At 46.4% G+C, this 72,089-nt stretch overlaps 6 non-coding genes across 6 annotated transcripts; 2 read left to right on the forward strand and 4 right to left on the reverse strand.

Annotated features, from left to right (window-relative positions):
- Window positions 1-10,348: 10,348 nt before the first annotated feature.
- TRNAR-CCG (transfer RNA arginine (anticodon CCG)) lies at window positions 10,349-10,421 on the forward strand. The gene has a single exon. It is a non-coding gene; the product is annotated as a tRNA-Arg (tRNA).
- A 6,383-nt stretch (window positions 10,422-16,804) lies between these two features.
- TRNAR-CCG (transfer RNA arginine (anticodon CCG)) lies at window positions 16,805-16,877 on the reverse strand. Its single transcript has one exon. It is a non-coding gene; the product is annotated as a tRNA-Arg (tRNA).
- Window positions 16,878-33,979: 17,102 nt separating this feature from the next.
- Window positions 33,980-34,052, reverse strand: TRNAR-CCG (transfer RNA arginine (anticodon CCG)). Its single transcript has one exon. It is a non-coding gene; the product is annotated as a tRNA-Arg (tRNA).
- Window positions 34,053-47,707: 13,655 nt separating this feature from the next.
- On the forward strand, window positions 47,708-47,780 carry TRNAR-CCG (transfer RNA arginine (anticodon CCG)). Its single transcript has one exon. It is a non-coding gene; the product is annotated as a tRNA-Arg (tRNA).
- A 7,858-nt stretch (window positions 47,781-55,638) lies between these two features.
- TRNAR-CCG (transfer RNA arginine (anticodon CCG)) lies at window positions 55,639-55,711 on the reverse strand. Its single transcript has one exon. It is a non-coding gene; the product is annotated as a tRNA-Arg (tRNA).
- A 14,392-nt stretch (window positions 55,712-70,103) lies between these two features.
- TRNAR-CCG (transfer RNA arginine (anticodon CCG)) lies at window positions 70,104-70,176 on the reverse strand. Its single transcript has one exon. It is a non-coding gene; the product is annotated as a tRNA-Arg (tRNA).
- Between the last annotated feature and the right edge of the window lie 1,913 nt (window positions 70,177-72,089).

A 72,089-nucleotide genomic window follows, 5' to 3' on the forward strand; every position in this document is an offset into this window, starting at 1 on the left:
TGCCAAACGCACCCCAGCCCATTCTTATTCTTCTGGTTATTTCAGTCGCATGATCCGGATCCGTGGTCACTACATGCCCTAAGTAGATGTATTCCCTTACCACTTCCAGTGCCTCGCTACCTATCGTAAACTGCTGTTCTCTTCCGAGACTGTTAAACATTACTTTAGTTTTCTGCAGATTAATTTTCAGACCCACCCTTCTGCTTTGCCTCTCCAGGTCAGTGAGCATGCATTGCAATTGGTCTCCTGAGTTACTAAGCAAGGCAATATCATCAGCGAATCGCAAGTTGCTAAGGTATTCTCCATCAACTTTTATCCCCAATTCTTCCCACTCCAGGTCTCTGAATACCTCCTGTAAACATGCTGTGAATAGCATTGGAGAGATCGTATCTCCCTGTCTGACGCCTTTCTTTATTGGGATTTTGTTGCTTTCTTTGTGGAGGACTACGGTGGCTGTGGAGCCACTATAGATATCTTTCAGTATTTTTACATATGGCTCATCTACACCCTGATTTCGTAATGCCTCCATGACTGCTGAGGTTTCGACTGAATCAAACGCTTTCTCGTAATCAATGAAAGCTATATATAAGGGTTGGTTATATCCTGCACATTTCTCTATCACTTGATTGATAGTGTGAATATGGTCTATTGTTGAGTAGCCTTTACAGAATCCTGCCTGGTCCTTTGGTTGACAGAAGTCTAAGGTGTTCCAGATTCTATTTGCGATTACCTTAGTAAATACTTTGTAGGCAACGGACAGTAAGCTGATCGGTGTATAATTTTTCAAGTCTTTGGCGTCCCCTTTCTTATGGATTAGGATTATGTTAGCGTTCTTCCAAGATTCCGGTACGCTCGAGGTTATGAGGCATTGCGTATACAGGGTGGCCAGTTTCTCTAGAACAATCTGACCACCATCCTTCAACAAATCTGCTGTTACCTGATCCTCCTCAGCTGCCTTCCCCCTTTGCATAGCTCCTAAGGCTTTCATTACTTCTTCTGGCGTTACCTGTGGGATTTCGAATTCCTCTAGGCTATTCTCTCTTCCACTATCGTCGTGGGTGCCACTGGTACTGTATAAATCTCCGTACAACTCCTCAGCCACTTGAACTATCTCATCCATATTAGTAATGATATTGCCGCTTTGTCTCTTAACGCATACGTCTGATTCTTGCCTATTCCTAGTTTCTTCTTCACTGCTTTTAGGCTACCTCCGTTCCTGAGAGCATGTTCAATTCTATCCATATAATACTTCCTTATGTCAGCTGTCTTACGCTTGTTGATTAACTTCGAAAGTTCTGCCAGTTCTATTCTAGCTGTAGGGTTAGAGGCTTTCATACATTGGCGTTTCTTGATCAGATATTTCGTCTCCTGCGATAGTTTACTGGTATCCTGCCTAACGGTGTTACCACCGACTTCCATTGCACACTCCTTAATGATGCCCACAAGATTGTCGTTCATTGCTTCAACACTAAGGTCCTCTTCCTGAGTTAAAGCCGAATACCTGTTCTGTAGCTTGATCCGGAATTCCTCTAGTTTCTCTCTTACCGCTAACTCATTGATTGGCTTCTTGTGTACCAGTTTCTTCCGTTCCCTCTTCAAGTCTAGGCTAATTCAAGTTCTTACCATCCTATGGTCACTGCAGCGTACCTTGCCGAGCACGTCTACATATTGTATGATGCCAGGGTTCGCGCAGAGTATGAAGTCGATTTCATTTCTAGTCTCACCATTCAGGCTCCTCCACGTCCACTTTCGGCTAAGCCGCTTGCGGAAAAAGGTAGTCATTATCCGCATATTATTCTGTTCTGCAAACTCTACTAATAACTCTCCTCTGCTATTCCTAGAGCCTATGCCATATTGCCCCACTGACTTGTCTCCAGCCTGCTTCTTGCCTACCCTGGCATTCAAGTCACCCATCAGTATAGTGTATTTTGTTTTGACTTTACCCATCGCCGATTCCACGTCTTCATAAAAGCTTTCGACTTCCTGGTCATCATGACTGCATGTAGGGCCATAGACTTGTACCACCTTCAATTTGTACCTCTTATTAAGTTTCACAACAAGACCTGCCACCCTCTCGTTAATGCTATAGAATTCCTGTATGTTACCAGCTATTTCCTTATTAATCAGGAATCCGACTCCTAGTTCTCGTCTCTCCGCTAAGCCCCGGTAGCACAGTACGTGCCCGCTTTTTTGCACTCTATATGCTTCTTTTGTCCTTCTAACCTCACTGAGCCCTATTATATCCCATTTACTACCCTCTAATTCCTCCAATAACACTGCTAGACTCGCCTCACTAGATAACATTCTAACGTTAAACGTTGCCAGGTTCAGATTCCAATGGAGGCCTGTCCGGAGCCAGGTATTCTTAGCACCCTCTGCAGCGTCACAGATCTGACCGCCGCCGTGGTCAGTTGCTTCGCGGCTGCTGGGGACTGAGGGCCGGGGTTTGATTGTTGTATTCATATAGGAGGTTGTGGCCAAGTACTGCACCAGGGTGGCCAATCCTGCTCTGATGAGAGAGTGCGTTACCGGTTCTGGTCACCGGGATCAGGCCGCACTCCAGGGCTGTTTGTGCAATATTCTCAACACATGGTTTTTTTTTGTATTTTCCGGTGGAGAATTGCGCGACACCGGGATTTGAACCACGGTCCTCTTGCAAGAGAGGCGGATACTCTACCGTCCCCGCAGGAGTTAAATGAAAAATTAAATTATGGGGTTTTTACGTGACAAAACCACTTTCTGATTATGAGGCACGCCGTAGTGGAGGACTCCGGAAATTTCGACCACCTGGGGGTCTTTAACGTGCACCTAATTCTAAGTACACGGGTGTTTTCGCATTTCGGCCCCATCGAAATGCGGCCGCCGTGGCCGGGATTCGATACCGCGACCTCGTGCTCAGCAGTCTAACACCATAGCCACTGAGCAACCATGGCGGGTCCCGCAGGAGTTGTGCGCCTCATTTCACCTACAGTGGTGCCCTATTTGATCAGTCAAGGTGGACCAATCTGAGCTCGGTTATACCGCACGGATGGCACTCGGCTAGAGAACCTGGTATTTATGACCTGCACATGTGTGGCCATATATAATTGACCATATATATCTTTTTTTTTTTTTGAAGGAGGGTTCCCGTACAGTGATAAAATAAAGGAAAAGACATTAAAAAGAAAAAAAAGAAAAAAATTTGAGGGGAAAAAAGGAACATAAGAGGTGATTCGAACTCGTGACCCTTGGATGTTGCCCGGAAAGATAGCTCAGTCGGTTGGTTCGTCAGGCCCCCGGTTACTTTCATGCGCCATAGCTCCTGCTCCGAGCCTCATACTTACGTGGAAAGGGACTGATGATGTCCGCGACAGTCGATTCCGAGTGGTTGGAAGGCATACTTTCTTGGAAAAATGGCCGCCCGAGGAGAAGAGCGAACTTGAGCGGCTTTAGAGACTAGGAAAACTGCCTTAAAACATTTAGACTTGAGGGAAAACTTCGTTAACAAACTATAACACGGCAATCAGCACTCGAATACGACGAGAGAAATTATTGAGACGTGGAAAACTCCCTTGAAATAAATATGTTTTGCGAGACAAATGCTTGTAAGTATTGAACCTCTTAAAAGATGAGGGGGAATAAGCGCTCACCGAGAGGGCATCGTCCGCGCGAGACCACCACCAGGCACCTTACTGAGACGGGGAGGACTCTGCGGCCGGAACAACGCCTCCCTTCTCCGCCGGCCAAGAGGGGAAAACGCGCTTTCCGATCGCTCAAGCTTGCGCGGACATTGTATAGCTCTAGCGTCTAGGAAAAGCTTAAACAGGTGCGAGGGCGGCACGCATAGCGCGAGAAGCTAGCCGCCAGAATAACTATCTCAGGGACTGCTGCTGACGAGGGCGAAATACCTTCGTGTAATTATAATAACCCTAATAGGACTATTTTCGAAGAAAAAAACAAGGAAACGGCCCAGAGGGCTATACTACGAGAGCTATGACTGATAATTTTCTATATATATATATATATATATATATATATATATATATTCATCTCATCTATGGGATCGCATGCGCGCGCTGTTGCTTTGGCTCTGCGTGTAGTAGTTAAGAGAGCCAGTTTAAAGGCGGAGAAGAAGGAAGGAAAGGAAAGTCTCTGAAGCAAAATTGCAGCGCCGTGGTTTTAAAGCGCAACCGTGACAGAGAAACGGAAGGCGACATCAGCGTGCGTGGCCATGATACGCACACAACAAACTAACTTAACATATTTAGACTTGAGGGAAAGCTTCGTTAGCAACGATAGCACAGCAATCAGCACTCGAATATAATTATAACCCTAATAATAATTGTAAATATTCAGCTCATCTATGGGATCTAATGCGCGTGCTGTTGCTTTGTCTCTGCGTGTAGTAGTTAAGAGGGCCAGTTTAAAGGCGGAGAAGAAGGAAGGAAAGGAAAGCAAAATTGCACCGCCGTGGTTTTAAAGCGCACCCATGGTAGAGAAACGAAAGGCGACATAAGCGTGCATGGCCATGATACGCACAGGACAAACTGCCTTAAAATATTTAGACTTGAGGGAAAGCTTCGTTAACAAACGATAGCACAGCAATCAGCACTCGAATTTAATTATAACCCTAATAATAATTGTAAATATTCATCTCATCTATGGGATCTAATGCGCGCGCTGTTGCTTTGGCTCTGCGTGTAGTAGTTAAGAGAGCCAGTTTAAAGGCGGAGAAGAAGGAAGGAAAGGAAAGTCTCTGAAGCAAAATTGCAGCGCCGTGGTTTTAAAGCGCAACCGTGACAGAGAAACGGAAGGCGATATAAGCGTGCGTGGCCATGATACGCACACGACAAACTGCCTTAAAACATTTAGACTTGAGCGAAAACTTTGTTAACAAACTATAACACGGCAATCAGCAGTCGAATACGACGAGAGAAATTATTGAGACGTGGAAAACTCCCTTGAAATAAATATGGTTTGCGAGACAAATGCTTGTAAGTATTGAACCTCTTAAAAGATGAGGGGGAATAAGCGCTCACCGAGAGGGCATCGTCCGCGCGAGACCACCACAAGGCACCTTCACGTAAATTAGACCAAATGATTACAACGACTGCTATTCTTACTGACTCCCTTTCTGTATGCTCTTGCCTTACCGCTACTAATGAGTCACCCATGCTAAAACTCTTCCACTTACTAGTTCCTGCCCTTGTACAATGTATTCATTTGATTTGGGTGCCTGGTCATAAAGGTTTGTTTTTTAATGAAACTGCCGATTCACTGGCACATGCATCACTAGCGGGTCCTGTTCTTCCTATTCTACCAGTGACAGCACAGATCACGGCGGCAAGATTTCGGATGAGATCAATTAGATCAGCCTTATCGAACCCACATTTGTCAGCTTTTCCAGAGTATAAACACCTGGCATTTCCCTGGCATAGCGAATCTTGTTACACAAAGATGCTTGAGGTCTGCCTCACCAAATTACGCTGCCGCATTCCCTCCCTAAATTTCTATTTACACAGGTCGGGTTTGGTTCCCTCTCCCCTTTGTTCTTTTAGTGAGGAGGAGGAGACGATACAGCACTTTCGTCTATCTTGTCGTCGCTTTGCTGCGTTAAGAAAAAGATTGTTGGAGATACCTTTTCGAAGAATTGGCCTGGGCTTGACAGAACCTGCAATTCTTTCGTTCGGGGCGTCCACTTTGGGATTCAGCCACAGGGATGCATGCTTCGCTGTCCAAACATTCCTTACAGAATCTAAATGAATGCCCTGCTAAATTCTATTTTTTATTACTTTTAAATTAATTATTACTCATTCAACAGCACCTTCCTGATTTTATTTTAACCGGTCATTCAACCCTATTCCATGCTATTCCCATAGATATTAGGAAATTTATGCTCTATATTATTTTGGAATAATCCACCCACTTCTTGGCCAATCCCCCATCGTGGGTAGGAGCCACACGTGCCACAGGCTACAACAACAACAACAACAACGACAACAACCAGCTAGCTGTTCCTGCTCTGCGTCACCTGACGCCTCGGTTACGAAGAGACGTTAACCTCGGAACTGTTCAGTGCAGCCATTATAATAATAATAATAATAACAATGATAATAATAATAATAATAATAATAATAATAATAGTAAGGGCATGTATGCTGGATCAGTGTTCGTGGATCTAACTAAAGCCTTTAATAAAATTAACCACCACATTTTATCCTTTAAACTTGAATATATCGGAATAACAAGTGCTGCATTAACTTTGATACAAAATTACTTAAAAGATAGAACGCAAAGAGATAGAATTAATGGTGTTTTTTCTAAATCAATGACAACAAACATGGGTGTACCTCAGGGATCCATACTTGGTCCACTCTTGTTTTTAATATATGTTAACGGCCTGCCTAATTGCCTGCTTTCTTCTAACATCATTCTTTATGAAGACGACACAACTATCTTTTCCTCTGACATTTCTGTAAGGAACCTAGTTTCTAAACTTAATACCGACTTAAACAACGAGTTAAATTGGTGCAATATTAACCCAGCTCAATATAAGCTCGTCCAAAACTAAATGTGTTTTATTCACGTCCCACCAACGCTCATCCGCATTCGTTCCTTCACTCTACCTTGGTAATAATCTTATCCCCCGTAGTACTTCCTGAAACTACTTGGGTGTAGAACTTGATTCTACCCTTAAATTTCATCAACACATAGCCAACGTAAGGCGGAGTTTAACATATGGAACAAGGACGCTTTTAAAAGCTCGGTATGTGTTTAACCAGCAAACACTACTCTCTTTATAGTACTCATTTATCCATTCACATATAAAATATTGCATTGCATGCTGGGGCAATATGTATCGTACCCACTTACAATCATTACAAGTACTAAAATACCAGCTGTTAGAATAATTACATTTAGTCCAAACCGTTTCAATTCCAAACACTTATTACATAACTATAATATTCTTACGGTGAACGAGTTTATTAACTTTAATCTTGGTGCGTTTTTATATCGACAACTAGATAAAGCTTGCCGCAAAGGTCTGATATCTCAACCTTGTCTAATGAATACTGATCTTACGCGATTTGCACTAAACAATAATTTTATTCTTCCCATGGTACGCACAAATTATGGTAAGCAGAGCGTGCACTTTTCGTCCGTTTCTTTTTGGAACACACTACCTCCTACTATTAAGTTATGTAAATCATTTCAATTTAAACGACAACTAAAAGACCACATTTTATCATCTGCAACCACTTAGTTAAGTATTTTTTCCCCTTTTTTCCCTTCCAAATGTATATTTGGCTACGCTACACAAATAAAAATTTATTTGGTTAGGTGTCATTATCAATTTACTTTCGTAATCGCGTTATAGTTCTGTGATTAGTCGAATGTCATAATAATTGTTATACTTTTTTACTAGCATGTCTGCAGCTGATTTGTATAGGACTGCCAAACCTAAAGCAATGCTAAGTTTGTTATCTTTTGAATATTTTACACTATTTGTTGCAGCTGTTGTTGTTTATATTTTTACTTATACGCTGTACAGGAGGTCCCATTACAGTCTTTGACCTCGGGACCTCCTCCTGTATATTATTGCCTTGTACTATATCTTGTCTATCAATAATAAAACCTCGTTCAATAATAATAATAATAATAATAATAATAATAATAATATACTTTATTTCATGAATATAGTACAAATTCAAAAACCGGTGAGCCCAAGCCGGGCAGTCCGCGAAAAGTACTAAAAAAAAGCAAGGTTGGAAAGATATAAACTGAAGCAAGCTGCAAAACAAAAGCAAACTAGAACACAAAAGGAGGCTACAACACCAAAGCAAAGTATAAAAAAAACAAAAGGAAAGCTAGCTACGAGCAAAACCAAGCTACTAAGGACATAAAGCGAAAAAAAAAACAAGGATACACAGCAATCTAGACCATACAAAACTAATCGAAACTATGGCACGGGCTCTGGTGACAATTAAATAGAAACTTGGGGAGAAAGAAGCAATGAAAGCAGAGCTCAGCTGAAGCCCATTCTGAAATAGCACAGACAGTAATTAAATTTTATTTTGTACCAATACAGCGCACTGGTGTGAAAACATACACTTGGATACACAAGCATTCTTGGAATTGTGTAGCGTATCAAACGTCTCCTGTTGCAGACTTCGTTAAGACATCCGACTGCATTTGGAAGGCAATATGCCTGTGCTGTTCTTCTAATGGAGTAACTATTGTATGGACTATCGATAGGGCCTTGTACCAACCACATCCAATAATCCCTTGCGGCCACATATAGAAGCACCGCTTTTTACATAGGATCTCATGGAACCACACGCTGTTATTGCGTACGGAAGCTATAAGGCACACGATGTTACTTATTATGTCTACCTAGGCAGGAAAACATTACGTTGATTGATTCTGCTTATGTGCTGGTTGCTTGGTTACGAAATCCAAACCGAGAGATGGACGAGGATGTATTGAGAAGAAATCTAGCAATTTTTATCGATTTTTCGTGATATGACACCGTGAATGCCGACGAGCAAAGACGTGAGAATTTTGTCGCTCACCTCGTGGTGTACCTCATCCACGGAAAGTTTGAATCTGGCGAGAACTTTACACAAAATAAGCTTCATCTCGAGGAGAGCGAAACTTCGCCCTAGGCATGCCCTGGGGCCTTTTCCGAACGGCTGGAAACTGATCGGGTGGATGGTCGGTTTGTTCTCCGGGTTGAACCTCTGCGTAGTGGCAAAAAGGCAGCCCTCAAAAATAATCGCTTTCATGCAGCGCCGAGCCAAGGCTGAGGCAACCCATTTGCGATAACGCTGCTCAATGTAAAAGCTTAAAGAGACAAAACACTAAATGAGCTTAAACTTACAGGTTATTCTTTAAAATCTCCATTTTCATTTTTATTGCGGCAATAGGTTTGTTCTCAAAACATATGAACGTCTCAGTTCAAATTCATAACTCTTCGCGCCGAAACCTCAGCGCTAGGACGCCAGCGTGACGTCAGGCATTTTTCAAAGTATTTTTTCGTATCGGAGCCATCTTATTGAAGGAAAGCTTGTCGAAGCTTGCTAAGTCCAGTTTTTGGCACTTTAACGCTACAATATACTTCATCTCTAGCGATAAAACAAATGAAGTTCAAGACGTCGTTAAATGCCATGACGTCATGACAGGGTGTTAGGGGAGCTTCACGGAGGCCTCGCCACCCATCTCTAGTGTTCTTGATTCATTTGTGGCGCACTAAGTAAGAGCGGGATTCACAGTTCTTGGGAAGTTTCTTATGGTTCACGAAGCCTCTTCTCAATGAGGTAATCGTAGGATTTTTTTTTGCTATTGTGGGAGCTTAATTTGCTAATACAACCATACTTATGTTTCAAGCGATGCCAAACGAGCAGGCTTCATTGAATTTGCCTGGGCATCGCCTTCACTCGACGCTATGCACATCTCAATCGACCGTGCCGATAGCTCGTACTGTGAAGGCCGCCAAGTACCCGAGACTCTCCAACATCTGTTTTACGACTGCCCTCTCTACGAATCACAGCGGAAGGCGCTGGTTTCTGCGCTAGCAGGCATTGGCAGGCAAACATTCTCTGCGCCTGCGTGTCCGCGCTTTTTTATGGGCTTTGTTGAATTTCTTGGTGGAAACAGAGAACTGGGAGATGCTGTGGGTTGATATAGACATATCTACTGGAATTGAGAAATGCTCATCAGGCAACGCGTCGCATGCGCCGGAGCACAAATGAAAAAAAAAGCGCTGAATGCTCGTAATTCTTTGTAATATCGTTATTTGTGGATGCCGTCAAAACTCGAGATATACCATGTTGTAAAAAGTTATGTGGTTTTAAGTGCCAAAACCACTTTCTGATTATGTGGCACGCCGTGCTGGAGCACTCCTGAAATTTTGACCACCCGGGGTTCTTTAACGTTCGCCTAAATCTAAGTACACGGTGTTTTCGCACCGTGTTTTGTGAGAACTCCGGCCTTCCTCTATAGCGCTACAGCGCCAAGATGAAGGAATGTTGAATGAGAACGGTTGTATAAAGGAAATGGTTGGAGCAGACCGAGCAGGAAGAAAAATTTATCTCAGCTCCTCTACTATGGAGGAAAACTACGTAAACAAATGGCATGTCTAGGAATCAATTTGTTATTGATTAAACTTGCTCTCCTATTCCTCTTCGTCTCGAAAGCAAATAATTGGCGAGTAGCTGCGAAGGCAGCCTGTAAGCCATACCCCTCAAAACAGCGATTTCCTTCGGGGAATATTGCGCCCTCTATCTATTTCAATGGATCATGCTAAGGGCTACTCTTTATCACTCCTACTGTGTCACTGTTTATGAGCGTGTACCGGCATATTGTGCATATCCGCGTGGCCTAATGGATAGGGCGCCTGATTCCGGATCAGGAGATTGCAGGTTCGAGTCCTGTCGCGGACGTCAAGTTTTTTTTTTTCTTGCTGAATGACAGCATTGCATTAATGGAACGCCTGTGGTTGCTTGACGTGGGGCCCAGGGAATTAAGCGCATTATAAGGCATCAGGTATCCATCCGAATTAATTAAGCGCATTATTTGGCATCGGGTAAACACAAGTTTTAGTCCTGTCACGGATTTTGTGTTCGGAAGATTTTTTTTGTTGGACTGGTGCGGCATTAATTTTCATGCAATGTCCGCTTGTCTTCATGGGACGCCCCTTCAGACCACGGTCATGCTCCGAGGTGGGTGACATGAGCTACATCGGAGTTGTTTCAGCGGTCTAGCAGGGTCGTGTTACCAATAATTTTTCATGGTGGCCCATCAGGATATCAATTACTGATGCCTTAGTTGCCAGCATGTGGGATGGTGTTGAATAGATTCTTTATTTTATTTTTCTGATAGTGCAGATACGCGGGCTAGCTTTTCGTGCTGAAATTTTCAACGGAGTATTAGCCATCTGTTGGGACTTCTGAGTTATGCGTGCAGGCGTTCTTTATCCTTCCCATTCCATAAAAAGGGATTATATTACGCGAAAAGTTACGGTTCAGTAACCTTAACGTGTTCGTGCGTTTTCTACCCGCAGTCAGGACAAGGCTCGCGCTGCCACTATAATATTGTCACGTGGTGGTGACGTTGAAGAACACAGTAGCAAATACTGTGAAAGACAAAACTAACTTTTATTGGGCGAACCTGTGCCCACAAAAACAGGCTACACTTATAGCACAACGATAGCGGCGAACACGGTCGGCGATGGTCGAAAATCTGATCAGCGGGTCAAGAGCGTCAGCTTTCATACAACAGTCGTCGAATGTTCCAGACTAATCGTTGGGATCCGCGTGCCTTCCACAAAGTTCTACAACATTAATAATAATAATATTTGGGGTTTTACGTGCCAAAACCACTTTCTGATTATGAGGCACGCCGTAGTGGAGGACTCCGGAAATTTTGACCACCTGGGGTTCTTTAACGTGCACCTAAATCTAAGCACACGGGTGTTTTCGCATTTCGCCCCCATCGAAATGCGGCCGCCGTGGCCGCCTTCCACAAAGTTCTACAACATTCGAGTGACGCGATAAAATCAGATAACACAAGGTTCGGCGACAACAGACATCGGATAGAAGCATCGATAACTTTCCAGAAACTTCGGATACATGCAGACGCGTCCCGCGCAGTGCGATTACATTTGTTAGGCGGCGAAACGTGGTCGCCCGTTAAATATAAGTACACGTGTAAATACCCCCCTCTTAAGAAGCATCGACCCGATGCTGCAAACAAACGAAAGTAATAAAAGAAAAGCACTCCTAGCAAAGAAAACAACAAAACAAGGAAGTTCGTCAGCGTCCGTAAAAGGGTTTAAGACGCACCACGTGGACCACTTCAGATCGTGCGCGGCGTCGCTGTGAATGCGAAATGCCGTCTGGCACGACCTCATAGTCCAGTGCGCCAATACGTCGGATGACCTTGTAGGGTCCGAAATATCGTCGCAGTAGTTTCTCACTGAGTCCTCGTCGGCGTATCGGGGTGCACACCCAAACACGGTCGCCGGGCTGGTACTCGACGAAGCGTCGTCGGAGGTTGTAGTGTCGGCTGTCGGTCCTCTGCTGGTTCTTGATCCGCAGGCGGGCGAGCTGTCGGGCTTCTTCGGCGCGCTGGAGGTAGGTAGCGACGTCAAGGTTCTCCTCGTCAGTGACGTGTGGCAGCATGGCGTCGAGCGTCGTCGTCAGGTTCCTGGCGTAGACCAGCTTGAACGGCGTGATCTGTGTTGTTTCTAGCACCGCCGTGTTGTAAGCGAATGTTACGTACGGCAGGATGGCATCCCAGGTCTTGTGTTCGACGTCGACGTACATCGCTAGCATGTCGGCGAGGGTCTTATTCAGCCGCTCCGTAAGGCCATTCGTCTGCGGGTGGTAGGCCGTTGTCCTCCTGTGCCTTGTCTGACTGTATTTCAGAATGGCTTGGGTGAGCTGCACTGTAAAGGCCGTTCCTCTGTCGGTGATGAGGACTTCTGGGGCGCCATGTCGCAGCAGGATGTTTTCGACAAAGAATTTCACCACTTCGGCTGCGCTACCTTTTGTTTCAGCGACGTTGTGCTTTTGTTTCAGCGAAGCGGGTGAGCTAGTCCGTCGCCACGACGATCCACTTATTTCCGGCTATTGACGTCGGAAAGGGTCCCAGCAAGTCCATCGCGATCTACTGGAATGGTCGCCAAGGAGGCTCGATTGGCTGTAGTAGTCCGACTGGCCTTGTCGTCGGTGTCTTGCGTCGCTGACAGTCTCGGCATGTTCTGACATAACGGGCGACGTCGGCGGTCAGGCGCGGCCAATAATACTTTTCCTGTATCCTCGATAGTGTCCGGGAAAATCCGAGGTGTCCAGCGATCGGATCGTCATGTAGGGCATGCAATTCTTCTGGACGAAGTCCTGACGGGACAACAAGAAGGTAATTGGCGCGGACTGGTGAGAAGTTCTCCTTCACGAGTAGATTGTTTTGAAGCGTGAAGGAAGGTAATCCGCGCCTAAATGTCCTGGGGACAACGTCGGTGTGCCCTTCCAAATATTAGACGAGGCCTTTTAGCTCCGGGTCTGCCCGTTGCTGTTCAGCGAAGTCTTCCGCGCTTATAATTTGTCGAATCCTCGATGACGTCGAAAAGCAGCCTTTGTATCGTCGGAGCAGACTTCTGAGCTGCTGTTGCTTAATCACGGGGAGACTTGGATTAATGTCGTAGTCTGGTTCGGGAACCATCGTCGTCCGGGTAGATGCGGCGGAATCGGAGAGGACAAACGTCACTGTCACTCATATAATTGCTGATGAGTTGCAGTGCTGGTTTTGAGTCACAGAACACTGTAAACTTATCGAGACTCTGTTGCAGTATGCAGCGAACTGCTTCTCGAACTCCGGTCAACTCAGCTGCTGTAGACGACGTCCTGTGTCCTATCTTGAACCGCGGTGCGATCCCCTTTCCTGGCACCGTGTAGGCCGCCGCGGAAGAGGTCTGTGTCACAGAACCATCTGTAAAAACATGTTCGTAATATCCATACATGTAAGCAATGTATGATAGTACGAAAAGCTTGAGCCCCAGCATGCGGTATCTTCGACTTCTTCGTTATTCCAGGGATTGAAAGTCTCACCGTTGGCTTTGCCATCGTCCAGAGTGGAACCTCGGGTATGCCATACAGTTGGAAGTCCGACGGCAATAAGTCTTGCTGCGACAACACGGCTTCTGAGTAGGCGGACACAGGCCGTACGCTTGTGACGTTCGTGAGTGGATGATTCCTGTGTCTAGTCAGTAGCCTTAGATGCACTCGCAATGGCTCATGTTGCAGGTAAACTCGAGCTGGGCACGCACGTGCCTCTGCAATAGTGCCCCAAGTAGACGCACATCGTGGTAGTGCTAGGCAAATTGTCAGTGCGCGAGCCTGAGCACTTTCAAGTGTGCATACAGCAGTTGTACTAAGCCGAGAAAGCACAGGCGCACTTTCGCGGAAGTAGCCAACAAAAAGTGCCTGGTAGAGCTGCAGAAGAGATGACTTGGATGGCCCCCATGATTTTCCAGACATATGTCGAATGATCTGAGTAAAGCTGTCCAGCTTTTTTCTTAATCCAGAGAGGTGTTTCGACCAAGATAAGTCACGGTGGATGATGACTCCGAGAAACTTGTAGTGGGTTACTGAAGGTATAATCTTCCCATCAATCATAACAGGGTAGCAGGCCATTGACTTCCGTGTAAATGCCATGGTTGCACTTTTTTCCGGTGAGAGCTGCAGTCCGCGAATGTTTAGGTATGTCGACGTTATTGACACGGCGCGCTGCAGCTTCGTTTGCAATTGCAAGCGCGTTAAGCTCGTGGTCCATATACAGATGTCATCGGCGTACACAGAGACCGAGACTGTGTCTGCGTGTTCTTTGACCAGTCCAATGAGAACGATATTAAATAGGGTTGGGCTCAATACACCTCCTTCAGCCACTCCACGATAGACACGGGGTGGTTCTTTGTTTCACCGTCTGGAGTTGTCATAAATATCGTTCTCTCTTGCAGATAGCTGGCTAACCATTGATGCATACGTCCCCCGACGCCACATTCTTCTAGGGCATTTAAAATTGCATCATGTAGAACGTTGTCAAAGGCACCCTTGATATCTAGAAAGACAGCGGCCGTTAATCGACGGCGGTGTTTCTGATGTTCAACAGTTGTTACTAGGTGAATGACACTGTCGATTGACGACCTACCCTTTCGGAGACCTGTCATTGCGTCTGGATATATATTACGCTTCTCCAAAAACCACTCCAGGCGCGTCAAAACCATGCGTTCCATGGTTTTACCTATGCAACTGGCAAGCGCCACAGGTCTGTAGGAAAGCATAGTATGGGGGTGTCTTGCCTGCTTTCAATAATGCCACGATTTTGCTTGTCTTCCAGTGTGCAGGCACACTTCCCGAGGACCAAGAGAGATTGTATAAAGCCAGGAGCTCTTCAGTCGCTCGAGGGCCTAGATGGCGCAAGTTATAATAGGTAATGCCATCAGGACCAGGCGCACTTGAGTGTCTTGAAGAGGAAATCGTTGCACGTAGCTCTTGCAGCGTGAATGGGAGGTCGAGACGATCGTTCATTTTTGGAGGAGCACACCTGAGCACTGAAGCTACCGATGTTGTAGGTCCAGAGAGGTGTATGCAGAAATCTTCCGCGATTTCCTTCTCACTGCGCGTCTGGATGATAGCCAAAGCTCGGAAGGGACGTAGCTGTTGTGGAGGAGATGGTAGTGCTCGTACAACATGCCATATTGTGGACAACGGTTTTCTTGGGTCCAGGCTGGTGCAAAAGGACCTCCAACGTTGTCTCTCGAGCTTGTCTGAGTATCTTTGAATTTTCTTTTGCACACGGCGTGACGTCCTCAAGTCTGATATCAATTTAGTTCGCCTGTATTTCCTCTCGGCGCGACGTCGGACTTCCCGCAGCTCTTCATATATAAGGTCAACGGATGTTCTTGACTTTGATGTTTGGTTGGTGCGTGTTGTTGCGTGCATTGCTGCTACAATGCGCTTCGGCAAACAGATAGCGTCTGTAAACGGTTCTGTGCTTTCAGTTTGCTCAAGATTACCATTTTGACAGTAAAAAATTTCCCTCGTTTTGAGGGAACTTACAGAACTGTCCAGGAGGGCTGCCGCGTGGTGTTTTTATAGAGCGCCGTAAGCCAAATGCGCGCCGCGTTATACCTCATACTATGCAAGGGTGCGCTTCCGACACATGGGACTCCGTAAGTCCTCGCCCCAATACTGCGCATGGGCGAAAAAATAACCGAAATGCGCCATGCAACCTCTAGAGATTTTTGTTCGCCTGTGCATAGGCACTTCGCTGGAGAAAGCTGCTTGCTCTGTGTGTCCCTAGGCGAATCCAAGCTGGCTCGGAAGAACGGCGTGCGCGGGAAAGAAGTAGGGCGCGAGGCGATAGTTGTGCATTGTTTCGCGATTGAAGCATATCAAAACATGATAATCGCAAGGGGATGAGTCTGTGGGTCTCGGACTACATTAATACCAAAGCATTCGTCCTGCCGATGTATTAGATAACAATGTAGGTGGGCAGATTGCCTAAACAAAACTCCTTTAACGGTGTGGAGACACGTTTATCTAGTACCCGTCAGAAGGACAAGCTGCAAAAAAAGAACCGTCGTGATTTAATTACATAGCCATGGACTAATGTGTACATTCGGTTACGTGATACATATTATATTGACAGCGCGAGCCTTGTCCTGACTGCGGGTAGGAAACGCACGAACACGTTCAGGTTACTGAGCCGTAACTTTTCGCCTAATTTTATCCCTTTTTATGGAATGGGAAGGATAAAGAATGCTTGTACGCATCACTCAGTAGTCCCAACAGATAGCTAATGCTCCGTTGAAAATTTCAACACTACCCCGCGTATCTGCACTATCAGAAAAATAAAATTAAAAAATATATTCAACACAATCGCACATGCTGGCAACTGAGGCATCAGTAATTGATATCCTGATTGGCCAGCATGAAAAATTATTGGTAACACAACCCTGCTAGGCCGCTGAAACAACTGCGATGTAGCTCATGTCACCTAACTCTGAGCATGACGGTGGTCTGAAGGGGCGTCCCATGAAGACAAGCGGACCTGTAGCAGCATATTCTGCACGTTGCATGAAGATTAAAGCCGCACCAGTCAAACAAAAAAAGAATCTTCCACCCACAAAATCCATGACAGAACTAAAATTTGTGGTTACCTGATGCCTAATAATGCGCTTATTTCACTCGGTCTCACGTCTAGGAACCACAGGCACTCCATAAATGCAATGCTGTGCCATGCAGCGAGAAAAAAAAACTTTCCTCGTCCGCGACAGGATTCGAACCTGCAATCTCCTGATCCGGAATCAGGCGCCTTATCCATTGGGCCACGCGGACACGCAGAACATGCAGGTACATGCTCATAAACAGTGATACCGTAGGAGTGATAAAGAGTACCCCTAAATATGATCCATTGAAATAGATACAGGGCGCAATATTCCCCGAAGGAAATCCTTGTTTTGAGGGGTATGGCTTACTGGCAGCCTTCGCAGATACGCGCCAATTATTTGCTTTCGAGACGAAGAGGAAGAGGAGAGGAAGTTTAGTCAATAACAACTTTATTCCCAGTCAAGTCATTTGTTTAGGTAGCTTTCCTCCATAGTACAGGAGCTGAGATAAATGTTTCGTCTTGCTCGGTCCGCTCTAACCTTTTGATTTACACAACCATTCTCACTCAACATTCCTTCATCTTGGTGCTGTAGCCCTATAGAGAAAGGCCGGAGTTCTCGCGAAACAGTGTATATCTCGAGCTCTGACGGCATCCACAAAATGTGATATGTGATCCACAAATGTGAAAAGCATTACGAGCGCTCAGCGCTTTTTTTTTTTCCTTAGTGCTCCGGAGCATGCGACGCGTTGCCTGATGAGCATTGCTCAATTCCAGTAGATATGTCTATATCTACCCACAGCATCTCACAGTTCTCTGTTTCCACCGACCACTTCAACAAAGCGAATAAAAAAGCGCGGACACGCAGGCGCAGGCGCAGAGAATGTTTGCCTGCCAATGCCTGCTAGCGCAGAAACCAGCGTCTTCCGCTGTGATTCGTGGAGTCGCAAAACAGATGTTCGAGAGTGTCGGGTACTTGGCGGCATTCACAGTACGGGCTGTCCGCACGGTCGATTGAGATGTGCATAGCGTCGAGTGAAGGCGATGCCCAGGCAAATTCAATGAAGCGTGCTTGGTTGGCATCGCTTGAAACGTAAGTATCGTTGTATTAGCAAATAATTATGCTGCCACAATAGCAAAAAAAAATCCTACGATTACCTCATTGAGAAGAAGCTTCGTGAACCATAAGAAACTTCCCAAGAACTGTAAATCCCGCTCTTACTTAGTACGCCACAAAAGAATCAAGAACACTAGAGATGGGTGGCGAGGCCTCATTGAAGCTCCCCTAACACCCTGTCATGACGTCAGGGGATTTGACGACGTCTTCTCGAACTTAATTTGTTTTATCTGTACAGATGAAGTACATTGTAGCGTTAAAGTGCCAAAAACTGGACTTAGCAAGCTTCGAGAAGCTTTGCTTCAATAAAATCGCTCCGATACGAAAAAATACTTTGATATATGCGTGACCTCACGCTGGCGTCCTAGCACCGAGGTTTCGGCGCGAAGAGTTATGAATTTGAACTGAGACGTTCATATGTTGCCGCAATACCTATTGTCGCAATAAAAACGAAAATGGAGGTTTGAAAGAATAACCTGTAAGTTTAAGCTCATTTAGTGTTTTGTCTCTTTAAGCTTTTACATTGAGCAGCGTTATCGCAAATGGGTTGCCTCAGCCTTGGCTCGGCGCTGCATGCCAAGCGATTATTTTTGAGGGGTGCCTTTTTGCTACTACGCACGGTTTCAACACGGAGAACAAACCGACCATACACCCGATCAGTTTCCAGCCGTTCGGAAAAGGCCCCAGGGCATGCCTGGGGCGAAGTTTCGCTCTCCTCGAGATGAAGCTTATTCTGTGTAAAGTTCTCGCCAGATTCAAGCTTTCCGTGGATGAGGCGCACCACGAGGTGAGCGACAAAATTCTCACGCCTTTGCTCGTCGGCATTCACGTTGTCATATCACGAAAAATTTGTAAACATTGCTAGCTTTCTTCTCAAAACATCGTCCTCCATCTTTCGGTTTGGATTTCGTAAACAGGCAACCAGAACATAAGCAATATTAATCAACGGAATCTTTTCCTCCCTAGGTAGACATAATAAGTAACATTGTGTATCTTACAGCTTCTGTACGCAATAACAGCGTGTGGTTCCATGAGATCCTATGTAAAAAGCGTTGCTTCTATATATGGCCACAAGAGATTATTGGATGTGGCTTGTCCATAGAATAGTTACGTTATTAGAAGAACAATACAGGCATATTGCCTTCCAAATGCAGTCGGACGTCTTAACGAAGTGCAAGAATGACTCCCATCGATTAGGCGCCATATTGATCGCTTGCAGTTCGATGTAGACAAACGCAGGTGAACATTGGTACTGAAGAAACTTAGTAGTTTCCACTTTATGCATGCGTCGGAGGTCAGCACCACCGCGAGCACTGCCACCTGTAAGATTTCCTCCCATGCCTTGTGAATGTGTACCCCATGTTGCGGACCGCCATCGGTTTTATTTATTATCGCCTGGCTGTGGTCTTCCATAATGGTAGCATAGGGGTAGCAGCTTCGGCGGGCGCAGGTATCATGCGGCACGCGAGGTGGTACGCATTTTACGGTGGAGTGTCGCATTTGTTGCCAGTGTTTTGTACGTTCCCTTCTCTTATCATTGCCCTGCAATAAAATCGCTGCAAGATATGGGACTCGGGTCTGGGTGGACTGGGTACCGGGCCACGCGGGCAACCCTGGCAACGAGGCTGTGTGCAGCACTGCTCGTACTTGTTCATTCTTTGCTGGGAGATCAGGATCATACGTGGGCTGAGGCATGTGCCGCCCAGCCGAGGACGCTAACAGAATGAATCCACCGAAAGGAACGACTGGTACACCAGTACTCACGAGCAAAGAAGCGATAGTCTTTGCGCTCGAGGAGTGGCGAGCGTACGTGTCTGTACTTGAGGTCATACCCCTCATGCTCTCGGCTTTCCCAGACCTCCAAGATGCCCGTAATCGCCATCGTGGTACAGCAAAAACTCTAGAGAAGCTGGTCTCTCCGCCCTCGGCGGTGGCCAGCGCTGCCCTGTTGGACATCGCCCCGAAGACTGACGTCGCTAGGGCTTCAGCGGCGATGCGGGTTCGCCTCCATCCCCCTCTCCTCTAATACCCTACCCACCTCCCCGAACCAGAGCATAGACCACAGAACCATCGTTCTTTCAATAAAATTGATTCATTCATCATATTGTGCTATCCGGATCGCAGAGTGCTCTTGGCTGCCGATAATCGATGCTTCAATACGATACTTGTCACTACAGCTAAGAGATCAACTTTGTCAAGGGCTTTCCTTTGGCGGCTGATTGTATATTGTGACGTCCTTCTTAAATAAAACGGCCTGCCTCCCCTCACATTATTATTTATATCTTATTTTTTTCGTGTGCCCGGCGTACCGTGAGATCAATAGAATGATCGCGCTCTTTTTCAACGTTTGTTACTACTCAGTATGCCGGGCAGTCGGCGATTGATTGACGCTTCCAGACTGCAGTGATTTCCGCTTTCACCGGATCTAAGTCAAAAGAAGCTTTGAAGGAAGACGTTTCTTTTTTAATAACTTTAATCACTGTCACTTGTTTTGATAGAAGTAGAAAGGACTCATTGATAGAAGCACTCTACCCGATAAGCACCATCGGATCTGACAGCCGAAAACTTTCGTTCAGAATACGATTTGTTTATTCTTTCCTTAGTACTGCTGAACAAAAGTAATTTAAGAATTAGGGCACCAGCACACACATCGACACACCAGCACACCACTGCATTGACAGAACGCATTATTATCTAGAGGCCACAAACCCGGCGAGGTCGGCGGCCAGGTCGCTGATCCACATTGTCCTATCCACTGGTCAGGAAAGTTTTCATCGAGGAACTACCGGCCCTTACGGAAGACTATATGACGGTGCTTCATAGTACCGAAATTATACCTGCACTGTGCGGGATGCTCAGAGGCAGCTCAGGCACAAACTCGGACACAACACCTTTCGAAACGTGTTCTTTATATCTCTCACCTCGTCAAGTTTAATGAATACAGGGGAAACCGAGAAAGGGAACATCACACATTAGCTGCTTACCTGACATAGTACTTGCGTTAGCGTAGTCACTTCCAGCTGTTACCTCACCAGTACTACACTACGGTTCCTACAAAACTAATCTATATCAAAGCAAAGAACATTGTGCAAAACTTCGAGCAGAACTCACCTACGATTGACTGTCTATCCACGTATGCGAATACTCGAAACGTATAGTATGAGGTGCGTACCTCCATGAAGCTAGCTCCCCTCTCACACTTCTCTTTGGACACGCGGCGCTATGGAGTGTTGCCACCGCAAAGTCCACGCGAACGTCCTTGCGTGGCCTCCGAGATCGCGCAGCCTCCGAAATTATACCGGCGGTGGGATGAGGCGTTACTGCCAGCCAAGCATTCATCTCTCCTACTATTAGCACCTAGCCGGATTTTCGAGCTCATTAATGCCGCTTCTAATGCAATCATTCAATTATTTATTTGTATCTCTCTCATCACTACCTGTCCATATAGGTAGTTAGGACAGGTAGTGATAGGCCTTTTCTTAACTGCATGTGATTTAATTCTGCTCTTTGTCTGTGTTTCGCAACACTGAATACTTAATCTAACTTCCTGATTGCCTGTGCCCCGCCTAATAAGGCTACTGCCTCTAGCGTGAATGAACGCCCAACAGGTGCTGCTACATTATCGCTAAGACGTATGTCGTAACGTAGAAAAGCGCCTTCCCGGACTGCTCGCTGCATTTCTCGGTTGATGTCAATGACCGGAAAATTCATTGCCTTAGCTAGCGTCCAAATTTTCACGTTTACTGCATGCACTGCCCCTTCCGTTTAATGCTCCTGCCTTTGAACAGTTGGCACCGTGCTCAGTGTTATTTTCACTTTCTTTGAAACAATCCGTCGATCGATGACCCCTTTAGCTATTTCTCTCTCGATCGGTGTCCTGCGTTCCTTCAGTATGCCAATCACTCCACCGAACATCAAAACCAGTGGCCTCTCCTCCATTCTGTCTCACATGTGTTGCTTGGCTTTGGCTATCACTTCCCAAATCTGTTTCACCTGAAACTGGCTAATGCGGACGCACTCACCTCTATTATCAACGGTTTTACTTTACGCGTGTTTGAATGCCCTAGGACGACAACTCGATGCTTATTCTCCCTCCGGCCGCCAAAAACTGCACTTGAGGTCGCGATGCCCCCCTCCCTTGTCTTATACTCATCATTCGCCTTGTTCTCTTCTTCCGTGGCTATCACGCCCGTTGTAGCCTCTCCGTCATCGTCACTGACCTGTCCGCCACCTCTTTTCCGCGTGGTGGTTTCGTCCTCCTTTGCTGCTCTAGCTTCGAAGCCAGCCACATTTGCTTTGCGTGTTTCGAAGCATTCACCATTGCTTTGCGGAATGGAGGGCTTCATCTTCATTTATACGTTGGCTAGCTTATCTTCTTCCACCTTCCTCGTCTTCTGCTCGCCTTGGAGTTGTTTTTCCAGCTTCCCAACCAGCATAGCTAGTTTATCTTTCTTCTCTCGTCGGTCTAGTCGCGACCCTAGCACAAACATAATACAGATAAAATCTACCCCGTTTGCATCGCCTAACAACTGAAACCGCTCTTCTTCCAACGAGTAGGAACGCTCGCACTGAGGACACCGCAGGTCTGGGTTCCTCCTAGTACCGACAATTCTTTTATAGTAGCAAATCGTAGCTAAAATGTGACCATACCTTCAGAACTACAGTTATTCGTTATCTACTTATTTCTAACCAAAAACATCCAGAAACTGAAAAGCACAAAAAATATTATATATATATATATATATATATATATATATATATATATATATATATATATATATATATATATATATATATATATATATACATGCATTCCTTGGCTTGGTTAACCTGCACCTTTTAACCATCAAAACGAGGGAAAATCAAATAAAAAAACCTCATTTATTTTGAGCGTTGCTCCTGCTGCACTGAGAACGCACTTCTAAAGGGCACGTCTGTTCCTTTAGGCGTTACTTGAAGAGAACAGAGGAGTGTCCGGTGGTGGTGCTAATGATGATGGCTTATTGCCATCCCCTTCACTCTAAAAACAGTTGCCCACTTTGGGGTGTATATTGGCCACACAACAATAATCGTCCTCTGTCTTGCCCGAATTTCATTTCTTGAAAACGCTGCGCTCGCTACTTCCCTGTCGAGAATTTTCTGTCGTGCTCATAACGCCCATGGCGTTCGTGACTTGGAAGAACTGGGCTCGCAGCGTTAAAGAAAGGACATGCGGAAAAGGCAGATGACGATTATTGTTGTGTGGCAAGGTACGACCCAAAGGGTGCAGCTGTTTTCAGTGTGTTTCACAGGATTTACCGACAAATAGACACTTAGCCTTCTTGAGTTATCAGGTATTCTATACCTGCTTTTCATTCTAGCATTTTTTAGACATCTCTTCAAATTATTTTCTCCCTCAAAACTCGTCTATCTTCTACCGTTCGCTATGTCTGTAAAAGATCCGGTATTATCAATCTATTCCCTGCTATTTTCCCACCAATTCTCCAAATGCCTCTTACTTATGTCGACTGCAGACGGGTTGATGCTTCCGTCCACCTTAAAGCCAAGCGCTTGGAGGAGGTGCACATTACGGGCGGGTCTCACTGGGTGAATCCCTTCGCATTTGATAAGAACGTGCTAGGTGGTCTCTGGATTTCTGCTGCAGCATACGCATGCCTCGTCTATTTGCGAATAGCTGCAGCTCGAGCCTCAAGTAGCGAGGCAGTTCCCTTCGTCATACCGTACAGATTTTCCCTTTTCATTCCTTCATCGTCTTTCTAATGTCTTTTTTGTTTCCTTTCCTCGCATCCAATTCAATGTCTGTTTCTCTCACTTTCTTTCTGATGACTCCTGGTTTTCTATTTACCCTTTCAATTACCCTGTACTTGGTTGCCAACTTTCATGACCTCTTCCTCGATTCGGTGTCCACGCTATTCAGGTACAGATACCAGGGCACTTTGGCCGCGCATTAATATTGATCCAAGGTTCCCGAGTATTCAAACCTAATTTTGCACTGCGCTTCTCTGAATTCAAGCGAGGCCCAACCCATGTCACACTGCACTGCATCATTTGTGCTTTTGCCGTGAGCTCTCAAAGCCAACCAGCTGCCGTTCTTTGGTTAACTTCTTGCCTCGGCATTTGCGCGTGGAGTGTCGCCACCTGGCCGAGGGCGCGGTAGTTAAGTGAATGACACTAGGTGGCAGCACGTTAAAGGTTATAGCGCATACAGACTCACATCCCACCCAATTTTAGGCTCGTTACACTCGTTTTATTTTTTATATATATGCTGAGTTATTTTCGGTTGCTGCGTATTCTTCGCATGATGAGGCATCATTTAGTACCATTGTCTTGTTCATTCGTCACCTACAAGTGAACTTACCCACGGTTTATTTCTAACAGTGGCTACAAGATACCCAGATATGAGGTACGCCCCATCTGTATGGTTTCCGCGGAGAAGGCAGTGTAGTGAAAACGCCATCATCGATCATCCATGTGTCGCGTGCACAGACGGCACTGTTGTAGTGTCGCGGGTTTGCATGGATAGGATAGAAATGGCGCTAGAAGAAATTATTGTAGGATTTAATCTATCATACAAACCGTCGGGCCTACAGTATAGCAGAAGCTCCAAGGTTTCTTTATTGCGGACGACAATGTGTTGCTTTCTAACAGACAAATAGATATGCCATGTCTAGCTAGTATCTGTGTTCACGAAGGTGATATTTAGACTTGAAATATAGCGTTCAAACATCAGGTCTTATGGCATTCGCTGAAAACAGTGAACAGACAGTCTCCATACAGGGCCAGGAAGTACCTCGGTTAAAAGAATACAAATACCTCGGTTTATGGATAAACGAGGGCAACAGATATATGGAAACACATGAAACACTAATAGCAAAGCGGAAGAAAAATGTAGCCATAATGAAACACATAACTCATTGGTGATAATATAGGTACGAGGTGCTCCTTGGTATGTTGATAGGTGCAATGGTTCCGGAGTTACGTTGGGAAATGCACTTGATTTCATGAAGTCGTAGGTATATTCAGGACGCGACGGCAACCAAAGGTCCGTGGGACGCCTCGCGTTGGGCACTCACGTGAGAACTTCAAATGAAAACTACAAATCGACAGGCTTTGAACTCACGGAAGCTAAGCATAAAATTGATTTCGAAGAACGATTGAGGAATATGCAAAAAAAGTAAATAGGTTGCAAGAGTATTCAAGTACTTGTGCAGAGAAAAAAATTACTCCCAGTTGAGGAAAATAACTAGAAAGCTTAACAGCAAAAATGCGACAGGTATAGTAAGCAACATGGCAACAACTAACGTTAAATACAAAATCAGAGAGGCTGAAATGGTCTCCTTGGTAGCGGAAATAGTAAAGAAACCCACTATCTGCAACTACCGAAAAGTTAGAAGCGAATTCACTTCTAACTTTTTGGTAGTTGCTGATAGTAGGAATTCGCTTCTAACTTTTGGGTAGTTAGAAGCGAATTTTCAGTAGTTAGAAGTGAATTTTCGGCAGTTCGTAAAGCGCGGGATCCGATCCGTTGTGTCAGAGCAGCCAAAAATTCACAAGCCGCATGTCCCGATACGACCAATTGTGGACTATACACGATCGCCGCTGTACGAACCGCCCGGCTACCTGCACCGTATTCTTAGGCCGCTTGCAGGACTCACGCCAACTTCCGTCACACACTTCGCTCATTTCATTCAGTAAATAAGAGGCGCCTGCATTGACGACGATGAAGTCATGATCTCCTTTGACGTAAATCAATGTTTACATGCGTGCCTATTGACTATGCGGTCGACTCCTGGAGGAAACGTCTCGAGGCTGAATCTTCTTTGCCCGAACGCACGCCATTCGAATTCCACGACCTTTGCCGCCTTCTAAAATTTTGCCTTGAATATACGTACTTCGTCTTTAACAAGGAGTATTACAAGCAAGTATTCGGCACAGCGATGGGAGCCTCTATGTCCGTCGTTTGCACCAACATTTGGATCTGGAAAGTGTCGCCTTATCTTCGTTTGGGACGCGACCAAAGCTATTTCTAAGATACCTGCACGACTGCTTTTGCATTATCCCTCGCCAGCATGCAACAAATTTCCTCGAGCGCCTAAATTCCTTCAAGCCTAGTGTACAGTTCACGGCTGAAAAGGAAAACAATGGGCGAACTCACTTCCTGGATGTTCTCGCAGAAAGGACTTCAAGCGGCTTGAGGGTAGTCTGTACAGAAAATCAACGCACACGAGAACGTACCTGAGCTTCGACTCGGCGCACCCACTTGGGCAAAAGCGATCCGTCACAGCAGCACTGTTTTCCTGGACATTCCGCGTCTGCTCCAGCCCCACGAAACGTAGGCAAGAGCTACAGGTTGTGAAAAGGAACCTGTTGATTAATGGTTACCCTCTACAACGGTCCAGAACGCAGGAGCGCAAATCAGCGAAGCCCCGCCGTGAAACGGCGAAAGAAACAGTGAAGCGCGTGGCAGTACCCTACACACTGGGAACATGCAAAATCCTTCCACGAAATTTTAAGGGATACGGTATTGAAATCGCCCACGTGCCTTCCCAATAACTTGGCCATCAGCTGGTTCGCGCAAAAGACCCTTTGAAACACAAGGTTTACCCGGGTGTGATATACAAGATACCATGCAAGGAGTGTGACGTGTCTTACATCGGCGAGAGTGGAAATTTTAAACGGCGCTTGAAACAACACATGAACGACGTCTCCAAGGGCCTCACAGCCGCGAACAATCGGCAAAATATCACGAATTAACCGGACCCATCATTCACTGGGACGCGGCAGCCATCATCACATACGATAAACACTTTTCTGCCCGTTAGCTTTTAGAAACATTTTACATCCAATCAACTAGACACACGACAAACAGGACGCGGGGTAATCTTCCTGAGATATACACCCGAACGCTGCGCCACCTCTCCCATAAAATGCCGCACGCCCATGCTTACACCATCATTGTGATAAGGACCCGTACGGGGCCCGAAACGTCTGTTCTTTATATTTCTTTTATTCTTGGCGAGTGCAGGGTTTTTGGCACCAATATGTTTCCTCGCCAGACGAGTTTTCGTCGAACACTTGAAGACGAAAGTTTAAAGTCCCGCCTGCACTGCAGTTCTGATGAAGTGGTGAGGCTTTTCTGCCTTGGGGGTATCTGCCTGACAACATTTGAAAGCACTTAATAGGTAGTGGCTGCCTTTGAAGTCGCGCAGCATGGTACGCTTCTGCTCGGTGCTGCAGTGCCGGACGCACGCAACGGAGCCCGGTGTCAGCTTTATTCACACGTAGCCGCAGGACAAGAAGATGCGTGAAGCTCGGTTCGCGAAACTTAGAACCGCCAAATAGCCATCGGCTACAACTCGGGTATGCAGCAAGCACAGACCCGAGTAAGATTGCTGCATGGTTGTCGGGACTGCAATGTTCGTTGTGTAGCAGAAAACGCGCACTGAGAAACTCGCCCGCACCCGCTGCCCGGCTAATGTCATGACGCTTTGGTCTATGAACTTGTTGATGCAAGATACTGGCAAGTACGTCGTAATGGAAAGGCAGCGGTCAGAAGCACATTAATAAAAGGCCTGGCATATGGTTATGTTTGTGCTATGAATTAATGTACTGGATTACGAAAAAGAAGCAGTGGGGAATCGCGCGCTGAGAAGACCGGTAAACCTACAGTGCGACGCCAACCTTAGAAATAATATAGAAACGTCTAATCATTTAGAAAAAGAAAAAAAAACGATTGAGTCGTCGCCACGGGACATCACAGTCGCCGTAGGCATCAAAGTCTCTATAACGAGCTTGTTTTTGAACAGCCGTGATAGCGTCCACGCAACAATTGTTGCTTGTGTACAGCCAAATGCTAAGATTCTGCGGCCTAAAGCTCATGGCACAGTGCGAAAACGCGCTTGCAGCGAAAGCGAAACATTGTGAGCGGTGTAATAGTTGAGGTCGGCCATGAAATAGATGGTAGCTGGCCCACGCCGTCGTCCAACTTATCCGCGCTGAGGACGTTGTTGAAGGGAGAGACCTGTTCTCATCGAGAACGAGGAATATGGGTTTATTTACTGTATTTCCATGAGAACGTTGCAGTTCATCACTCTAACATGACTGACAAAGGAATGCACTCTCAGCAGCCGCACAACAGCTGTTTATAAACACTCTGTCCTCCCTAGATCCCTAGGTGAGGGAAGAACGGCCGTTCAATATGCTACCATTGCCATTTGTTGGGCGTGTTGGTAAACTGACTTGGAAATCATATTTAGCGCCACCAAACAAGGACAGAAGGGGAGACGACACCACAATGCGCTATTCTACATCTATTCTGCACCAATTCCGAGCGTTCAAAGTCATCGTAGCGTTTGAAGGGAGGTTTTACACACACACTTCCGCACAAGTTTCACTGACCACGCCGAGGTGAGTGGGTTCTCCCGGACACGGTGCTTGACCCGAGCCGGCGCCTCTTCAACCCAGTGTTAACTCCGCAGACAATGGCCGCCGCGTCTGTCCATGACTTCTAAGCTGCGTGAGACGGCAGCACAAAATATCTTTCAAAATATCTCTCCCTTGCTTCAAACAGACCGTGGCGGCCACGGCGAATCCACGAACAATACTTGGTACGCCGACCACGTTTAGTCATAGTGGCGCCGAGTGTGCCGTTGATGCGGCACACCGTCGTCCCTACAAAACGACAGATGGGACTCCGTAAGTCCTAGCTCCAATACTGCGCATGGGCGGAAAAATAACCGATATGCGCCATGCTACCTCTAGGGATTTTTGTTCGCCTGTGCATAGGCACTTCGCTGGAGAAAGCTGTTTGCTCTGTGCGTCCCTAGGCGAATCCAAGCTGGCACGAAAGCACGGCGCGCGCGGGAAAGAAGTAGAGCGCGAGGCGATAGTTGTTCATTGTTTCGCGATTGTAGCATATCAAAATATGACAATCGCAAGGGGATGAGTCTGTCTGACTCGGACTACATCAATGCCAAAGCATTCGTCCTGCCGATGTATTAGATATTGTCACGTGGTGGTGACGTTGAAGAACACAGTAGCAAATACTGTGAAAGACAAAACTAACTTTTATTGGGCGAACCTGTGCCCACAAAAACAGGCTACACTTACAGCACAACGATAGCGGCGAACACGGTCGCCGATCGTCGAAAATCTGATCAGCGGGTCAAGTGCGTCGGCTTTTATACATCGGTCGTCGAATGTCCCGGATTAACCACTGGGACCCGCATGTATTCCACAAAGTTCTACGCTATTCACGTCGCACATAGATGCAATCAGATTACACAAGTTGCGGTGAAAGACAATGGACGGGCCATCGATAACATTCCAGAAACTTCTTTTACATGCAGGCGCGTCTTGCGCTGTGCGATAACATTTGTTAGGCGGCGAAACGTGGTCGCCCGATAAAGTTAAGTACGTGTGTCAATATCAATGTAGGTGGGCAGATTGCCTAAACAAAACTCCTGTAACGGTGTGGAGGCACGTTTATCTAGTACCCGTCAGAAGGACAAACTAAAAAAAAGAAGCGTCGTGATTTATTTATATAGCCATGGACTAATGTGTACATTCGGTTACGTGATACATATTGTTACGTAGGATGACACCGACGAAAAGCTATTTACACGTATATTTACAAGGCGATACGCCACAGTTGACCAAGCGGCAACAGCCCGCGCTAGCTTCCAATCGTCGTCCTCGTCTTCTTCCTGCTCGGCTCTTCGTCATTGGAAATACTACCCCGTAGCACTGCCCCCGGCGGCAAAAGCGCTTTCCCGGAGCGACGAAAGGCCGGACGCTGAAGCAGTGTAGTAGCTCTTGAGCCTACTGACGTGCACGACATCACTAGACGCCAGAGTAGATGACGTGGTTGAGCTCACAGGAGCAATTTCGTACGTCACAGGCGTCACCTGGCGCAGCACGCGGTAGGGCCCTGTGTATTGCGAAAGGAGCTTTGCGGAATGTCCGACGTGACGAGAGGGGGACCACAGGAGCACGAGTGCACCAGGTGAAAACTGTACGTCACGGTGGCGGGCGTTGTACTGACGCTGCTGCGTGGTTTGCGAGTCCGTCAGTCGAGCACGGGCAAGCTGGCGTGCATGGTCGGCGAGGGCGATGGCGTCGCGCGCATACTCGGTTGTTGAGGTCGCAGCAGGAGGAAGTACCGTGTCAAGGGGCAAGGTCGGTTCGCGACCGTAGAGTAGATAAAATGGAGAAAATCCGGCGGTGTCGTGCCGGGAAGAAATGTAAGCAAAGGTGACGGAAGGAAGGGCAACGTCCCAGTCGTGGTGGTCCTTCGAAACGTACTTGGACAGCATGTCGGTAAGAGTACGGTTTAACCGCTCTGTCAGGCCATTGGTTTGAGGATGGTATGAGGTAATCCGCTTGTGTTGAATAGAGCAGGAACGCACAATGTCGGCGATAACTTTCGAGAGGAAGTTACGACCACGGTCAGTAAGCAGCTGTCGCGGGGCGCCATGCACTAAGATAATTTCACGGAAGAGAAAGTCCGCGACGTCAGTGGCGCAACTGGTAGGGAGAGCCCGCGTGATAGCGTATCGGGTGGCGTAATCAGGTGCGACGGCTACCCATTTGTTCCCAGAGGATGACGTGGGAAAGGGACCAAGGAGGTCTAATCCAACACGAAAAAACGGTTCCACAGGGACGGTGATCGGCTGCAGATGACCGGAAGGTAGCACCTGAGGCGTTTTCCGACGCTGGCAGGGATCACAGGCAGCAACATAGCGTCGGACGGAGCGAGCGAGACCAGGCCAATAGAAGCGGCGGCGGACGCGGTCGTACGTGCGGGTTACCCCAAGATGTCCTGCAGTGGGTGCGTCATGCATCTCAAAGAGCACAGTCTGTCGTAGATGTTTTGGCACGACAAGAAGAAGATCAGGGCCATCAGGGAGGAAGTTCCTTCGGTACAGAATGCCGCCCTGGAGGACATATCGGCGAACGGATGCGTCGGTAGGTGTAGAGCGCAGACGCTCGATGAGTACTCGCAGCGAGAGGTCTCGGTACTGCTCATCGGCGATGTTAGCGAAGGCAGACACAGAGAAAATGCCGTCGGCGGTAGTACTGTCGGCGTCGTCAGGCTCGTCTACCGGGTAGCGAGACAGGCAGTCAGCGTCCTTATGGAGTCGGCCAGATTTGTAGGTGACAGAGAACGAATATTCTTGGAGGCGTAAGGCCCAGCGACCAAGTCTTCCTGAAGGGTCTTGCAATGAGCATAACCAACAAAGCGCGTGATGGTCTGTGATAACGGAAAAGGGTCGGCCATATAAGTATGGGCGGAACTTCGCAACCGCCCAAACTAGGGCCAGACACTCACACTCAGTGATGGAATAGTTGCGCTCCGCGGGCGAGAGGAGCCTGCTGGCGTAAGCGATAACACGGTCGTGGCCACGCTGGCGTTGTGCCAGTACTGCGCCAATTCCGTGACCACTGGCATCAGTACGGACTTCGGTAGGCGCAGAAGGATCGAAATGGGCCAGAACGGGAGGCGTTGTGAGAAGATCGATGAGAAGCGAGAATGCAGAGGCCTCGTTATCGCCCCACTGGAAAGGGGCGCCTTTTTTCAAAAGCTCGGTTAGTGGTCGTGCTATGGCCGAGAAATTTTTGACGAAACGGCGGAAGTACGAGCAAAGGCCGATGAAGCTGCGCGCATCCTTGACACACTTCGGAACAGGGAAGTGCGTAACAGCATGGATCTTGCCTGGGTCCGGTTGCACTCCGTTCGCGTCAACGAGATGTCCAAGGACGGTAATCTGGCGACGGCCGAATTGGCACCTCGATGCGTTGAGTTGCAGACCGGCTCGCCGAAAAACGTCCAGGACTGCTGAGAGGCGCGCGAGGTGCGTAGCGAATGTTGGGGAGAATACTATAACGTCGTCCAAGTAGCACAGACACGTGGACCATTTGAAACCGTGAAGAAGGGAGTCCATCATGCGTTCAAAAGTGGCAGGAGCGTTACATAGGCCGAACGGCATCACCTTGAACTGATAAAGACCGTCGGGTGTTACAAAGGCAGTCTGCTCGCGGTCGAGATCGTCCACGGCAATCTGCCAATAGCCGGAGCGAAGGTCAATAGAGGAGAAATAGCGAGCACCGTGGAGGCAGTCAAGGGCGTCATCAATCCGAGGTAGGGGATACACGTCCTTTTCGTTAACCTTGTTAAGGTGCCGATAATCCACGCAAAAGCACCATGAGCCATCCTTCTTTTTTACCAGCACAACCGGTGACGCCCATGGACTACATGACGGTTCAATGATGTTCTTGGCAAGCATTTTGCGAACTTCGGTGTGAATAACTTGACGCTCAGCCGCTGATACTCGATACGGGCGGCGATGAATAGGAGGGGCATCTCCGGTATTAATGCGATGTTTAACAGCTGTTGTTTGGGCCAAAGGACGATCGTTAAAGTCAAAAATATCTTGGTAGGAAAGCAGAACGCGGTAGAGCGCACGAGCGTGCTCGGACGGCAGGTCGGGTGCAATCATTTTCTGTAAGTCGGCGATGGTACAAGTTGCCGACTGCGATGGTAGAGGAGGATCGGGTGAAGTGTCGTCTACTGAAATCGATGCTACAGAGTGATCCTAGAATGAGCAAAGTTGGGCCAGAGACATCCCGCGTGGCAGCACTTCTGTCGTCAAGCCTAAATTGACCACTGGCAGGCAGACGCAATTCGCCGTAATAGATAAAACTGTATGAGGTAGTGAGATCCCGTGTGTAAGGAGGACGTCTTGCATAGGAGCCGCGATGTAGTGACCGTCGGGCACTGGTGGGCATGACACCAAGTCAACGTAAGTCAGCGCCGAAGGTGGCAAGCGAACGAAGTCGACGGAACTGAGGCGAGTAAGGTGTTGTTCAGCGGGATCCAGAACAGGCAGGTCGAGGCGGAGAGTACTGGCGGAGCAATCGATGAGAGCAGAATGTGCGGAGAGGAAGTCGAGGCCGAGGATGATGTCGTGGGGACAGTGGGCGATGTCTGTGAAAGCACGGTAGTGGAGCGATCAGCGAAGGAGACGCGGGCGGCACACATACCAATTACAGGGGCTGTTCCGCCATCGGCGACACGGACAACGGGCGTCGTGGCGGGCGTGATTATTTTCCTCAGCCGGTTACGAAAGTCCGCGCTCATTACCGACAAATGCGCCCCAGTGTACAGGCTGATCCAGTCCTCGACGTCTTCCCCATCTTTTGCCGAGAATACGCCAGGATCACGGGGAGCGGAGAGGGTGATGTAGGTCGTCGAAGTGGCAGCAGGTGTCGGAGCCGGCGGAGTCGGGTTGTCGTCGCCGGGAGCCATGAAGGAAGGCTCGACGTACCGTCCACTGCGAAGCTCCGTGACGAGGTACAGGGAACGTCCACCTCCACCAAATATGTTACGTAGGAAGACACCGACGAAAAGCTATTTACACGTATATTTACACGGCGATACGCCCCAGTTGACCAAGCGGCAACAGCCCGCGCTAGCTTCCAATCGTCGTCCTCGTCTCCTTCCTGCTCGGCTCTTCGTCATTGGAAATACTACCCCGTAGCAATATTATAGTGACAGCGCGAGCCTTGTCCTGACTGCGGGTAGGAAACGCACGAACACGTTAAGGTTACTGAGCCGCAACCTTTCTCCTAATTTTACTCCTTTTTTATTGAATGGGAAGAATAAAGAACGCCTGTACGCATAACTCACCAGTCCCAACAGAAGCAAATACTCCGTTGAAAATTTCAACACGATAAGCCAGCCCGTGTATCTGCACTATCAGAAAAATAAAATAAAGAATCTATTCAACACCATCGCACATGCTGGCCACTAAGGCATCAGTAATTGATATCCTGATTGGCCACCATGAAAAATTATTGGTAACACGGCCCTGCTGGACCGCTGAAACAACTCCGATGTAGCTCATGTCACCCACCTCGGAGCATGACCGTGGTCTGAAGGGGCGTCCCATGAAGACAAGCGGACATGTAGCAGCAGATTGTGCACGTTGCATGAAAATTAATGCCGCACCAGTCCAACAAAAAAAAACTTCCATCCACAAAATCCGTGACAGGACTAAAACTTGTGTTTACCTGATGCCAAATAATGCGCCTAATTAATTCGGCTGGTTACCTGATGCCTAATAATGCGGTTAATTCACTTGGCCCCACGTCTAGGAACCACAGGCGTTCCATAAATGCAACGCTGTCCCATGCAGCAAGAAAAAAAAAACTCGACGTCCGCGACAGGACTCGAACCTGCAATCTCCTGATCCGGAATCAGGCGCCTTATCCATTAGGCCACGCGGACATGCTCAACATGCCGGTGCACGCTGATAAACAGTGTCACAGTAGGAGTGATAAAGAGTAGCCCTTAGCATGATCCATTGAAATAGATAGAGGGCGCAATATTCCCCGAAAGAAATCGTTGTTTTGAGGGGTATGGCTTACAGGCTGCCTTCGCAGATACGCGCCACTTATTTGCTTTCGAGACGAAGATGAAGATGAGAGCAAGTTTAATCAATAACAAATTCATTCCTAGTCATGCGATTTGTTTAGGTAGTTTTCCTCCATAGTACAGGAGCTGAGATAAATTTTTCATCCTGCTTGGTGGTCTGCTAACCATTTCCTTAATACAACCGTTCTCATTCAAAATTCCTTCATCTTGGCGCGTAGCGCTATAGAGGAAGGCCGGACTTCTCCGTGTACTTAGATTTAGGGGAACGTTAGCGAACCCCAGGTGGTCAAAATTTCCGGAGTCCTGCACTACGGCGTGCCTCATAATCAGAAAGTGGTTTTGGCACGTAAAACCCCAAATATTACATTATTACATTTTGACGGCATCCACAAATAATGATAATAGAAAGAATTACGAGCATTCAGCGCTTTCTTTTTTCATTTGTGCTCCGGCGCATGCGACGCGTTGCCTGATGAGCATTGCTCAATTCCAGTAGATATGTCTATATCTACCCATAGCATCTCCCAGTTCTCTGTTTCCACCAAGCACTTCAAGAAAGCGCATAAAAAAGCGCGGACACGCAGGCGCAGGCGCAGAGAATGTTTGCCTGCGAACGCCTGCTAGCGCAGAAACCAGCGCCTTCCGCTGTGATTCGTGGAGTCGCAAAACAGATGTTCGAGAGTGTCGGGTACTTGGCGGCGTTCACAGTACGGGCTGTCCCCACGGTCGATTGAGATGTGCATAGCGTCGAAGGAAGGCGATGCCCAGGCAAATTCAATGAAGCGTGCTTGGTTGGCATCGCTTGAAACATAAGTATCGTTGTATTAGCAAATAAATATGCTCCCACAATAGCAAAAAAAAAAATCCTACGATTACCTCATTGAGAAAAGGCTTCGTGAACCATAAGAAACATCCCAAGAACTGTAAATCCCGCTCTTACTTAGTGCGCCACAAAAGAATCAAGAACATTAGAGAAGGGTGGCGAGGCCTCCTTGAAGCTCTCCTAACACCCGGGCATGACGTCATGGCATTTGACGCCGTCTTCTCGAACTTAATTTGTTTTATCGGTACAGATGAACTATATTGTAGCGTTAAAGTGCCAAAAACTGGACTTAGCGAGCTTCGAGAAGCTTTCCTTCAATAAAATGGCTCCGACACGAAAAAATACTTTGAAATATGCGTGAAGTCACGCTGGCGTACTAGCGCTGAGGTTTCGGCGCGAAGAGTTAAGAATTTGAACTGAGACCTTCATATGTTTTGCGAACAAACCTATTGCCGCAATAAAAAAAAATGGAGATTTTGAAGAATAACCTGTAAGTATAAGCTCATTAAGTGTTTTGTCTCTTTAAGCTTTTACATTGAGCAGCGTTATCGGACATGGGTTGCCTCAGCCTTGGCTGCATGCCAAGCGATTATTTTTGAGGGCTGCCTTTTTGCCACTACGCACAGGTTCAACCCGGAGAACAAACCGAACATCCACCCGATCAGTTTCCAGCCGTTCGGAAAAGGCCCCAGGGCATGCCTAGGGCGAAGTTTCGCTCTCCTCGAGATGAAGCTTATTTTGTGTAAAGTTCTCGCCAGATTCAAGCTTTCCGGGGATGAGGTACACCACGAGGTGAGCGACAAAATTCTCACGCCTTTGCTCGTCGGCATTCATGGTGTCATATCACGAAAAATTGATAAAAATTGCTAGCTTTGTTCTCAATTCATCCTCGTCCATCTTTCGGTTTGGATTTCGTAACCAAGCAACCAGCACATAAGCAATATCAATCAACGTAATATTTTCCTGCCTAGGTGGACATAATAACTAACATCGTGTGTTTTATAGCTTCCGTGCGCAATAACAGCGTGTGGTTCCTTGAGATCCTATGTAAAAAGCGGTGCTTCTATATATGGCCACAAGGGATTATTGGATGTGGTTGGTACAAGGCCCTATCCATGGTCCATACAATAGTCACTTTATTAGAAGAACAGCACAGGCATATTGCCTTCCAAATGCAGTCGGACGTCTTAACGAAGTCTGCAACAGGAGACGTTTGATACGCTACACAATTCCAAGAATGCTTGCCTACTCATTCAAGTGTATGTTTTCACACCAGTGCGCTGTATTGGTACAAAATGAAATTTAATTACTGTCTGTGCTTTTTCAGAATGGGCTTCAGCTGAGCTCTGCTTTCATTGCTTCTTTCTCCCCAAGTGGAGTCTGGATAAAGCTGGAGAAGTCAGAAGTGTGTTCAGAAGAACTGTGATTAGCTTTATTCTATTTAGTTGTCACCAGAGCCCGTGCCATATTTTCGATTAGTTTTGTATGGTCTAGATTGCTGTGTATCCTTGTTTTTTTTTTCGCTTTATGTCTTTTGTATTTTGGTTGTGCTCGTAGCTAGCTTTTCTTTTGTTTTGTTTTGTTTTTGTACTTTGCTTTGGTGTTGTAGCCTCCTTTTGTGTTGTAGTTTGCTTTTGTTTTGCAGCTTGCTTCAGTTTATATCTGGCCAACCTTGCTTTTTTTTAGTACTTTTCGCGGACTGCCGGGCTTGGGCTCACCGCTTTTTGAATTTGTACTATATTCATGAAATAAAGTGTATTATTATTATTATTATTATTATTATTATTATTATTATTATTATTATTATTATTATTATTATTATTATTATTATTATTATTATTATTATTATTATTATTATTATTATTGAATGAGGTTTTATTATTGATAGACAACATATAGTACAAGGCAATATTACACAGGAGGAAGTCCCGAGGTCAAAGACTGTAATGGGACCTCCTGTACAGCGTATAAGTAAAGATATAAACAACAACAGTTGCAACAAATAGTGTAAAATATTTAAAAGATAACAAACTTAGTATTGCTTTAGGTTTGGCAGTACTATACAAATCAGCTGCAGACATGCTAGTAAAAAAGTATAATAGTTATTATTACATTCGACTACTTACAGATCTATAACGCCATTATGAAAATAAATTGATTATGAGACCTTACCAAATAAACTTTTATTTTTGTTGCGTAGCCAAATGTACATTTGGAAGGGAAGAAAGGGGAAAAAATACTTAACTAAGTGGTTGCAGATGATAAAATGTGGTAAATTGAAATGGTTTACATAACTTAATAGTAGGAGGTAGTGTGTTACAAAAAGAAACGGACGAAAAGTGCACACTCTGCTTACCATAATTTGTGTGTACCATGGGAAGAGTAACGTTATTGTTTAGTGCAAATCACGTAAGATTAGTATTCATTAGACAAGGTTGAGATATCCGTTTGCTTTTGTTTTGTAGTTTGCTTCAGTTTATAGCTGGCTAAACTTGCTTGTATTTTTTTTAAGTACTTGTCGCTGACTGCAGGGTACAGCCCGACAAGCCTTCATGGCTTGGGCTGAACGGTCTTTGAATTTGTACTATTTTCATGAAATGAAGGATATTATTGTTATTATTATTTACCACTTTTTTTTCATGATACAGGCGGCCAGATTCCTTTACATCTGGATACGAAGTTGCCGTTTGAACTAGTCGACGCTCGAAAGGTGCACAAGAAAACATCATCCAATGCAATTATATTAATTGTACGTTCTTGACATACACATGATCAGCATACACGGCGTTTTTTATCAAGTCTGTCAAAGCTTCCTAGCTGGAGCAATAAAAACTGTAAACTCGTAGTTTCTTCCATGTGACAATATTATCAACAACGGGCGCCAGAAAACGGGTGGTATATTAAATTTTTTTCACTAATAAAGTAATCATAATTATATGACTTTCGTTAGTGCCGTTCGGCGGCCCTTCACAATGGAACTCTTGTAGGTGTTGTCCATAGGATAAGAAAGCTGTTTTCGAGAAGCCCAAAAAGTGCTTCTCAGGCCCTGGGGCTATACAGATTACGTGTGCAAACAGTTTGGCTGATTAAGTTTGGCAACGTCTCCAAGTCAATATTACGCAAGACGAACCATCTGAATAATTTTATACTGTTTATTTAGTGAATTACGCGGTCGTGTCTACTCTTAGTAAGCCGGATAGTATCGTCGGTACGCACGTACAGTGTACACATACACTGTGTCGCAAGAATGACTCCCATCGCAAGAATGACGCAAGGCAAGAATGACTCCCATCGATTAGGCGCCATATTGATCGCTTGCAGTTCGATCTAGACAAAGGAGGGTGAACATTGGTACTGAAGAAACTTAGTAGTTTCCACTTTATGCATCCGCCGGAGGTCAGAACACCGCCAGCACTGCCACCTGTAAGGTTTCCTCCCATGCCATGTGAATGTGTACCCCATGTTGCGGACCGCCATTGGTTTTATTTATTATCGCCTGGCTGTGGTCTTCCATAATGCCAGCATAGAGTAGTATCTTCGGCGGGCGCAGGTCTTTCCATGCGGCACGCGAGGTGATACGCATTTTACCGTGAAGTGTCGCATTTGTTGCCACTGTTTTGAACGTTCCCTTCTCTTATCATTGCCATGCAATAAAATCGCTGCAAAACATGGGACTCAGGTCTGGGTGGATTGGGTACCAGGCCACGCGGGCAACCCTGGCAACGAGTCTGTGTGCAGTACTGCTCGTACTTTTTTCCTTCTTTGCTGGGAGATCAGGATCGTACGTTGGCTGAGGCATCTGCCGCCCAGCCCAGGGCGCTAAGAGAATGAATCCAACGAAACAAACGACAGGTACACCAGCACTCACGAGCAAGGAAGCGATAGTCTTAGCGCTCGAGGAGTGGCGAGCGTACGTTCCTGTACTTGAGGTCATACCCCTCATGCTCTCGGCTTTCCCAGGCCTCTGAGATGACCCACTTATGGGCAAAGGTTCGTGTTCTCAATGGTTCGGTTGGTTCTCTTAGGCGGAGCCTCCGAGAACCCAATTGAGGACAAAGCCGTTGGTTTGGACGCACACACAAGACTTTTAATCAAACAAAAAAAAGAATAAAGCAAACAGAAAGAAAATAGCAAGCATGCTTAAAATACACACTCAAGCGGACATTGCGGTAAAGAACACACATATAGGACTTGCACGAGGTTAACGAGGGCGCGAGTCCGGGCTTGCCACGAGGGCGGGGACGCGTCGCAGTCTCGACGCGGCAACGCGGCGACAAGCTAGCAGAAGGAGTGGCGCCGGCCTCACCAAAGGTCGCGGCGTAGGTTGACCGACCGGGCGCCGGGAGCGCGCCAGCTCTGGCGAGGCGAGGTAACGTTGGCGGCTTTGTGGCAGGAGTGGACGGCGGCGGCGTTCTGGCCGGGCAGAGAGCTCGGGCCCGTAGCCCGACTGCTCCCCTCTCGCCCACGGGCACGGAAGCTCGAACGCCGGCCTCGGGTAGCAGGCGGCTCGGCAGGCGGGGGTGGCGTTCTGGCCGGGCAGCTGGATGTAGAACTCGGGCCCGAAGCCCGACTGTTCCCGTCCTGCCCACTGGCGCAAAAGCTCACCGGCCTTGAGGAGCCGCCGGCACGCTCAGGTAGACGGGCGACGCACAGGAACAGGTTGGCAGGAGGCCCCGGGCGGGTGAAGTCCTGGTGGGCTCGGGTCCGGAACCCGACGGCCCGTCTTCAACGCCCGCTCCGGTGGTTGACCTCCTCCTGCCGTCGTTTCCTGGGACTCTCCTGGCGTCTCCCCGGCGTCTCCCTGCGTGTCCTCTTGCGTGTCGCCCCCCTTCTGCCAGCGCACCACGCTTTTTCTTGTGGTCTGGCCGATTTGGCATTTTCGGATTGGCTGCCCGACGCCCCGTGGTCTATTCTAATTGGTTGCTTTTTTCCTTTTTGTTGTCTTTCCTGCGCCGCGCGTTCACGTGCCGGGCGCTCTTCGGCGTCGTCCTTTTTCGTCCTTCCAGCTCGGCGCGCGTGCACTCAGCGTCGTCTGCTCTCGAACGTCCCGAGCCCCGCACCACGTCGCGCACCACACATCACAGCCTCCAAGATGCCCGTAATCGCCATCGTGGTACAGCGAAAACTCTAGAGAAGTGGATCTCTCCGCCCTCGGCGGTGGCCAGCGCTGCCCTGTGGGACAACACCCCGAAGACTGACGTCGCTAGGCCTTCAGCGGCGATGCGGGTTCGCCTCCATCCCCCTCTCCTCTAAAACCCTACCCATCTCCCCAAACCAGAGCATAGACCACAGAACCATCGTTCTTTCAATAAAATTGATTCATTCATCATATTGTGCTATCCAGATCGCAGACTGCTCTTGACTGCCGATAATCGATGCTTCAATACCATACTTGTCACTACAGCCAAGAGATCAACTTTGTCAAGAGCTTTCCTCTTGGCGGCTGATAGTATATTGTGACGTCCTTCTTAAATAAAATGGCCTTCCTCCTCTAGCATTACTATCTATATCTTTTTATTTCGTGTGCCCGGCGTACCGTGAGATCAATAGAATGATCGCGCTCTTTTTCAAGGTTTCAGTTAATACTCAGTATGCCGGGCAGTCAGCGATTGATTGTCGCTTCCAGACTGCGGTTATTTCAGCTTTCACCGGATCAAAGTCAAAAGAAGCTTTGAAGGAAGACGTTTCTTTTTTAATAACTTTAAGCACTGTCACTTGGTTAGATAGAAGTAGAAAGGACTCATTGATGGAAGCACTCTACCCGATAAGCACCATGGGATCTGACAGCCGAAAACTTTCGTTCAGAATACGATTTGTTTATTCTTTCCTTAGTACTGCTGAACAAAAGTAATTTAAGAATTAGGGCACCAGCACACGCATTGACACACCAGCACACCACTGCATTGACAGAACGCATTATTATCTAGAGGCCACAAACCCGGCGAGGTCGGCGGCCAGGTCGCTGATCCACATTGTCCTATCCACTGGTCAGGAAAGTTTTCATCGAGGAACTACCGGCCCTTACGGAAGACTATATGACGGTGCTTCATAGTACCGGAATTATACCTGCACTGTGCGGGATGCTCAGAGGCAGCTCAGGCACAAACTCGGACACAACAGCTTTCGAAACGTGTTCTTTATATCTGTCACCTCGTCAAGTTTAATGAATAAAGGGGAAACTGAGAAAGGGAGGAGGGGCGGTCATCCTGTATAATGCCACATCACGCATTAGCTGCTTACCTGACATAGCACTTGCGTTAGCATAGTCACTTCCAGCTGTTATCTCACCAGTACTACAGTATGATTCCTACAAAGCTAATCTATATCAAAGCAAAGAACATTCTGCAAAACTTCGGGCAGAACTCACCTACGATTGACTGTCTATCCACGTATGCGAATACCCAAAACGTATAGTATGAGGCACGTACCACCTTGAAGCTAGCTCCTCTCTCACACTTCTCTTTGGACACGCGGCGCTATGGAGTGTTGCCACCGCAAAGTCCACGCGAACGTCCTTGCGTGGCCTCCGAGATCGCGCAGCCTCCGAGATTGTACCGGCGGTGGGCCGGTGCATATGAGGCGTTACTGCCAGCCAAGCATTTATATCTTCTACAAATAGCGCCTAGCCCGATTTTCGAGCTCATTAATGCCGCTTCTAATGCAATCACTCAATTATTTATTTGTATCTGTTACCTGTCCATATAGGTATGCTACTCCTAGCCCCGTCTTTTTGCCTTTCCATGTGCCGCTAATCCATAAATGCTCCTTACATGACTCTTTCACACTCTGCCACTTTATAGCCAGCCTAATTATTATGTCTACACTTCCGTCATTCTGTTGCACCCCTAGCATACAACACTGCCAATAACAGGCGGCTCCTCCGAATTTCGCAGATGCGTTTAGGGCCAGGTGTGCACTCTATTGGCTCCGTTAATCAGCTTGCTTTTAATTCCCAGCCATTTTTCCTGCTTCCAGCCACTTGCATGTCTATGTAACAAATTTTAACATCGCTGCATACATCCTTTGCGCGCCTTTTAACCCGATAGCATTAAGGAGCTCGTGTCGCAGAAAAGCCGGTGTCGTCGGCGTCGGTGTCGGCGTCCGCGGCGTTGGCCGTGAGCGATAAATCACGGCAGGCACTTCATAAATAAAAAGCAACTTCCAAGATGGGCTGGGTGGGAATCGAACCAGGGTCTCCGGAGTGTGAGACGGAGACGTTACCACTGAGCCACGAGTTCGATGCTTCAAAGCGGTACAAAAGCGCCTCTAGTGAACGTGGTGTTGCCTTAGAAAAGAGCTGTTTCTCAGGCTCAGGCGTGCGTCGCTTGCTCAGGCGCACATTTCGTAGTCGCGCCGAACGCTGCGTTGCTCGACGCTCACCGCGTCCGATGCGGGGCGCGTAGTCGCTGCGCCGTAGCCCAATGTCTTACACCCCTTGGCGGGTCTACGGGAACGCTGTCGCGTTCCACTCTTGAAGGCGAAGCTTAAGCGTCCTCCAATTTTTCTTAACTGCATGTGATTTAATTCTGCTCTTTGTCGGTGTTTCGCAACACTCAATACTTCATCTAACTTCCTGACTACCTGTGCCCCGCCTAAGAAGGCTACTGCCTCTAGCGTGAATGAACGTCCAACAGGTGCTGCTACATTGTCGCTAAAACGTATGTCGTCACGTAGAAAAGCGCCTTCCCGGACTGCTCGCTGCATTTCTCGGCTGATGTCAATGACCGTAAAATTCATTGCCTTAGCTAGCGTCCAAATTTTCCAGTTTACTGCATGCACTGCCCTTTCGGTTTAATGCTCCTGCCTTTGAACAGTTGGCACCCTCGCGCAGTGTTATTTTCACTTTCTTTGAAACAATCCGTCGATCGATGACCCCTTTAGCTATTTCTCTCTCGATCGGCGTCCTCCGTTCCTGCAGTACGTCAATCACTCCACCCAACCTCACCACAAGGTGCCTCTCCTCCATTCTGTCTCACATGTGTTGCTTGGCTTTGGCTATCACTTCACAAATCGGTTTCACCTGAAACGGGCAAATCTGGAACGAAAAAACCAGTCAAAAACACAAAGGACAAGAGGAGAGATTCACACCAGAACGACTGGACTATCAACTGAGGTTTATTAGAATCTGAACGAAAAAACCAGTCAAAAACACAAAGGACAAGAGGAGAGATTCTACGTATTCTACGAGGAGATTCTACGAGGAGAGATTCTAGGTATGTACCAACTGGCCCAGATTTCAACCCTTCTGTAGGGCTAATCTGGACGCGCTCGCCTGTATTATCAACGGTTTTAGTTTACGCGTGTTTGAATGCCCTAGGACGAATACTCGACGCTTATTCTACACCTGACCGCCAAAAACTGCACTTGAGGTCGCGATGCCCCCCTCCCTTGTCTTATACTCATCATTCGGTTGTTCTCTTCTTCCGTGGCTGGCACGCCCGCGGTAGCCTCTCCGTCATCGTCACTGACGTGTCCCCCACCGCTTTTCCGCGTGGTGGTTTCGTCCTCCTTTGCTGCTCTCGCTTCGAAGCCAGTCACATTTGCGGTGTTTGTCTCGAAGCATTCACCATTGCTTTGCGGAATGGCGGGCTTCATCCTTATTTATACGTTGGCTAGCTTATCTTCTTCCACCTTCCTCGTCTTCTGCTCGCTCTGGAGTTCCTTTTCCAGCTTCCCAACCAGCATAGCTAATTTATCTTTCTTCTCTCGTCAGTATAGTCGGGACCCTAGCACACACATATTACAGATAAAATCTACCCCGTTCACATCGCCTAACAACTGAAACCGCTCTTCTTCCAACGCCTACGAACGCTCGCACTCAGGACAACGCCGGTCTGGGTTCGTCCTAGTACCGACAATACTTTTGTATTAGCAAACCGTAGCAAAAATGTGACCATACCTTGCGAACTACAGTTATTCGTTACCTATTTATATCTCACCAAAAACATCCAGAAACTGAAAATCATAAAAAATATTTTATAATATATATATATATATATATATATATATATATATATATATACAGAGAAGTAGACGCTGTATATATCGCCTTGCGTAATATTGACTTGGAGACGTTGCCAATCTTAATCAGCCAGAGTGTTTGCACACGTAACCTGTATAGCCCCAGGGCCTGAGAAGCACTTTTTGGGCTTCTCGAAAACAGCTTTCTTATCCTATGGACAACACCTACAAGAGTTCCATTGTGAAGGGCCGCCGAACGGCACTAACGAAAAACATATCATTATGATAACTTTATTAGTGAAAAAAATTTAATATACCACCCGTTTTCTGGCGTCCGTTGTTGATAATATTCTCACATGGAAGAAACTACGATCTTACAGTTTTTATTGCTCCAGCTAGGAAGCTTTAACAGACTTGATAAAAAACACCGTGTATGCTGATAATGTGTATATTAAGAACGTACAATTAATATAATTGCATTGGATGATGTTTTCTTGTGCACCTTTCGAGCGTCGACTAGTTCAAACGGCAACTTCGTATCGAAATGTAAAGTAATCTGGCCGCGTGTATCAAGAAAAAAAGTGGTAAATAATAATAACAATAATATCCTTCATTTCATGAAAATAGTAGAAATTCAAAGACCGGTCAGCCCAAGCCATGAAGGCTTGTCGGGCTGTACCCGGCAGTCAGGGAGAAGTACTTAAAAAAATACAAGCAAGTTTAGCCAGCAATAAACTGAAGCAAGCTACAAAACAAAAGTAAACTACAACACAAAAGGAGGCTACAACAGCAAAGCAAAGTACAAAAAAACAAAAACGAGCTTCGAGCAAAACCAAGCTACAAAAGAAAAAAAAGCGAAACAAACAACGAAACACATCAATGTAGACCAAACGAAACTAATCGAAACTATGGCACGGGCTCTTGTGACAACTAAATAGAATAAAGCTAATCACAGGTCTTCTGAACAAACTTCTGACTTCTCCAGCTTCATTCAGACTCCATTTGGGGCGAAAGAAGCAATGAAAGCAGAGCTCAGCTGAAGCCCATTCTGAAATATCCCAGACAGTAATTAAATTTTATTTTGTCCCAATACAGCGCACTGGTGTGAAAACATACACTTGACCGAGTAGGCAAGCATTCTTGGAATTGTGTCGCGTATCAAGCGTCTCCTGTTGCAGACTTCGTTAAGACGTCCAACTGCATTTGGAAGGCAATATGCCTGTGCTGTTCTTCTAATAAAGTAACTATTGTATGGACCATCGATAGGGCCTTCTACCAACCACATCCAATAATTCCTTGTGGCCATATATAGAAGCACCGCTTTTTACATAGGATCTCATGGAACCACACGCTGTTATTGCGTACGGAAGCTGTAAGACACACGATGTTACCTATTATGTCTACCTAGGCAGGAAAACATTACGTTGATTGATATTGCTTATGTGCTGGTTGCTTGGTTACGACATCTAAACAGAAAGATGGACGAGGATGTATTGAGAACAAAGCTAGCATTTTTTGTCAATTTTTCGGGATATGACACCGTGAATACCGACGAGCAAAGGCGTGAGAATTTTGTCGCTCACCTCGTGGTGCTCCTCATCCACGGAAAGCTTGAATCTGGCGAGAACTTTACACAAAATAAGCTTCATCTCGAGGAGAGCGAAACTTCGCCCCAGGCATGCCCTGGGGCCTTTTCCGAACGGCTGGAAACTGATCGGGTGGATGTTCGGTTTGTTCTCCGGGTTGAACCTCTGCGTAGTGGCAAAAAGACAGCCCTAAAAAATAATCGGTTGGCATGCAGCGCCGAGCCAAGACTGAGGCAACCCACGTCCAAAAACGCTCCTCAATGTAAAAGCTTAAAGAGACAAAACACTTAGAGAGCTTAAACTTACAGGTTATTCTTTAAAATCTCCTTTTTCGTTTTTATTGCGGCAATAGGTTTGTTCCCAAGTATTTTTTCGTATCGGAGCCATTTTATTGAAGGAAAGCTTCTCGAAGCTTGCTAAGTCCAGTTTTTGGCACTTTAACGCTACAATATACTTCATCTGTACCGATAAAACAAATTAAGGTCGAGAAGACGGCGTCAAATGCCATGACGTCATGACCGGGTGTTAGGAGAGCTTCAAGGAGGCCTCGCCACCCATCTGTAGTGTTCTTGATTGTTTTGTGGCGCACTAAGTAAGAGCGGGATTTACAGTTCTTGGGAAGTTTCCTATGGTTCACCAAGCCTCTTCTCAAGGAGGTAATCGTAGGATGTTTTTTTTTTGCTATTGTGGGAGCATAATTATTTGCTAATACAACGATACTTATGTTTCAAGCGATGCCAACCAAGCATGCTTCGTGGAATTTGCCTGGGCATCGCCTTCACTCGACGCTATGCACATCTCAATCGACCGTGCGGACAGCCCGTCCTGTGAGCGCCGCCAAGTGGCCGAGACTCTCGAACATCTGTTTTGCGACTGCCCTCTCTACAAATCACCGCGGAAGGCGCTGGTTTCTGCGCTAGCAGGCATTGGCAGGCAAACATTCTCTTCGCCCGCGTGTCCGCGCTTTTTTATGCGCTTTGTTGAAGTGCTTGGTGGAAACAAAGAACTGGGAGATGCTGTGGGAAGATATAGACATATGTACTGGAATTGAGCAATGCTCATCAGGCAACGCGTGGCATGCTCCGGAGCACTAATGAAAAAAAAAAGCGCTGAATGCTCGTAATTCTTTGTAATATCATTATTTATGGACGCCGTCAGAACTCGAGATTTACCGTGTTTGAAAAAGTTGTGTGGTTTTAAGTGCCAAAACCACTTTCTGATTATGAGGCACGCCGTAGTGGAGGACTGCGGAAATTTTGACCACATGGGGTTCTTTAACGTTCACCTAAATCTAAGTACACGGTGTTTTCGCACCGTGTTTAGCGAGAACTTCGGCGTTCCTCTATAGCGCTACAGCGCCAAGATGAAGGAATTTTCAATGAGAACGGTTGTATGAAGGGAATGGTTAGAGCGGACCGAGCAGGATGAAAAATTTATCTCAGCTCCTGTACTATGGAGGAAAACTACCTAAACAAATGGCATGACTTGGAATGAATTTGTTATTGATTAAACATGCTCTCCTCTTCCTCTTCGTCTCGAAAGCAAATAATTGGCGCGTATCTGCGAAGCCAGCCTTTAAGCCATACTCCTCAAAACAAGGATTTCCGTCGGGGAATATTGCGCCCTCTATCTATTTCAATGGATCATATTAAGGGCTACTCTTTATCACTACTACTGTTTCTCTGTTTACGAGCGTGTACCGGCGCGCTCTACATGTCGGCGTGTTTGAGATTAACGCTCATACTTTGCGATACCTGCTACCAACCTGTGATAATAGTGCGCCTTTCGATATGTTTTTTGTAATGGGAATGCACAGTTTGTGGAAAACGCGAATGATGGACCGCAACGCCGAAACGGTTGTACCTACAAGGGCAAATTTCATCCAAATGACACTACACCTAAAGCAGGTTTATGATGGACTCGGTGTACAACCGGACTGGTACCCTATTTTGTTGAGGTGCTTATCCTTGCCACCCTTCTAAAGTGACACGAACGTTTCTACTCACAGTATGAACGCTACCTTTTCTGTGTGTGACTTTCATTGTGCCCTCCATTCTCTGACTATGCAGAACTGGTGAACGTCTGGTTGAATGGTTGAATGCAACTATAATAAATACCATGAAAGAAAGAAAAAAAAAGTCGGCGTGGCCTAACGGATAAGGCGCCTGATTCCGGATCAGGAGATTGCAGGTTCGAGTCCTGTCGCGGACGTCCAGCTTTTTTTTCTTGCTGCATGACACAGCATTGCATTTATGAAACGCCTGTGGTTGCTAGACGTGGGGCCGAGTGGATTAAGCGCATTATTAGGCATCAGGTAACCATCCGAATTAATTAAGCGCATTATTTAGCATCGGATAAACACAAGTTTTTGTCCTGTCACGGATTTTGTGGTTGGAAGATTTTATTTGTTGGACTGGTGCGGCATTAATTTTCATGCAATGTCCGCTTGTCTTCATGGGACGCCCCTTCAGACCACGGTCATGCTCCGAGGTGGGTGACATGAGCTACATCGGAGTAGTTTCAGCGGTCTTACAGGGTCGAGTTACCAGTAATTTTTCATGGTGGCCAATCAGGATATCAATTACTGATGCCTTAGTTGCGAGCATGTGGGATGGTGTTGAATAGATTCTTTATTTTATTTTTCTGATAGTGCAGATACGCGGGCTAGCTTTTCGTGTTGAAATTTTCAACGGAGCATTAGCCATCTGTTGGGACTGCTGAGTTATGCGTACAGGCGTTCTTTATCCTTCCATTCCATAAAAAGGGATAAAATTAGGCGAAAAGTTACGGCTCAGTAACCTTAACGTGTTCGTGCGTTTTCTACCCGCAGTCAGGACAAGGCTCGCGCTGCCACTATAATATTGTCACGTGGTGGTGACGTTGAAGAACACAGTAGCAAATACTGTGAAAGTCAAAACTAACTTTTATTGGGCGAACCTGTGCCCACAAAAACAGGCTACACTTATAGCACAACGATAGCGGCGAACACGGTCGGCGATCGTCGAAAATCTGATCAGCGGGTCAAGAGCGTCGGCTTTTATACAACAGTCGTCGAATGTTCCAGACTAATCGTTGGGACCCGCGTGCCTTCCACAAAGTTCTACAACATTCGAGTGACGCGATATAATCAGATAACACATGGTTCGGCGACAACAGACAGCGGATGGAAGCATCGATAACTTTCCAGAAACTTCGGATACATGCAGACATGTCCCGCGCTGTGCGATAACATTTGTTAGGCGGCGAAATGTGGTCGCCCATTAAATATAAGTACACGTGTCAATACCCCCCTCTTAAAAAGCATCGACCCGATGCTGCAAACAAACGAAAGTAATAAAAGAAAAGCACTCCTAGCAAAGAAAACAACAAAATAAGGAAGTTCGTCAGCGTCCGTAAACGGGTTTAAGACGCACCACGTGGACCACTTGAGATCGTGCGCGGCGCCGCTGTGAATGCGAAATGCCGTCTGGCACGACCTCATAGTCCAGTGCGCTAATACGTCGGATGACCTTGTAGGGTCCGAAATAGACCTTGTAGGGTCCGATGACCTTGTAGGGTCCGACCGACAAACAGACACTTAGCCTTCTTGAGTTATCAGATATGCTATACCTGCTTTTCATTCTTGCATTTTTTAGACATCTCTTCAAATTATTTTCTCCCTCAAAACTTGTCTATCTTCTACCGCTCCCTATGTCTGTAAAAGATCCGGTCTTATCAATCTCTTCCCTGCTACTTTCCCACCAATTCTCCAAATGCCCCTTACTTATCTCGACTGCTGACGGGTTGATGCTTCCGTCCACTTTAAATCCAAGTGCTTATACAAGGTGTACTTTATCTAGGGGTCTCACTGGGTGAATCCCTTCGCATTTGATAAGAATGTGCTGAGTGGTCTCTGGATCTCTGCTGCAGCATACGCACGCCTCGTCTATTCGCGAATAGATGCAGCACGAGCCTCAAGTAGCGAGGCAGTTCCCTTCGTCTTACCGTACAGATTTTCCCTTTTCATTCCTTCATCGTCTTTCTAATGTCTTCTTTGTCTCCTTGCCTCGCATCCAATTCAATGTCTCTTTTTCTCACTTTCTTTCAGATGACTCCTGGTTGCCTATTTACTCTTTCAATTACCCTGTACTTGGTTGCCAACTTTCTGGACCTCTTCCACCATTCTGCGTCCAGGCTCTTCAGGTACAGACACTTGTGCCCTTTGGCCGCGCAATAATTTTGATCCAAGGTTCCCCAGTATTCAAACCTAATTTTGCTCTGCGCTTCTCTGAATTCAAGCGAGGCCCAACCCATGTCACACTGCACTGCCTCATTTGTGCTTTTGCCGTGAGCTCCCAAAGCCAACCAGCTGCCGTTCTTTGGTTAACTTCTTGCCTCGGCATTTGCGCGTGGAGTGTCGCCACTTGGCGGAGGGCGTGGTAGTCAAGTGAACGACACTAGGTGGTGGCACGTTAAAGGCAATAGCGTCACAGACTCACGTCCCACCCAATTTTAGGCTCGTTACACTCGTTTTTTTATTATGTGCTGAGTTATTTTCGGTTGCTGCGTATTCTTGGAAGTTTGAGGCATCATTTAGTACCATTGTCTTGTTGATTCGTCACCTACAAGTGAACTTACCCACGGTTTCTTTCTAGAAGTGGCTACAAGATACCCAGATAACAGGTACGCCCAATCTGTATGGTTTCCGCTGAGAAGGCATTGTCGTGAAAACGCCATCATCGATCACCCATGTGTCGCGTGCACAGACGGCACTGTTGTAGTGTCACGGGTTTGCATGGATAGGATGAAAATGGCGCTAGAAGAAATTATTGTCGGATTTAATCTATCATACAAACCGTCGGGCCTACAGTATAGCAGCAGCAGCTCCAAGGTTTCCTTAATGCGGATGACAATGTGTTGCTTTCTAACAGGCAAAAAGATATGCCATGTCTAGCTAGTATCTGTGTACACGAAGGTGATATTTAGACTTGAAATATACCGTTAAAAAATCAGGCCTTATGGCATTCGCTGAAAACAGTGAACAGACAGTCTCCATACAGGGCCAGGAAGTACCTCGGGTAAAAGAATACAAATACCTCGGTTTATGGATAAACGAGAGCAACAGATGTATGGAAACACATGAAACACCAATAGCAAAGCGGAAGAAAAATGTAGCCATAATGAAACACATAGCTCATTGGGGATAATATAGGTACGATGTGCTCCTTGGTATGTGGATAGGTGCAATGGTTCCAGGACTTACATTGGGAAATGCACTTGTTTTCTTGAAGTTGTAGGTGTATTCAGGACGCGACGTCAACCAAAGGTCCGTGGGACGCCTCGCATTGGGCACCCACGTGAGAACGACAAATGAAAACAACAAATAGATAGGCTTTGAAGTCACGGAAGCTAAGCATAAAATTGATTTCGAAGAACGATTGAGAAATATGCAAAAAAGCAAATTGGTTGCAAGAGTATTCAAGTACTTGTGCAGAGAAAAAAATTACTCCTAGTTGAGGAAAATAACTAGAAAGCTTAACAGCAAAAATGCGCCAGGTATAGCAAGCAGCATGGCAACAAATAACGTTAAATACAAAATCAGAGAGGCTGAAATGGTCTCCTTGGTAGCGGAAATTGTAAAGAAACGCACTATCTCCAACTACCGAAAAGTTAGAAGCGAATTCGCTTCTAACATTTTGGTAGTTGATGATAGTAGGAATTCGCTTCTAACTTTTGGGTAGTTAGAAGCGAATTTTCGGTAGTTAGAAGTGAATTTTTGGCAGGTCGTAAAGCGCGGGATCCGATCCGTTGTGTCAGAGCAGCCGAAAATTCACAAGCCCGATGTCCCGGTACGACCAATTGTGGACTATACACGCTCGCCGCTGTACGAACTGCCCGGCTACCTGCGCCGTATTCTTAGGCCGCTTGCAGGACTCACGCCAACTTACGTCATAGACTCCGCTCATTTCATTGAGTAAATAAGAAGCGCCTTGACGATGATGATGTCATGATCTCCTTTGACGTAAAGTCAATGTTTACATGCGTGCCTATTGACTATGCGGTCGAGTGCTGGAGGAAACGTCTCGAAGCTGACCCTTCTTTGCCCGAACGCACGCCATTCGAATCCCACGACCTTTGCCGCATTCTAAAATTTTGCTTTGAAAATACGTACTTCGTCTTTAACAAGGAGTATTACAAGCAAGTATTCGGAACAGCGATGGGAGCCTCTATGTCCGTCGTTTGCACCAACATTGCTCTAGAGGATCTGGAAAGTGCCGCCTTATCTTCGTTTGGGACGCGACCAAAGCTATTTCTAAGATACATGCACGACTGCTTCTGCATTATCCCTCGCCGGCACGCAACACATTTCCTCGAGCACCTAAATTCCTTCGAGCCTAGTGTACAGTTCACGGCTGAAGAGGAAAACAATCGGCGAATTCACTTCCTGGATGTTCTCGTAGAAAGGACTTCAAGCGGCTTGAGGACTAGTGTGTACAGAAAGCCAACGCACACGGGAACGTACCTGAGCTTCGACTTGGCGCACGCAATTGGGCAAAAGGGATCCGTCGTAGCAGCACTCTTTTCCTGGGTATTCCGCGTCTGCTCTAGCCCCACGAAACGTAGGCAAGAGCTACAGGTTGTGAAAAGGAACCTGTTCATCAATGGTTACCCTCCACAACGGTCCAGAACGCAGGAGCGCAAATCAGCGAAGCCCCGCCGTGAAACGGCGAAAGAAATAGTGAAGCGTGTGGCAGTACCCTACACACTGGGAACATGCAAAATCCTTCCACGAAATTTTAAGGGCTACGGTATTGAAATCGCCCACGTGCCTTCCCGAAAACTTGGCCATCAGCTGGTTCGTGCAAAAGAACCTTTGAAACACAAGGACTACTCGGGTGTGATATACAAGATACCATGCAAGGAGTGTGACGTGTTTTACATCGGCGAGAGTGGAAATTTTAAACAGCGCTTGAACCAACACATGAACGACGTCTCCAAGGGCCACACAGCCGCAAACAATCTGGCAAAATATCACGAACTCACAGGACACATCATTGACTGGGACGCGGCAGCCATCATCACATAAGAGAAACACTTTTCTGCCCGTTTGCTTTTAGAAACATTTTACATCCAATCAACTAGACACACGATAAACAGGACGCGGGGTAATCTTCCCGAGATACACACCCGAACGCTGCGGCACCTCACCCATAAAATGCCCCACGCCCATGCTTACGCCTTCATTGTGATCAAGGGGCCAGTACGGGGCCCGAAACGTCTGTCCTTTATTTTTGTTTTATTCTTGGCCAGTGCACGGTTTTTGGCACCAATATGTTTCCTCGCCAGACGAGTTTTCGTCGAACACTTGAAGACGAAAGTTTAAAGTCCCGCCTGCACTGCAGTTCTGATGAAGTGGTGAGGCTTTTCTGCCTTGGGGGTATCTGCCTGACAACATTTGAAAGCACTTTATAGGTAGTGGCTGCCTTTGAAGTCGCGCAGCATGGTACGCTTCTGCTCGGTGCTGCAGTGCCGGACGTACGCAACGGAGCCCGGTGTCAGCCTTATTCAACGTAGCCGCAGGACAAGAAGATGCGTGAAGCTCGGTTCGCGAAACTTAGAACCGCCAAATAGCCATCGGCTACAACTCGGGTATGCAGCAAGCACAGACCCGAGTAAGATTGCTGCATGGTTGTCGGGACTGCGATGTTCGTTGAGTAGCAGAAAACGCGCACTGAGACACTCGCCCGCGCCCGCTGCCCGGCTAATGTCATAACGCTTTGGTCTATGAACTTGTTGATGCTAGATACTGGCAAGTACGTCGTAATGGAAAGGCAGCGGTCAGAAGCACATTAATAAAAGGCCTGGCATATGGTTGTGTTTGTACTATGAATTAATGTACAGGATTACGAAAAAGAAGCAGAGAGGAAATCGCGCGCTGTGAAGACCGGTAAACATACAGTGCGACGCAACCTTACAAATAATATAGAAACATCGAAGAATTTAGAAAAAGAAAAAAAAACGATTGAGTCGTCGCCACGGGATATCACAGTCGCCGTAGGCATCAAAGTCTCTATAACGAACTTATTTTTGAACAGCCGTGATAGCGTCCACGCAAAAATTGTTGCTTGTGTACTGTCAAGTGCTCAGATTCTGCGGCCTAAAGCTCATGGCACGGTGCGAAAACGCGCTTGCAGCGAAAGCGAAACATTGTGCGCGGTGTAATGGTTGAGATCGGGCATGAAATAGATGCTAGCTGGCCCACGCCGTCGTCCAACTTATCCACGCTGAGGACGTTGTTGAAGGGAGAGACCTGTTCTCATCGAGAACTAGGAATATGAGTTTATTTACAGTATTTACATAAGAACGTTGCAGTTCATCACTCTAACATGACTGAAAAAGGAATGCACTCTCAGCAGCCGCACAACAGCTGCTTATAAACACTCTGTCCTCCCTAGATCCCTAGGTGAGGGAAGAACGGCCGTTCAATCTGCTACCATTGCCATTTGTTCGGCGTGTTGGTAAACTGACTTGGAAATCATATTTAGAGCCAGCAAACAAGGACAGAAGGGGAGACGACACCAACATGCGCTATTCTACATCTATTCTGCACCAATTCGGAGCGTTCAAAGTCATCATATCCTTTGAAGGGAGGGTTTACACACACACTTCCGCACAACTTTCACTGACCACGCCGAGGTGAGTGGCTTCTCGCGGACACGGGGCTTGATCCGAGCAGGCGCCTCTTGAACCCAGTGTTCACTCCGCAGACAATGGCCGCCGCGTCTGTCCATGACTTCTAAGCTGCGTGAGACGGCAGCACAAAATATCTTTCAGCGGCTCCCTTGCTTCAAACAGCCCGTGGCGGCCACGGCGAATCCACGAACAATACTTGGTACGCCGACCACGTTTAGTCATAGTGGCGCCGAGTGTGCCGTTCATGCGGCACACCGTCGTCCCGACAAAACGACAGATGAGACTCCGTAAGTCCTAGCTCCAATACTGCGCATGGGCGAAAAAATAACCGAAATGCGCCATGCTACCTCTAGGGATTTTCGTTCGCCTGTGCATAGGCACTTCGCTGGAGAAAGCTGTTTGCTCTGTGCGTCCCTAGGCGAATCCAAGCTGGCTCGGAAGCACGGCGTGCGCGGGAAAGAAGTAGGGCGCGGGGCGATAGTTGTTCATTGTTTCGCGATTGTAGCATATCAAAACATGATAATCGCAAGGGGATGAGTCTGTCTGACTCGGACTACATTAATGCCAAAGCATTCGTCCTGCCGATGTATTAGATATCAATGTAGCTGGGCAGATTGCCTAAATAAAACTCCCGTAACGGTATGGGGACACGTTTATCTAGTACCCGTCAGAAGGACAAGCTATAAACAAAGCTTCGCGATTTAATGTTATAGCCGTAGACTGATGTGAAAGCTGTACATTCGGTTACGTGATACATATTAGAGTGGCAGCGCGAGCGTTGTCCTGACTGCGGGTAGAAAACGCACTAATACGTTCAGGTTACTGAGCCGTAACCTTTCTCCTAATTTTACTCCTTTTTTATTGAATTTGAAGGATAAAGAACGCCTGTACGCATAACTCAGCAGTCCCAACAGATGGCTAATGCTCTGTTGAAAATTACAACACAATAAGCTAGCCCGCGTATCTGAACTATCACAAAAATAAGATAAAGAATCTATTCAACACCATCGCACATGCTGGCAACTAAGTCATCAGTAATTGATATCCTGATTGGCCACCATGAAAAATTATTGGTAACACGACCCTGCTAGATCGATCAAACAACTCCGATGTAGCTCATATCACCCACCTCGGAGCATGACGGTGGTCCGAAGGAGCGTCCCATGAAGACAAGCAGACATGAAGCAGCATATTCTGCATGTTGCAAGAAGATTAATGCCGTACCAGTCCAACAACAAAAAAAAAATCTTCCAAACGCAAAATCCACGACACGACTAAAACTTGTGGTTACGTGAAGCCTAATAATGCGCTTATTTCACTCGGCCCCACGTCTAGGAACCACAGGCACTCCATAAATGCAATGCTGTGGCACCCAGCGAGAAAAAAAAAGTTTCGACGTCCGCGACAGGACTCGAACCTGCAATCTCCTGATCCGGAATCAGGCGCCTTATCCATTAGGCCACGCGGACATGCAGAAAATGCAGGTACAGGCTCATAAAGAGTGATACCGTAGGAGTGATAAAGAGTAACCGTTAATATGATCCATTGAAATAGATAGAGGGCGCAATATTCGCCGAAGGAAATCGTTGTTTTGAGGGGTATGGCTTACAGGCAGCCTTCGCCGATACGCGCCAATTATTTGCTGTGGAGACAAAGAGGAAGAGGAGAGGAGGTTTAGTCAATAACAACTTTATTCCTAGTCATGTCATTTGTTTAGGTAGTTTTCCTCCATAGTACAGGAGCTGAGATAAGTTTTTCATCCTGCTCGGTCCGCTCTAACCATTTCCTTTATACAACCGTTCTCATCCAAAATAGAGGAAGGCCGGAGTTCTCGCGAAACACGGTGCGAAAACACCGTGTACTTAGATTAAGGTGAACGGTAATGAACCCCAGGTGGTCAAAATTTCAGGAGTCCTCCACTACGGCGTGCCTCAGAATCAGAAAGTGGTTTTGGCACTTAAAACCACAAAACTTTTTCAAACACGGTATATCACGAGTTCAGACGGCATCCACAAATAATTATATTACAAAGAATTACGAGCATTCAGCGCTTTTTTTTTTTCATTAGTGCTCCGGAGCATGCGATGCGTTGCCTGATGAGCATTGCTCAATTCCAGTAGATATGTCTATATCTTGCCACAGCATCTCCCAGTTCTCTGTTTCCACCGAGCACTTCAACAAAGCGCATAAAAAAGCGTGGACACGCAGGCGCAGAGAATGTTTGCCTGCCAATGCCTGCTAGCGCAGAAACCAGCGCCTTCCGCTGTGATTCGTAGAGACGGCAGTCGCAAAACAGATGTTGGAGAGTGTCGGGTACTTGGCGGTGTTCACAGTACGGGCTGTCCGCACGGTCGATTGAGATGTGCATAGCGTCGAGTGAAGGCGATGCCCAGGCAAATTCAATGAAGCGTGCTTGGTTGGCATCGCTTGAAACATAAGTATCGTTGTATTAGCAAATTATGCTCCCACAATAGCAAAAAAAAAACATCCTACGATTACCTCCTTGAGAAGAGGCTTGGTGAACCATAGGAAACTTCCCAAGAACTGTAAATCCCGCTCTTACTTAGTGCGCCACAAAACAATCAAGAACACTACAGATGGGTGGCGAGGCCTCCTTGAAGCTCTCCTAACACCCTGGCATGACGTCATGGCATTTGACGCGATCTTCTTGAACTTGGTTTGTTTTATCGGTAGAGATGAAGTATATTGTTGCGTTAAAGTGCCAAAAACTGGACTTAGCAACCTTCGACAAGCTTTCCTTCAATAAAATGGCTCCGATACGAACAAAATACCTTGAAATATGCGTGACGTCAGGCTGGCGTCCTAGCGCCGAGGTTTCGGCGCGAAGTGTTAAGAATTTGAACTGAGACGTTCATATGTTTTGCGAACAAACCTATTGCCGCAATAAAAACGAACATAGAGATTTTAAAGAATGACCTGTCAGTTTAAGCTCATTTACTGTTTTGTCTCTTTAAGCTTTTACATTGAGCAGCCTTATCGGAAGCCTTGGCTCGGCGCTGCATGCCATGCGATTATTTTTGAGGGCTGCCTTTTTCCGCTACGCACAGGTTCAACCAGGAGAACAAACCGAACATCCACCCGATCAGTTTCCAGCCGTTCGGAAAAGGCCCCAGGGCATGCCTGGGGCGAAGTATCGCTCTCCTCGAGATGAAGCTTATTTTGTGTAAAGTTCTCGCCAGATTCAAGCTTTCCGTCGATGAGGTACACCACGAGGTGAGCGACAAAATTCTCACGTCTTTGCTCATCGGCAGTCACGGTGTCATATCACGAAAAATCGATAAAAATTGCTAGCTTTCTTCTCAAATCATCCTCGTCTATCTTTCGGATTGGATTTCGTAACCAGGCAACCAGCACATAAGCAATATCAATCAACGTAATGTTTTCCTGCCTAGGTAGACATAATAAGTAACATCGTGTGTCTTATAGCTTCCGTACGCAATAACAGCGTGTGGTTCCATGAGATGCTATGTAAAAATAGGTGCTTCTATATATGGCCACAAGGGATTATAGGATATGGTTGGTACAAGGCCCTATCGATGGTCCATACAATAGTTACTTTATTAGAAGAACAGCACAGGCATATTGCCTTCCAAATGCAGTCGGACGTCTTAACGAAGTCTGCAACAGGAGACGTTTGATACGCTACACAATTCCAAGAATGCTTGCCTACTCGGTCAAGTGTATGTTTTCACACCAGTGCGCTGTATTGGTGCAAAATAAAATTTAATTACTGTCTGTGCTATAGCAGAATGGGCTTCAGCTGAGTTCTGCTTTCATTGCTTCTTTCTCCCCAAGTGGAGTCTGGATGAAGCTGCAGAAGTCAGAAGTGTGTTCGGAAGACCTGTGATTAGCTTTATTGTATTTAGTTGACACTAGAGCCCGTGCCATAGTTTCTATAAATTTTGTATGATCTAGATTGCTGTGTATCCTTGTTTTTTTTTTCGCTTTATGTCTTTTGTAGCTTGGTTTTGCTGGTAGCTAGCTTTTCTTTTGTTTTGTTTTGTTTTTGTACTTTGCTTTGGTGTTGTAGCCTCCTTTTGTGTTGTAGTTTGCTTTTGTTTTGCAGCTTGCTTCAGTTTATATCTGGCCAACCTTGCTTTCTTTTAGTACTTTTCGCGGACTGCCGGGCTTGGGCTCACCGGTTTTTAAATTTGTACTATATTCATGAAATAAAGTATATTATTATTATTATTATTATTATTATTATTATTATTATTATTATTATTATTATTATTATTATTATTATTATTATTATTATTATTATTATTATTGATAGACAACATATAGTACAAGGCAATAATATACAGGAGGAGGTCCCGGGGTCAAAGACTGTAATGGGACCTCCTGTACAGCGTATAAGTAAATATATAAACAACAACAGTTGCAACAAATAGTGTCAAATATTCAAAAGATATCAAACTTAGTAATGCTTTAGGTTTGGCAGCACTATACAAATCAGCTGCAGACATGCTAGTAAAAAAGTATAATAATTATTATTACATTCGACTAATTACAGAACTATAACGCCATTACGAAAGTAAATTGATAATGAGACCTAACCAAACAAACTTTTATTTGTGTTGCGTAGCCAAATGTACATTTGGAAGGGAAAAAAGGGGAAAAAATACTTAACTAAGTGGTTGCAGATGATAAAATGTGGTCTTTTAGTTGTCGTTTCAATTGAAATGATTTACATAACTTAACAGTAGGAGGTAGTGTGTTCCAAAAAGAAACGGACGAAAAGTGCACACTCTGCTTACCATAATTTGTGCGTACCATGGGAAGAATAAAGTTATTGTTTAGTGCAAATCGCGTAAGGTTAGTATTCATTAGACAAGGTTGAGATATCAGACCGTTGCGGCAAGCGTTATCTAGTTGTCGATATAAAAACGTACCAAGATTAAAGTTCATAAACTCGTTCACAGTAAGAAGATTATAGTTATGTAATAAGTGTTTGGAATTGAAATGGTTAGGACTAAATGTAATTATTCTAACAGCAAGTATTGTAGTACTTGTAATGATGGTAAGTGGGTACGATACATATTGCCCCAGCATGCAATGCAATATTTTATATGTGAATGGATAAATGAGTACTATAAAGAGAGTAGTGTTTGCTGGTTAAACACATACCGAGCTTTTAAAAGCGTCCTTGTTCCATATGTTGCCCTCCGCCTAACGTTGGTTATGTTTTGATGAAATTTAAGGTTAGAATCAAGTTCTACACCCAAGTAGTTACAGGAAGTACTATGCAGGATAAGATTATTACCAAGGTAGAGTGAAGGAACGAATGCGGATGAGCGTTGGTGGGACGTGAATAAAACACATTTAGTTTTGGACGAGTTTATATTGAGCTGGGTTAATATTGCACCGATTTAACACGTTAAGTCGGTATTAAGTTTAGAAACTAGGTTCCTTACACACATGTCAGAGTTAAAGATAGTTGTGTCGTCTTCATAAAGAATGCAGTTAGAAGAAAGCAGGCAATTAGGCAGGCCGTTAACATATATTAAAAACAAGAGTAAGCCAAGTATGGACATCTGAGGTACACCCATGTTTGTTGTCATTGATTTAGAAAGAACACCATTAATTCTAACTCTTTGCGTTCTATCTTTTAAGTAATTTTGTATCAAAGTTAATGCAGGACCTGTTATTCCGATAGATTCAAGTTTAAAGGATAAAATGTGGTGGTTAATTTTATCAAAGGCTTTAGTTAGATCCACGAACACTGATCCAGCATACATGCCCTTATCCATTATGCCCTTATTATTATTATTATTATTGGTTGGTTAGTTTGGGTTTAATGGCACAAAGGCAACTAAGGCCATGCTGCGCCAGTCACAAGACAAAAGGAAACGCAAGGTTAGAGCAGGCAAACCTGCATTGCATTATAGTTCGCGTAAATAACCAGTTGTCTCTAAAAAGTGGAATAGGTTAGTAAATGGCACTAGTGGGTCATCTGCCAGTAATAGGGCAGGGTGTAAAGGCATTTTAAATTATATAGGTTGTGTAAAAACTTCCGCCGCTGCGTTTCAAACTGTGGACATGTTATAAGGATATGTATTACTGTAAGGGGTTGATTGCATTTTTCGCAACTCGGCGGGTTTTCTTTTCGGAGGAGAAAGATGTGTGTTAAATGTGTAAGTCCAATCCGAAGTCGGCACAGGATCACCTCATAGAACCATTGCTGGTGACTGCACAACTTCCACTCACCAATTACGGGTTTAGTAAGATGTAGCTTGTTGCTTAAGCAATGGTCCCATGTCTGTTGCCATTTGGCCGTCAAGGCCATCCTAATCGCCGTGATACTATCCCGATATGGAAGGGCCGTGTTTGTTATGTATTTGCGCGCTGCCATTGATGCACACCTATCCGCTGCTTCATTTCCCGGTATACCGACATGGCTTGGTACCCAGCAAAACCTAATTGACCGGCCGTATTTGTTTAATGTTACCATGTTTAAAATATCCCCTATCAGGGGTTCACATTCGGATTTCGCGTGTAGAGCCTTCAGTGTGCTTAATGAATCAGTGTATATTACTGTGTTTTCGTGTTTGTCGGCTATGCTCTTTTTAACTACAGTCCATATTGCGTATACTTCGGCTGTGTAGACAGAGGCTTGTTGTGGTAATCGAATACTTGTTTCCCAATTTTCCGTTACGGCCCCCACACCCACGTGATCTTTTGTTTTAGAGCCATCAGTGTAATATTGCATGTTATTTTGATATTTGTCCTGAAGTGCACGGAATTCTTGTATAATGTGTTCGTGTGGGATGTCTCTTTTCTTTAGATGTGTTAACGTCCAATCACATAAGTGTGTGAAATCGTGCCACAGGGCCAACCGTTGTGGTTTCTTGGCAACCTGGAGGACTTCGTGGGGAATGTCATAATCCCGACAGTATTGCTCATACCGCAGGACAAGTGGCCTAATCGTGTTCGGTTTATTTGTGTAGTGTAAGCGTGTGTTGCATTGTGTGAGGATGTTGTAGCATATGTGTTGGGGTGATGACTGAATTCTGAGTACGTAGGAAAAAGTGAGGAATGCTCTGCGCTGCTGTAAGGAGGGTTCATTACACTCGACGTATAAACTTGGAATAGGTGAAGTTCGGTAGGCACCACTTGCCAGTCGTAGTCCAAGGTTATGTACCGGATCAAGTCGTTGGATGTAGGACTGTCTGGCTGAGCCGTAAACCACGGAGCCGTAGTCTAAAAGGCTACGCACAAGAGACCAGTAAACACGTAAAAGACAAGTTCGGTCGGAACCCCAGTGCTTATGAGACAAAATTTTAAGGATATTTAGAGCTTTATTTGCTTTAACCTTTAGTGCTTTTATGTGAGTTAGGAAGTTAAGTTTCGTGTCAAAGGTTACTCCTAAAAACTTATGGTCTTGTTGCACCGGCAGTATGGCGTCGTTCAATTTTAGGACTGGATCGCTGTGTAGCCCTCGTTTCTGAGAGAACAGAACAGTAACAGTTTTCTGTGTGGAGAGACGGAAACCATTTTTGTTAGCCCATTGTGTTAGTTTATTTATTGTCATTTGAAGCTGCCTCTCACAGGTTGCCAAATTTGAAGCACGGCAAGCCACTTGGAGATCGTCTACGTATAAAGAGTGCATAAGAGACGACGGTATGATCTTATTAACTGAATTCATCTTTACTATAAACAGCGTCGTGCTGAGAACACACCCCTGCGGAACGCCATTTTCCTGCGTAAATGTATTAGAATGAACTGTACCTAGACGAACCTGAAATTTTCTATTAGACATGAAATCAGTTAGGCAATTCAGCATTTTACCACGGATGCCGAGGTCAGCCAGGTCTCTTAAAATTCCATATCTCCATGTGGTATCATAGGCTTTTTCTAAATCGAAGAAAACTGCAAGACAGTGTTGTTTCTGTAAAAATGCATGTCGAATTTCATGTTCAAGACGGACAAGATGGTCAGTATTTGAACAACCCTTTTTATATCCACACTGGTGAGGGTCTATGAGGTTTCTTGATTCTAAAATAAATGAGAGTCTGATATTGATAATGCTTTCATATGATTTTGCCAAACAGCTCGTGAGGGCAATGGGTCTGTAGCTGCTTGCGGATGTTGGGGATTTACCGGCTTTTAGAAATGGGACTACTATAACTTTTTTCCACTCTTCGGGCATTATACCTGATTCCCAGATTATGTTGAAAAACTTAAGGAGAGCTTCTACAGATGTCTGAGATAGATGAGCCAGCATGGCGTAGTGAATACAGTCGTGTCCTGGCGCTGTGTTTTTCCCTGCAGATAGGACTCTGTTTATTTCTTGTAGTGTGAGGGGGGAATTCTATGGTTCATTTAACGCGCCAGTAGTGGGCAGCTTCTGTTTTTCAGCAGACTGTTTGCACTGTAAAAATTCTTTTGTATAATTCCCTGAACTGGATACATCCCGGAAATGTTCGCCAAGTATATCTGCCTGTTCTTGTATTGTTGTTTGTGTGTCTGGACTTGTAAGTAACGGTATTGTATAAGATGAGTAATCTCCCCGAAACTGTCTAACCTGTTCCCACATGCGTTTAGATGTGACTGAACTGTTTATGGAGGATACGTATTTCTTCCACGATGATTTTTCTGCCTGCCTTCTGATAAATCGTGCCTTGGCTTTGGCCTGTTTAAAGCAGAAAAGGTTGGTATAGGTGGGGTGTCTTCGTAACATACCCCAGGCCCTATTTTGAAGCTTTTTTGTTTCTGTGCACTCAGGAGTCCACCAGGGGAAACTTTTTTTGCGCACAAGACTGGATGTTTGAGGTATTGCCCTTTCTGCCGCTGAAATTAAAACTTCAATGAACTTCTCATTGATTTCATTTATATTGAGTTCATTTGAAAAGACTTCTTCAAGTTTTGCATGTTTCATAAAAAGGGGCCAGTCGGCAAGATGTATTTTCCAGCGACATGGCTTAGCGTTTATGGTAGGTAATGGAGATGTTAGCATGATAAATGCCGGCAAATGATCACTTCCATATGAAGTGTCGAGGACTTCCCACTTAAAATCGCTAAAAACAGACGGTGAGCAGAAGGCTAAATCAAGACAGCTAAATTTGCGTGAACTTGGTGAGAAATATGTTGGTGAAACCGAGTTTAAAAGACATATGCTGTTAGACAAAATAAAATCTTCGATTACATGCCCTCTTTGGTCTGTTCTATCGCTGCCCCAGAGGCTACAATGGGCATTAATATCTCCTACTAGAATAAAAGAATCCGGCAACTGGCGTATTAGATTTTCCAGTTGTCTAGTAGTAAAATGAGTATGGGGTGGGATGTAAAGTGAACAGATGGTGATGGTTTTATGCGATAGAACGGTGACGGCAACAGCCTCGAAAGAGGTATTCAGTTGAACATTTCGTGTAGGGGTGCCGCCCTGAACGACTATGGCGACTCCTCCTGACAAACGGCTAGAGTGTTCGCGGTCCCTTCGGACAACGGTGAAACCTTTGTGAATGTTACTATTTTTTGTACCGAGATTCGTTTCTTGAAGGCACACTGCAACTGGCGAAAAAGTGTTGATAATGTCTTTGATGTCACCTACATTGTGTATAAAACCCTGCAATTCCAGTGTACAATGAAAGCCATGTTTGTAAAATGAAAATGTATTGGTGTTTCCGAACTTAAAAATTAAAGGTGACATGTGATATGGGACAGTACACGTTTAATGGGTGGTAACCGTTCAGGTTGCCTGTCCCTTTTTCTGTATAGTTATAAGGACGTTGTCCTTCTTAGAATGCTCAGAAGAGCGCTGTTCTTTTGGCGTCAATGACGCCGGGGTTTTAGTGTCAACCTCCATTGCCTTCTCTGAGGCGCTGGATGATCGAGAACCAGGCGCCGAGACACGCGCCTCGGGCCTTGGCGTTCTGTTTAGTCTGGGGACCTGCGGGACGACTGTCTGCAGGGCCGTCTTGGATGATGGTGGAGTAGCACTAGCTGCTGCCACCGAGGGGGCGGATGGAGTTGCTACAGGACCACTGACTGTGACCTCTGTAGACTCCCGAGACCGATGTGACGCTGCCCCCTGTCGCGCCACATTGGCATAGCTTATTTGAGGTAAGAGCGAAAGCCTCTTCCTAGCTTCAAAAAATGAAATCTTCTCTTTTACTGTAAGAGAAATCACTTCCTTCTCCTTCTTCCAACAGGGACATGATCGTGAATACGCTGGATGATCCCCTTTGCAGTTCACACAGCGTGGGGGAGCGTTACAATATTCAGATGGGTGATCGTTGGCACTGCATTTCGCGCATGTTTCTTTGCCTCTGCATGATTGTGATGCGTGGCCGAACCTCTGGCACTTAAAACATCGCCTCGGGTTCGGTATGTATGGCCTGACATTTGTCTTTAGATATCCTGCGTCGAGAGAAGTGGGGAGAATGCTAGTACCAAATGTGAGGATCACATGTTTGGTGGGTAGTTGTTCGTTGTTCCTTCGGATTGTAATTCTTTGTACTTTAATGACATTCTGTTCTTGGAACCCCTCGAGGAGTTCTTCGTCACTCAAGCTGAGGAAATCTTCCTCTGAGATAACGCCCCTGCAGGTGTTTAGGGAGTGATGGGGAGAAATCGTGACTTTGATTTCACCAATACTGGCGAGTTCGGACAGCTTTGGCACTTGTTCTTTTTTTCTCAGTTCTATAAGCAGGTCTCCACTGGTCATTTTCGAGGCTTTATAGTCTTTGCCAATTTTTTCTATGAGGCATTTCGCCACCAAGAAAGGGGATAGCTTGCGCATACTTTGTGTTCCTTCACTATGCAAGACGTGGTAACGTGGAAAGTTGTCTAGGTCGGTTCGGAGGGTGAATTGAAAAGGTGCATCGGTGCGGCCTCTTTTCAGAGGCCGATCTGGAAGTCGCGGAAAAGCTTCGGCCATAATATGGTTTCAAAATTCGGCGGCGGTGGTAGCCACCCACCACCGAGCCCAACAAGGGGACGCTACAAGTTGTGAGCAACCTGCACACGCCAGCTATGCACCGCCACTATAACCTAATGCATATAACCAAGACTGGATATACTATACACGGTTAACCCTTGCCGCCAGGAAATCCGGAAGTAAGAAGAAGTGAAAAGAAGACAAGAAAGATGAAAAAGCTAGAGAGAAAGACAAAGATTGAAGAGGAGGACAGGAAAAGGCGACTGCCGATTTCCCCCGGGTGGGTCAGTCCGGGGGTGCCGTCTACGTGAAGCAGAGGCCAAAGAGGTGTGTTGAACCCGCCGGGGGGCCTTAAAGGTCCGAACACCCGGCATCGGCTAAACCCCCAGGATCTCCCTTTCCCCGGACACGGCTAAGCCGCGCACGGATACACGCGGCAGGGTCCAACCCTCGTGTGCTCGGGTACGTGGTGTCGCAACACACCAAACGCCTGCTGACGCAGACGCCCCTGCGGGGTATTATTATTATTATTATTATTATTATTATTATTATTATTATTATTATTATTATTATTATGGGTGCACAGAACAGTTCCGAGGTTAACGTCTCTACGTAACCGAGGCGGCTGGTGACGCAGAGCAGGAACAGCTGGTTGTTGTTGTTGTTGTAGCCTGTGGCACGTGTGGCTCCTACCCACGATGGGGGATTGGCCAAGAAGTGGGTGGATTATTCCAAAATAATATAGAGCATAAATGTCCTAATATCTATGAGAATAGCATTGAATAGGGTTGAATTACCGGTTAAAATAAAATCAGGAAGGTGATGTTGAATGAGTAATAATTAATATGAATGTAATAAAAAAATTTAGCAGGGCATTCGTTTAGATTCTGTAAGGAATGTTTGGACAGCGAAGCATGCATCCCTGTGGCTGAATCCCAATGTGGACGCCCCGAACGAAAGAATTGCAGGTTCTGTCAAGTCCAGGCCAATTCTTCGAAAAGGTACCTCCAACAATCTTTTTTTTAACGCAGCAAAGCGGCGACAAGATAGAAGAAAGTGCTGTATCGTCTACTCCTCCTCACAAAAGGAACAAAGGGGAGAGGGAACAAAACCCGACCTGTGTAAATAGAAATTTAGGGAGGGAATGCGGCAGCGTAATTTGGTGAGGCAGACCTCAAGCATCTTTGTGTAACAAGATTCGCTATGCCAGGGAAATGCCAGGTGTTTATACTCTGGAAAAGCTGACAAATGTGGGTTCGATAAGGCTGATCTAATTGATCTCATCCGAAATCTTGCCGCCGTGATCTGCGCTGTCACTGGTAGAATAGGAAGAACAGGACCCGCTAGTGATGCATGTGCCAGTGAATCGGCAGTTTCATTAAAAAACAAACCTTTATGACCAGGCACCCAAATCAAATGAATACATTGCACATGGGCAGGAACTAGTAAGTGGAAGAGATTTAGCATGGGTGACTCATTAGTAGCGAAAAGGCAAGAGCATACAGAAAGGGAGTCAGTAAGAATATCAGCCGTTGTAATCATTTGGTCTAATTTACGTAAAGCTAGGATTACTGCTAACAACTCGGCCAGAAAAATAGGCACAAAATCAGACAATCTTAAAGAAAAAGACCAGTCGAGCGCAGGACAAAATATTCCAATGCCAGCTTTTTCCTCGCATTGTGAGGCATCTGTTGCAATGATAATGTTTGTTTCTAGGGTGCTTAAGTGGTCTTGCAACATGGCGTTTAAGATGCCGTAAGGGAGTAGTTTCGCGTGGTTCGGGAAAATGTCGTCGAACCTGATCTCTGGGTAATTTGAATGCGCATTATTAGGAAGCACATCACGAATTTGCACATTTAATGGTTCAAGTAATGTTTGCACAAATATAATCTGTGGTCTATGAAACCTGGGCCAATGAACAGGAAAAAATCATTCTGGATCGGAGATGAAAATAATTTCAGGACGGTTTAATGGTGATTTATGTAGCCTTAAGAAGGTCTGAACGGTCAGAAGGTGAAATCGGCATAATATGGGTGGGATGCTTGCTTCCATGTATAATAAGGCATTCGCAACGTATTTTGGAAGGCCTAAGGACAGACGTAGTGCCTCACGTTCTAACAAAACTAGCGGCCGAAGCTTGTATGATGGAACACCTGAGAATAAAACACATCCAAATTCTAACACCGGACGAACGTACATCTTAAATGCCATCAAGGGCGATTTTCTGCGCATACCTGTTCTTCGATTGCTTAACTTGCGCAAATTGCTGGTTGCCCGAACGGCTCGCACTCGTGCCAAGCACTGGCGATCTGGCTGGCCCACTGGTTGCCCAGCAGGCATGGAAGAGACGGCTGGCTGGCCTTGTTCTTGTGCTCTTCGTCTTCATTACATTTACCCCCGGTGCAAAAGCGGAGCCATCCTGGCGACTTACGACGTGGAGACGAGCGGGTAATAGAATTGTTTCAGGCGGCGCACGTGAACAACATCCCGTCCACGGCGGCGCTTGTCGGATGTCGATGTAAGCGGCTCTGTGACATAGTTGACCGGACAGGTGCGTTCGACGATGCGGTATGGCCCATCATACTGCGAGAGAAGTTTTGTCGAAAGTCCAGGCGTGGTAAAAGGCACGGACAACAAGACAAGGGTGCCGGGAGCGAAGTTCGGATTCGTAGCGTCGCCATCACGATTAGCTTTTTGTCGTTGTTGGTCAGCGGAGGTGAACTTTCGGGCTAACTGACGGCATTCCTCGGCTTATCTGGCGACGGTTGAAACGGGAGCACATTCTGACGCGTCTGGTGTATAAAGCAAAACCGTATCGATGGTATGGGAAGGATCGCGACCGTAGAGAAGAAAGTATGGAGAAAATCCTGTGGTACTTTGTGTAGCCGTATTATACGCGTACGTGACAAATGGGAGGATGATGTCCCAGTTTGTATGCTCCGATGAAACGTACATGGCGAGCATATCCCCAAGGGTGCGATTGAAACGCTCTGTAAGCCCGTTAATTTGAGGATGGTACGCCGTAGTGGTCCGGTGAACTATGTGGCATGCAGCAAGCAGAGCTTCAACCAGCTGCGACAGAAACACACGGCCTCTATCAGTCAGCAGCTCCCGAGGTGGGCCATGACGAAGAATGAAACGATGGAGCAGAAAGGATGCAACGTCACTGGCGGTCGCTGCAGGTAGAGCAGCGGCTTCGGCATAGCGTGTAAGGTGATCAACTGCGACAATAATCCAACGTTTTCCAGCGGGTGTTAGTGGTAGCGGCCCGTACAGGTCAATTCCCACACGGTCGAACGCACGAGCAGGGCACGGAAGCGGCTGTAATAAACCGTGGGCCGGATGAGAAGGAGATTTTTATTTGGATCCGACTGCTGGTACGATCTGTTGGGAACTCGGCGCTGACGCCCGTGGTTGTACCTGGGTCGCAAGCCCCAAGGGTAGCGTTGGCCTGGCGGCCTGGGGTACAACTGCAAGCATCCGAAGGTCCCGGCAAAGCATGAGTCGACTGGTAACAACGAAACAACTTGTTTATTTTAACATCGCAAAGAGTTGGCGGTCAGGTTTGACCGAAGTAGAGAGACGGGAGAGCACTTCACTCAACAGAAGAAATCGGAGCCCTCCTCTGGCGTCCGGGGGCAGCTGTTTTTATACTCTCGCAGTTGAGGGCAAGAAGGAACCCCTCAAAAGACGAGCACGTGAATGTACAATGGGCTAATGGTGACGCACACTGTCGTAGCGATGCCGTAGCACCATGTCGTGGCGCTGCGCACGATCTCGTAGCACCTGGTCGTGGCGCTGCGCAGCACACTGTCGTGGCGCTGCGCAGCATACTGTCGTGGCGCTGCGCAGCACACTGTCGTGGCGCTGCCGGTCGGACACAATGACTGTAACGAGAAGATGGTCCCTGCTTTGGCATCGCCTGTTTCGGGCACAATGACTGGAACGAGATCCCTGCTTTGGCATCGCCTGTTTCGGGCCCAATAACTGGAAGGAGATCCCTGCTTTGGCCTCGCCTGTTTCGGGCACAATGACTGGAACGAAATCCCTAGGCGGTCGCATCGCCGCAGACGCGCCTGGAAACACCTGGCGATGAGTGTTGCGGTGACGACGATCGGGCCAAAATGTCCGCCGCCCCGCCGCCGTCGCGCCGGCAAAACCACGTGTCGCAGGCGAAACGCAACAGCGTGTAAGGTGATCAACTGCGACAATAATCCAACGTTTTCCAGCGGGTGTTAGTGGTAGCGGCCCGTACAGGTCAATTCCCACACGGTCGAACGCACGAGCAGGGCACGGAAGCGGCTGTAATAAACCGTGGGCCGGATGAGAAGGAGATTTGCGGCGTTGGCATTGCGGGCACGAGCGGACAAACTTTTGCACAAAAGTAAACATTCCTCGCCAGTAGTAACCTTGCCGCAGGCGCTCATACGTCTTCAAAACGCCTGCGTGTGCACAGTGTGGGTCCGTATGGAAAGACGCGCACATGTCGGAACGCAAAGTCCTAGGGATAACCAGGAGCCACTTGCGACCATCGGGCTGGTAGTTGCGTCGATACAAGAGGTTATCCCGGACAGCAAAATGGACAGCCTGGCGACGCAGGGAGCGGGAGATGCAGGCGAGCCAGCAAGGAGATCCAAAAGAGAGGCCATCCAAGAATCCTTGCGCTGTTCTGATGCGAAGGTGTCTATGTCGACCGAGGATACCGCCTTAATGGTGGAGAGGGAGGCCGTGTCGGCTGGCATCGGAGACCGGGACAGAGCGTCAGTGTGCTTGCGACCTGAGCGGTACATGACGTGTATGTCGTATTCTTGAATGCGCAGAGCCCAGCGGGCAAGGCGTCCTGATGCCTAATAATGCGCTTAATTCCCTCGGCCCCACGTCTAGGAACCACAGGCGTTCCATAAATGCAATCAATGCTGTCCCATGCAGCAAAAAAAAAAAAAGAAAAGAAAACTCCACGTCCGCGACAGGACTCGAACCTGCAATCTCCTGATCCGGAATCAGGCGCCTTATCCATTAGGCCACGCGGACATGCAGAACATGCAGGTAGACGCTCATAAACAGTGATACTGTAGGAGTGATAAAGAGTAGCCCTTAATATGATCCATTGAAATAGATAGAGGGCGAAATATTCCCCGAAGCAAATCGTTGTTATGAGGGGTATGGCTTACAGGCTGCCTTCGCAGATACGCGCCACTTATTTGCTTTCGAGACGAAGAGGAAGAGGAGAGCAAGTTTAGTCAATAACAAATTCATTCCTAGTCATGCCATTTGTTTAGGTAGTTTTCGTCCTAGTACCGGAGCTGAGATAAATTTTTCGTCCTGTTCGGTCTGCTCTAACCATTTCCTTCATACAACCGTTCTCATTCAAAATTCCTTCATCTTGGCGCTGTAGCGCTATAGAGGAACGCCGGAGTTCTCGCTAAACACGGTGCGAAAACACCGTGTACTTAGATTTAGGTGAACGTTAACGAACCCCAGGTGGTCAAAATTTCCGGAGTCCTCCACGACGGCGTGCCTCATAATCAGAAAGTGGTTTTGGCACTTAAAACCACATAACTTTTTAAAACATGGTATACCCCAAGTTCTGACGGCATCCACAAATAATGATATTACAAAGAATTACGAGCATTCAGCGCCTTTTATTTTTCATAAGTGCTCCGGAGCATGCGACGCGTTGCCTGACGAGCATTGCTCAATTCCAGTAGATATGTCTATATCTACCCACAGCATCTCCCAGTTCTCTGTTTCCACCAAGCAGTTCAACAAAGCGCATAAAAAAGCGCGGACACGCAGGCGCAGGCGCAGAGAATGTTTGCCTGCCAATGCCTGCTAGCACAGAAACCAGCGCCTTCCGCTGTGATTCGTGGAGTCGCAAAACAGATGTTGGAGAGTCTCGGCCACTTGGCGGCGTTCACAGTACGGGCTGTCCCCACGGTCGATTGAGATGTGCATAGCGTCGAGTGAAGGCGATGCCCAGGCAAATTCAATGAAGCGCGCTTGGTTGGCATCGCTTGAAACATAAGTATCGTTGTATTAGCAAATAATTATGCTCCCACAATAGCAAAAAAAAAAAAAATCCTGCGATTACCTCATTGAGAAGAGGCTTCGTGAACCATAAGAAACTTCCCAAGAACTGTAAATCCCGCTCTTACTTAGTGCGCCACAAAAGAATCAAGAACACTAGAGATGGGTGGCGAGGCCTCCTTGAAGCTCTCCTAACACCCTGGCATGACGTCATGGCATTTGACGCGATCTTCTTGAACTTGGTTTGTTTTATCGGTAGAGATGAAGTATATTGTTGCGTTAAAGTGCCAAAAACTGGACTTAGCAAGCTTCGACAAGCTTTCCTTCAATAAAATGGCTCCGATACGAACAAAATACCTTGAAAATGCGTGACGTCACGCTGGCGTCCTTGCGCCGATGTTTCGGCGCGAAGAGTTATGAATTTGAACTGAGACGTTCATATGTTTTGCGAACAAACCTATTGCCGCAACAAAAACTAAAGTGGAGATTTTAAAGAATAGCCTGTAAGTTTAAGCTCATTAAGTGTTTTGTCTCTTTAAGCTTTTACATTGAGCAGCGTTATCGGACATGGGTTGCCTCAGCCTTGGCTCGGCGCTGCATGCCAAGCGATTATTTTTGAGGGCTGCCTTTTTGCCACTACGCACAGGTTCAACCCGGAGAACAAACCGAACATCCACCCGATCAGTTTCCAGCCGTTCGGAAAAGGCCCCAGGGCATGCCTGGGGCGAAGTTTCGCTCTCCTCGAGATGAAGCTTATTCTGTGTAAAGTTCTCGCCAGATTCAAGCTTTCCGTGGATGAGGAGCACCACGAGGTGAGCGACAAAATACTCACCCCTTTGCTCGTCGGCATTCACGGTGTCATATCCCGAAAAATTGATAAAAATTGCTAGCTTTCTTCTCAAAACATCCTCGTCCAT

The sequence above is a fragment of the Dermacentor variabilis genome, chromosome 1 (assembly GCF_050947875.1).
Source record: "Dermacentor variabilis isolate Ectoservices chromosome 1, ASM5094787v1, whole genome shotgun sequence".
Lineage (NCBI taxonomy): Eukaryota > Metazoa > Arthropoda > Arachnida > Ixodida > Ixodidae > Dermacentor > Dermacentor variabilis.